The 72,089-nt window shown below is 40.6% G+C and overlaps 3 protein-coding genes across 3 annotated transcripts; 2 read left to right on the top strand and 1 right to left on the bottom strand.

The window, feature by feature from the left end:
- LOC109236110 (uncharacterized mitochondrial protein AtMg00810-like) lies at positions 30,798-31,577 on the top strand. Its single transcript, XM_019402328.1, has one exon. The coding sequence runs from the start codon at positions 30,798-30,800 to the stop codon at positions 31,575-31,577; it is 780 nt and encodes a 259-aa protein (XP_019257873.1).
- LOC109235696 (post-GPI attachment to proteins factor 3) lies at positions 33,462-39,854 on the top strand. Its single transcript, XM_019401902.1, has 5 exons — positions 33,462-33,815; positions 35,477-35,738; positions 35,829-36,025; positions 38,276-38,463; positions 39,230-39,854. The coding sequence occupies exons 1-5, from the start codon at positions 33,721-33,723 to the stop codon at positions 39,514-39,516; spliced, it is 1,029 nt and encodes a 342-aa protein (XP_019257447.1). The 5' UTR covers positions 33,462-33,720; the 3' UTR covers positions 39,517-39,854.
- On the bottom strand, positions 40,469-41,615 carry LOC109236268 (dehydration-responsive element-binding protein 1B-like). The gene has a single exon (XM_019402468.1). The coding sequence runs from the start codon at positions 41,523-41,525 to the stop codon at positions 40,869-40,871; it is 657 nt and encodes a 218-aa protein (XP_019258013.1). The 5' UTR covers positions 41,526-41,615; the 3' UTR covers positions 40,469-40,868.

Raw genomic sequence — 72,089 nt, 5'->3', positions numbered from 1 at the left:
GTCACACGACCCAATGCACTATGTGCAACAAATCTGAGTGGCATAAATTTAGAGAAAATGGAAAAGAAAGTTGAGGACAAAGTGTAATTAACAAAAGTATAAAGGGGCATTTAGGGAATTAAAACTAGCAGAATACTTTTCGGTTTATAGCCTGAATGTTCTAGAATAGAGTGGAAGGGGCTAAAATACAATAAGACAAGGAAATTAGGTCAAATTTGGGGACTTAGGAGTAGATAACAGAAGAAAGAAGGGTTGGAAAATAGAGAGGAATATCTGAATGGACAGCTGTCCAAAAATCTGTTAAAAATATATGCTTTCTCTCCTATATTTCAGGTAATAGATTCTCTTACATCCCCTCTCATTTTTCTCTCATATAGCACACCCTTATATTTTATACAAGGTTCCCCCTGCATTTCACTCACACACACATCAAAATACTGATTTTCGGTAGAATTCTCAAGCAATATTCCTTCCTCTTCACTGTTTTTCTTACAAAAGACATTGTGAAATTCAGAGTTTCGAGCTAAAAAAAAGGTAAAAAACAAAAAAGAGAGATCTAAAAGTCATTTCTGAGTTCCATTACACTATTTTCATTAGATTTTGAGTTCTTGTTGGTATTTCTGCGAATAGATTTGAGGTTGTTCTGGTTTATTTGTTGTTGCTGTTGTTTGTTTTGTAGCTGAGTTCTCTCTTTGGATTTCCAGCCTTTATTTGGCTCTAATTCCTTCTCTTTGTTCATCTCTCCAGGTATCTTGCCCACTCCTCTCTTAAGAATCTCTGAAATGTACGGAGTTTGATAATGATATATTTTTTTAGGTAATGAAATATCGTAGTTTACGAATCCTACTGTCATTTGATTTTTAGTTCCTTAAAGTTGAGATCCCGTTAACCCCTTCATAGTTCTATGAATGTCCAGATTCGTTATTTTCTTTGATGTAATTTATTTGGATAACTGATTCAAACATGGCCTATCTTTAATGATATTTGGTGTTTAAGTTGAAATGGAAGTTTACCTGTAGCTGTACCTAAGTTAACATGTGTTTGGTTTCGCATAGAATGTATTAGCAAGTGGGGGATCAGTGCTTTTATTTTTCACCAAAGGGTGTATGTTCTTAGATCACTTGTGGAAAGTTGGAGATATTAAGTGATGACATCAAGTTAGAGTTAAAGCATGAGGAGTCATCAGTCATCTGTTTGAATTCTATTCGTTATAACGCGATTTTATTTTAGAAATGGAAGCTTTGTGTCCAGAAGTGATTTCTATTTTAAATAAAGTGATGATTTTCGCATTGTAACGTAAGGTGGATTGATCAGCGAATTAATTTGCAATTGATTATTCTTGTCACTGTATGAAAATACTGTAGAATTGCCCAATGAATATTTAGAATCTTTGGGCTTGATTATTTAGCCTATATAAAGCTGTCAGTATTAAGCTACATATGGACTTAGGCCTTATTTTCAGGCCCAACTGGAAATCTACCTCATTGTAGAGGTAGACAGACCCACTCCAAAATTGAGGCGTTTTGGGCTTTACCCCAAGGCTAGATTTGCTGATGTTAAACCCATTTGATGTCTCAATTGAACCATCAATCATGCCCAAACGCTAGCCCAGTATGTCTTTGAATAAGAGCAAATCAGTTAAATAAATGTAGTTCTTTCATTAATTTTGATTTTGCTTAGTGCTAGACTGTGGTCGCATTGACGTAGTCTTTTGAATCAATTTCCCACTCCAAATCCAATGCATTTTAAATCTGTAAATCCAATTTGTTCACCAACTGACTCCATTTGTTATGAGGCATTTTCCAAAATATTAAAACATTTAGGAAAGTTTATTAACGTTCGAACATTCGTAGTTTGTTTAGCGCGATTTAATCTATCATCGTGATTACGTACACGTTCGCGTAACATAATTATGATTTTCTAAAATAAATCAAGTGTGCATTCGTGCGACTTTGGTCCAAAAAATCTTAATAATTAATAAAGCTTGATTAATTGTGTATACGTACGCGTGACATGATTTAGCGTCCTAAATAAAACAGATTTGCACACACGTCATCCGTTTCAAAGATAAATCCATAACGCCATAATTAAAAGCGGTAAAAAGTAAAATGCATATAGGCTATAAAATACGTGATTAAATAATTAGGCCATGTATGATTAAAGTGATCGCGCTAAAACCATAAAATCCGGGAATGCCTAATACCTTTTCCCGGATTAACAGAATTCCTTACCCGGTTTTCTGTGTTTCAAGGACTTTAAAACAGAGTCAATTTCCTCGATTTGGGATTTTAAACAAATCGGTGACTTGGGACACCATAACAATTATTCCTAGTGGCGACTCTAATTAAATAAATAATCCATTTTGATTAATGTCACTTTAACCAGAAAACTCCCTATTCTTTAGAAAAACGAGGTGTGACAGGTGCAGCAAATGGACTACTACTAGGTTGAACGATACCTTGATCCAACATTTGCTGAACTAATGACTCAATGATATCTTTCTTGATTGTTGGATATCTATAAGGCTTTTTGTTTATTGGTTCAATGTTAGCATGTAATATGATTCTGCGATCAAACAATTCTCTAAAGCAAACCGCTGACTTGGGATACCATACCAATTATTCCAAGAGGCGACTCTAATTAAATAAATAGTCTCATTTCGATTAATGTTACTTTAATTGGAAAAACTCCCTATTCTTCGGAAAAAGGAGATGTGACAGCTCTGGCGACTCTGCTGGGGACTTGAACCAGAATCTATGGTTCAGGGTTCAAAATTCGAGCTTGTAATATGATCTATACTTGGCTTTCTTGAATGTTGATATTACTATTTTTGTGGGCCTAATGTTCTAATTGCTGCTCATTACCACTTTTATAATATTTGAACTGTATTAAATTGTCTTCTTACGCCTCCCTTCTGAGTCTTCTAAAACTATGGTGCACATGTACGCATGGCCCACTTTTATGTTAGAGGTCATACCAACAAGAACGAGGCTGGATCAGCAACTAGGCCGGGTAGACTTTCGTGCTCCTGGTACATTGCTCCTACCTCGGCTCGAGTTGTCCGCTTGGGTAAGCCAGGTCTAAAACACTTACCTAGGATTTTAAGCCTAGAATAACATAGCCTTATGCCAGATCCCTAGTAGGAACACTTGTTTGCACCATGTGCATTTGACTTTGGGGACTCAACATAGGGGTTGGGTCCGTCTAGGACAGGTGTACCCAAAAATAAAAGACCATCCTGATGCATCCTACGTGCTATTTGTGCATTTTTTTTGTTTCGGCTTGCATGTTGATCGGTTTCTAAAATACGAAAAGAAAGTCAAGAAAAAACCATGAATGAGGTAGGAGAGAGAAATTTACCCGGTTATAAAAACTTTGGTATTTGAAAAATCCTGAAACTCTGCCGAAATTTGGAAAAAAGAAAAAAGAAAAAAGAAAAGTAATTTCAAAGTGAGTCAATATCTTCAAAAAGCATGTTTTCCTGTTGTGTCAAAACTGACCGAACTACGCTGGTCTAATTCTCACCGGATGTGAGATACGTAGGCATCCTCGATAGGGTTTGGCCTCATTTTTACAAAAATAACCAAAAATAATAAAATGTGTCCAGTGATTTGGTCAAATGAGTAAGACGACCCAGCTTCGGTTGCATCTCGAGCCGTTTCTGTCGCAATAGCCTTAAACATCTCCGAAATTTCGAAGGGCTAGTCTCGCAAGAATGGACATGTCTATCAATTGGGCATCACTTTTGCCATAAGTGCCCTTCCCCGGCCTCAAAACTTTTCTTGAAAGTGTGAAGGGGCCATTATTGCAAAAAGACATCCTTGCTTTGGGCTAATATTGCATAAATAGCCACCCTTCCTTTGGTTTTTCCTTAGAAAATTGGAAGGTTGATTTGCAAAAAAAAAAAGAGTCCATTGGTTTGACTTTTGGAACTAATGTCAACCCTAACCCTAACCATACAAAATGACATTGTCCAGAACTGCCATTAACGGTTGTAGATCAGGCTCCACTACATCTTCAGATGTGGTGGTACGACTTAGGGAAAGATGGTCAGGATTGGGTAACAAAGCACTTGGGCGCCCGTACAGATATTATGAAAGTTAAACCACAGGACGATTTGATTGAGGCACTAGTGACCTTCTGGGATCCCATTCACAACGTCTTCCGCTTCTCGAATTTTGAGCTTACTCCCATTTTAGAAAAAATAGCCGGGTATTCATGTTTCGGCAGGGACCTGAGAAATCAGCAACTTATATTCCCAAGGACTCCCTCTGTGTATTGATTCTTAGATCTTTTAAATATTAGTAAGCATATCAGGAAAAACAATGTAGACAGAGGGTACTATTCTTTCTACTTTTTGTACTCCAGGTTTGGGCACTCAAATGGTTTCAAAATGCACGAAAAGGGCCTAAACAACAAGCAGAACAAGGACATATGGAAAATTCATCATCGCTTTGCTTTCATAATGGCGTTTCTGGGAATTATGGTCTTCCCAAATGAAGAGCAGACGATTGATATCCGTGTTGCCAGAATTGCATAGGTCCTCACTACCAAAGAAAATCACACGCTTGCTCCAATTATACTATCAGACATTTATCGGGCATTGACGTTGTGTAAATCAGGGGCAAAGTTCTTCGAAGGGCAATATTTTGTTGCATATGTGGTTGATTGAGCATCTCTGTCATCACCCCAAATTCATGAGTTATGACCCGAGGAAGAACAACTTCATCGAAAGTTACAAGGAAAGGGGTAAAAGATTACAATTCTCCATAAGGGGTTGAAGCATGGATATCCCATCTAAGATCTTTAAATGCGAGTAAATCTGAATGGACTTTGGGATGGCTCCCGGTAAGGGAAGTGATACACATGTCGGCTTTGAAAGCTATTTGTTGTTGATGGGTTTAAGAGGTGTCCAACCGTATGCACCGCAAAGAGTACTTAGACAGCTGGGAAGGTACCAAGTGGTGCTCGAGGATGAAGATTTGAGTATCCAAGTCATCGAGCTACACCCAGAAGCTCCACTCCCCGAGACTTTAACCCAGCAAATTTGGAATGGCTGTTGATACTTGTAAGATGATACCCAGGTGCCAAATCCCACGAGAGGTGAGGTAGACCCAGGTTGTGCTATGTGGTTCGAAAAAAGGTCTCGCGTTGATGATGAGCCGGAGCCCAAGCCCGAGCCCGAAAGGCCCGGCAAAAGGCCTCATGTTCAGGCTTTGAATGATAAAATCCGAGAAGGGTTGGCCTGGGGAGAAAAGGAAAAGGGATACCAAGTAACCATTCACGCCTTAGAAGAAAAACTTAGAAACCTCAAATTTGAGAATGACTTGCAGGCGCAAGAGGCTGAAGGTGAAAAGATTAGTCTAACCCGTGAAACGAGGCGCTCCGAGCCCAACTCCCGTAAATAAGAATAGCCGTTGAAACGCCTATGAGGAGTGAGAGAGATGAAAAAATCATGAGCAACTTGAGACGAAAAGTGCATGACTATGCGGCCGACATGACAAATGCCGAGAAAGAATTGGCAAAAGCCCACGCAAGGATGGTCCAACTGGGGAAAGATGCAGAAGAACAAACAAGGCTAGCCCGCCAGGTGAAACAAAGTTATGACAGAGAAGTCGCGATCTTAAGGAAAGAGTTGTCCGTTATTGAAACCGAAATGGGTCAGCAGGTCAAAGACTTCAAGATGGAAAGAGAACACTGTTATTGATTGATCAACGAATTGGAAGAGAGTGTGCTGAGGTTGCAAGATCGAAATAATAGGGCCATGCAGGTAGTGGAAGCCTAGGAACAACAAATTGGACAATTGCTCCAGGAGAAGGGCGCCATCAAACTTAGAATCAAAGAAATAGCCGACTACACTGCGATGAAATGCAACGAGTGTAAGAGTATGACTCGGGCTATGTTCTTTGCTTCAGTGCTGTCTTTCGCTCGCCAAGTCATGGCCAACCTAGAGTTCCTTCAAGAAGAGCTTGCAACCGGGCCTGCGCCGAGACCGACTGATGTCCCGTGAGCCCCCGGAATAACATTTGAGGCCCATGTGTGTTCTTGATTGTTCAGTCCTTGAGTCTGTATTTTACTTTTTTCTCGCATCGAGTCTGTTTGTCCTTTCGTCCATGTCGAGTCTGTTGTTATTTTGTTTTGAGTCAGTATGTTTTCCTTTTTAATTCAGTTATCAATATCTTCGAGTCTTTGTAATGAAAAAACCAAAAAAAATTTTATTAATGAAATATTGAAAAACCCCTAAATTTTCTTTGTTTTCATTTTGCATTTATTCCTCTGAACTACGTAATGGTCTAATTCATGTGGCGTCATGATACGTAGGCAATCCCCATTGGATGCGATCATAGCCATATTTAACCTTAGTGAAAATCAACAAAAAGGAGAGAAATTGAGAGACAATAAGTAAAAGAAGTGGAATAAAAGTGTGATAAAAGCAAAAGGGAAAACCAGGAGTGGCAACAACAAGAGAAAACCAAGAATGACAAAATAAAAGAGAAAAAGAGAGTGGAAATGAAAACAAAATAATTACGAGTGGAAAAGAGATAATGAAAGTCGGGATGAAACACGTAGTCGTTGAAAAAACCATTTTAGAAGTATTTAACTATTCAGGTGCGTTGCATCCCCAAGGTGCGATTTCCTATCTGTTAAATGTCACAAAACTGAAAAGTTAAGTGTGTGTGCAAATAAGCTTGGTTCCGTTCAGGTGGTTGGTTTTGTCGGTAATCTAGCTTCTCCCCTCTATTTTACAAGATCCAAAGGAAAGGTTCCAATGGCCTCGGAAAGAAATCTCTGCATCGTCGACCCTGAGGATAAACCTACACCGGTTATGTCATAACTTGAATCGGCAACTGTCGAAGAAAATAAGATACTGCGTCTCCACATGTTGGAAATATGGGACGCCTGGTCTAATTGAAGGGAACCACCAAGTGCAATCCCTGGATTCCCCGAGCTGATCCCAAGGACCGGTGGATCCACCAACATCCCCACGACCAACCCCTTTATCCCATTGGGTACCCTACTATATCATCCAACTTTACCGGTATGCCTTCTGTGGTTTGCCCCCAGGCACAGTTTTTCGGGGCACCTTCAACGTTGTTCTCCGCACCACCGGTTTCACCCTGGCACAACCAACTGTGCCCAGGCCATGCTTTGAGCCCACAACATTCACCTTTCAAGCTCCGTAATTTCAACCTGATATGATTCATGTCACTCCGGACTCATACGCCCAACAGCCACAGTATGAGTTTCCGATCAAGCCAGAAAGAACAGTTAAAAATCCCGAGCAGGATGGGATGGCTCAAAAAATGAAAAACTTAGAACAGAGCTTGAAATACATGCAAGAGTGTTTCCTATTCAGATTTGTGCATGTTCCCAAATGTTCATTTACCTGTTGGTTTCAAAATGCCGATGTTCGAAAAGTATGGTGGGCACGGAGACCCAATAGCCCATTTAAAGAGATACTACAATCAGCTGAGAGGGGCTGGTGGAAAAGAAGAGCTTCTGATGGCCTACTTCGGAGAAAGCTTAATAGGAATCACCTCCGAGTATTACATGGATCATGAAATCACCCACTGGCACATATGGGATGTCCCACCCAAGATTTTGTTCCGCAATTCCAGTATAATGTGGACATCGCTCCCGATAGAGACTCCTTGTCCAATTTGAAGAAGAAAATAGCGGAAAGCTTCTGCGAGTATGCTGTCAAATGGCGCGAGCAAGCCGCCAGAGTAAAACCTCCGATGGACGAAGCAGAAGTGGTTATAGTCTTCCTACAGGCCCAAGAGGCTGATTACTTCTAGAATATGATGTCTGCTATGGGCAAGCCATTGGTGAGGATATCAAGATTGGGGAGATGGTAGAGAACGACCTGAAAATGGGATGGATTTTGAGTTAAGCCGCCTTGAAAGCTACATCACAAGCCATCTAGAATGGCTCAGGTGGTTTGGCTAATCGCAAAAAGAGGGAGGAGAGAGCCATGATAGCTTCGAGGGGATCTCGCCGATTTGACCATTCTTATATGCCACCAAGAACCCCACAACACTATTACCCACATCAAGATGCAGCTTATGCCATGGCACCGCCTCACTACGCGGTGATGAATGTCCAACCTTACACATGACCCCAGCAACACTATAACCCAACCCGAGCTCCACCTCCTAGAAATAACCATCCTTACCAAGCTCCCTATAACCCTCGTCCACCATAAAATACACGCCAACATAATCCATGCCCTCGAGAGCTTTCCAGGAGAAACAAATTCACCCCTATTGGCGAATTTTACTCCAGCCTGCTCCAAAATTTAAACCAACTGTGTCTATTGCAACATGTACCTCTCAATCGGCAAAATCCTGAATCCCCATCATACAGAGTCGGTACTAGATGTGCATACCATTCAGGAGTAGAGGGCCATGATACAGAAGACTACTTGACCCTCAAGAAGGCGGTCGACCAGGCCTGATCGAAGAGAAGAGAATTGTGTTGAGGGACGAGGAGATCTCTAATGTGACCAACAATCCATTACCGGCTCACAATAATGGGCCGGTCATTGGTATGATTTGTGATGCAAAGAGTTTGACCCGGCATTGAAGGCCATTGTTGCCATCGCCAATTCAGAGCAAGGCCTAAATCGACAGTGAAACCGACCAAAATCAAAAAGAAAGTTGCTCTGGTTCCTCAAGCTGCTGAAATAAAAACTAGGCCAGCACCTGCCAAGAGTGTAGTTCTCTGTGTTCCTAAGGCCCAGAGAAAAGAACATCTTATCCTCAACACTCACAAGAAATTCGAGGAAAGGAAGGCTACATTGGATGTGCCAAGATTATATGTACCAAAGGGGAGGTATGTGGCGCGGGGGCCAGTAATTTCACCAAGGCTGACTGAGCCCGTGGTTATCAGTCCCCCACCGGAGAGTCCTATGAAAGATCCTACTACAATCCCCTGGAACTACAACAGAACTGTGGTTACATACAAAGGGAAAGAAGTTATGGGGGAAGTGAATAAAATGAATCAGTCCGGGAGGTACCATACCCCAGAAGAGCTAAATAAGTCTAAACAGAACATGGATAAACAGATGACATCCAAGAAGCCTATAAGCAATGAGGAAGCAGAAGAGTCCTTTAAAAATATAAAAACATCAAAATACTCAATAGTTGACTAACTCCGGAAGACTCCTTCCTAGGTCTCGCTCTTATCTCTACTCCTGAGTACGGATGAACACCAGAAAGTGCTCCTCAAAACACTGAATGAAGCACATGTCTTGGTTGATACTTCTGTCGAACAATTGGAAAGAATGGCCGAAATAATTTTTTAGGTCAACAAGATTTCCTTCAGCTGCGATGATTTGCCCCAGAGGGAGCTGCCCGCAATAAAGCCCTCCACCTGAGTGTCAAATGTGAGGGCTATTATGTGAAAATAGTGATGTTAGATGGTGGGTCCGGGGTAGATATTTTCCCACTCTCAACACTCTAGAGAATGGAGATTGGAATAGAAAGAATTCAGGCTAACAACGTCTGCGTACGAGTTTTTGATGGGGTCAAGAGAGACACAATAGGAGAAACTGATTTAATTCTGACTATTGGCCCTATGGATTTTGAGGTGACCTTCCATGTTTTGGACATGGAAACCTCATACAATTTCCTCCTAGGTAGACCATGAATTCATGCTGCTGGAGCTCTTCCCTCCACTCTTCACCAAATGGTCAAGTTTGAATATGATAATCAAGAGATTGTTGTCTATGGGGAAGACGAGCAATCTATCTACCGGGACCCTTCGGTCCCGTGTCTTGAAGCTAGGAAAAGCAGTGAGCACATTGTGAACCAAGCTTTTGAAATTATGGTCGCTGACCAATTTGAAGAAGGGGCCCCATTACCTCAACCTTGCTTGTCTAACGCTTCGGTCACGGTTGCCACCCAAATGATTAAAAATGGGTACAAGCTCGGAAAAGGGCTTGGGGTATCTCTACAGGGCATTATTGAGCCCATTTTTTCAATCATCAATGAGAAATGTTTTGGCTTGGGTTTTGGAGCTACAGAGGCCGACATAACATGGGCTAACAAACGCAAAGAAAAAGAGGTGGGTCCTGTCCCAACCCATTCCATATCTCGCCCAATCATTTGTCAAAGCAAAGTATGGGGAAGATGAGAAGAAGCCTTCGTGACCGAGGAAATCGATGATATCTGTAAAGCCTTGAAACAAATGTTATATGAGTCCCACATGGTCCGGCCAGGGGAAGGTACGAGCAGTGCCGAGGTGCAGTATATGGGACTGTATTTCAAGCTCCAGAACTGGAAGGCTACCCCATTCCCTGTTAGGCGGGAGTCCCGGTAGTTCAGTGTTTCCATCTCTTCTATATTACGAGTTATTTCATGGTGTAACTCGAATGTTTTACCTTATTGTCTTTTAATTCTGATGTAAACCCTCATATCTTTCAATTTAATGAAATGGAATCAATATTCCATCGTCCATAGATGTCTCTTTTATTTTGTTCTGATTTTGCTATTTTTCTTATCTTTTTCTTTTCAGCTCTAATAATGCGGACTTAAATAGCATGGCATGCTTGCGGACTTTATGCCCAGATCCTAATATGCTGTCTAACTTTGAAATAATTAATCAAGAGCCAGAATATTATGAAGATGAGGCTTTTAGGGAAATAAATCGGGAATTGAAACAATTTGAGAATAAGCCTAAGCCAAACTTGAATGAAACCGCACCAGTTAATTTGGGAAGTTCAGAAAGAGATCCGAGAAACCATGATAAGCATTCAAGCTGATAAAAGAACTAGAGATGCCTTGATCCAACTTTTTATTCAAAGATGTGTTTGCATGGTCTTATGAAGATATGTCAGGGCTGAGTGTTGATTTGGTGGTACATAAATTGCCTACCTATCCCGGCAATCCACCAGTCCAACAAAAGTAAAGAAAGTTCAAAACCGACATTAGTGATAAGATCAAGGAAGAAGTCACGAAACAATTGAAAGTTGGTATTATTCGAGTGGTAAGATACACCACGTGGCCAGCTAATGTGGTTCCAATGCCAAAGAAAGATGGAAAAACCCGAGTGTGTGTTGACTACCGAGATTTGAACAAGGCAAGTCCCAAGGACAACTTTCCATTGCCGAATATCCACAGTCTTGTTGATAACTGTGCTAAACATGAGATACAGTCTTTCGTGGATTGTTATGTTGGGTATCACCAAGTTCTGATGGATGAAGAAGATGCAGAAAAGATTGCTTGCACCACACCAGTTATGAAGCCAAGTACACTTTGTTGGAAAGAACGTGTTGCGCCCTAACTTAGGTCACCCAAAAGCTCAGACATTACTTGCTGGCTTACACAACATATCTCACAACCAGGATGGATCCTTTGAAATATATATTCTAGAAGCCAATGACCACTTGAAGGTTACAAAAATGGCAAATCCTTCTCACCGAGTTTGACATAGTCTATGTCACTCGCACGACGATGAAAGCCCAAGCCTTGGCAGATCTTCTAGCTGAGAACCCGGTCGATGATGAATACCAACCCCTAAGCACTTACTTTCCGAACGAGGAAGTAAACTCAATTGAAGTAATTTCGGAGAACATCAATGCCTGGAAAACGTTCTTTGATGGGGCCGTAAATGCAAAAGGCATGGGGATTGAGATAATTCTGATTTCGCCCACAGGTCAGCACTATCCGGCCACAACCTATCTCTTATTTTTCTGTACAAACAACACCACCGAGTATGAATCCTACATCAAGGGCATGAATAGACAGTTGATCTGGATGTAGGGGAATTATTAATCATGGGGTTTTCTGAATAATCATTCGGCAAGGCCAAGGTGAGTGGGAAACTCGAGACAAACTCATCCTATATAGGCAACATGTGGAAGATCTCAGCAAACGGTTCAAGTCCGTCAAGTTCAAGTACATCCTCGATTTCACAATGAGTTGTTGATGCACTAGCTACTTTGGCCTCGATGTTGTCATAACCGGGTAATGTTTATATTGATCCATTGGAAATCCAGGTTCGAGAAAGACATGGTTATTGTAACGCAATTGAAATGGAGCCAGATGTTCAGCCATAGTATCATGATATCAAAAGGTTTTAAAAATAAAAGAATATCCTGAGCATGCCAGTGGAGATCAAAAGAGAACTATCAGAAGGCTTGCAAGCAATTTCTTTATGAGTGGAGAGATCCTATACGAAAGAACTCCATATCTTAACCTTTTGAGGTGCATAAATTCCTGAGAAGCTGAAAACATCATGAATGAGGTGCATTCAGGAGGATGTGGGCCTCACATAAATGGGTATGTCCTTGCAAAGAAAATCCTCCGGGTATGTTATTACTGGATGACTATGGAAAAAGATTGTTTCAGTTTCGTCTGGAAATGCCATTAGAGCCAGATACACGGTGACGTGATTCATGCACCACCTTCAGAGCTACATCCTATGTCAGCACCTTGGCAGTTCGTTGCTTGGGGCATGGACGTTATTGGGCCAATCGAGCCGAAAGCTTCAAATGGGCACAGATTCATCTTGGTTGCCATTAATTATTTCACAAAGTGGGTCGAAGTAGTCACTTTCAAAGCCATCACCAAGAAAGCAGTGGTGGACTTCGTGCATTCCAACATTATTTGTCATTTTGGTATTCCTAGAACTATCATTACAAACAATGCTGCAAATTTGAACAACCACTTGATGAGGGAGGTATGCGAACAATTTAAAATTACGCATCGTAATTCTACCCCTTATCGGCCCAAAGCTAATGGCATTGTTGAAGCGGCAAACAAGAATATCAAGAAGATCCTCAGGAAAATGGTTCAGGGTTCTAGACAATGGCATGAAAAGTTGCATTTCGCACTATTGGGATATCGCACAACCGTGCGCACATCGGTTTGGGCCACTCCCTACTTATTGGTTTATGGCACTGAAGCCGTAATACCTGCCAAACTTGAGATTCCCTCTCTTCGGATCATTGTTGAAGCCGAGATCGAGGATAATGAATGGGTCAAAACCCGGTTGGAACAATTGACTATGATTCATGAAAAGCGCATGGCCGCAATTTGCCATGGGCAATTGTACCAACAAGGAATGCCTATCCCTACAACAAGAAAGTGCGGTCCAGAAAATTTGAAGTGGGACAACTCATTCTAAGACGTATCCTCCCGTATCATAAAGAAGCCAAAGGAAATTTACTCCAAATTGGAAAGGTCCGTACATTATAAGAAGAGTGTTGCCGAAGGGAGCGATGTATTTGGGAGACATCGAAGGAAATGACCCCGAGACAGCTATCAATGCAGATGTGGTCAAAAGGTATTATGTTTGAGTCCTTTTTCACAGTTTTAACATGCTCCGGTTGGGATGACGAAGGTTTTCTTTCTCACTATCCAAACACTATCAACCCTATGCAAACCCATTGAGCCGGTTCCCTTTCCTTGATTACCCTCTTTGGAACCTGGAAGTTATTATTGTAGGAAAAAAATGAAATGAAATGAAAAAATGAAAAATGAAGAAAAAAAAGAAACAAAAGAAAAGAAAGACAAAAGAAAATAAAAAACAAGTTTCATTGAACTACGTTCGACTTGGTTCCGAAAGGATACGTAGGCAGCCTCTCTCTAGGGATCAGTCACATCAAAACAAAAATCCACATTCCCCCAACAGTTGAAACTAGGGCAGATGTTATAATGATGCGGCAATGGTTTCGCCTGAAAGGTTCCAAAGTTGTAATTCAATCAAAATTCTTTTTACCCAAATCCTTTTCAAGCACTTTCGATCAAATGTTCAAGAATTGGAGGACACGTGGATCTGATACAACCAAATGAGAGAGTCTTGATGGTGAACACCCTCACGGGCACGGTAAGACGATGGTAAGTAGGAATTCAAAAATGAGAGAGTTTCTTTAGTTAAAACTCGCAAAGAGCACTATAAGGCGATGGTGAGAAGAGAAATGAGAGAGGTCAGCGGTGAAAACCCGCAAAGAGCGCCACAGATCAGAAAAGAGGATCCTCATAGCCATTGGCCTCGACACAGTCTCGGGCAAGGTTTCTCGGTTTTAAGGCTAAAGTTGTAATGAATTTTTGAGAGTCGGACGGTTTACACAGATCAGGCATCCAGTCCAAAAGTCATGTCATGTTCATTGTAATCTGCATGTACTCAGATAAGTCCTTCTTTCCTTTCCCCGAAAGGAATACCTCTTGTTTTAAATTCATTCTCCATTCCATTGTTTGTCTTTATTTGAACCCCTTACGGTCTAACTTTGTTCCACAAACTAAAAAAGAAATGGCAAGGCTCATTTACAGGGCTCTTCTAGTGATACAATCTAATATGCAAAAAAGGCACCCAGCTTCGGCAGGGGCATCAAGTCGACCTTGACTGGCCATGGTAGTTGATGTTTCGAAATCGAAAACTCTCGAAAGAAGAAAATCAAATTGAAGTGCTTACCAAGGCGAAATAAAGTTGAAAAGGTTGAGTCCCACGCGACTAATCGTCTTGGAAAGGTTTGAAAAGCCAAGGATTACCTAGTGCTCTAAAGTTAAAAATTGGAAGAAAGAAGTCAAATGCCCACAAAGGCAAAAAATAGTTGAAAAAGGTTAAGTCCCACGCGACCAACCGTCATGAGAAAGTTTTGGAAAAGCCAAAGGTTCTCCAGGACTAGAAATGCAATCGGTATCTAGGAAACAACCAGTTGCAAGTGAAATTATCACAAAAAGAAGATGGGCCGAGATCAAGTGACTGAAACACTCAAGGCCACAAAACCAACCACCATTTCAAGTTGATAAAATTTTCTTTGTTTGGAAAAACAGGAAACAGGTGCAATCCAAAGCAACCTTACAAGAAGAAGATGCAACCAAAAAGAAATTACGCGAGGGCTAGAAACAGCTTTGCAGCAACAACTCCAAAAAAGGGAAGTCTTCTCCGAATTCTTTCTCGCATTTTACTCATTCTCTTAATAAAAAGAAGAAAGAAAAGAAAGAAAGTTCAAAATCATTGTAGTATAGGGTACACCAATCCCTAACAACATTTTCCAACATAGGGTCTTTACTCCCTAGTTGATTTTATTTCAGACATATGGTCTTCACTCCCTAGTCTCTTTTGCAACATAGTGTCTCCACTCCCTAGTTGAATTTATTTCAGACATAGGGTTTTCACTCCCTAGTTGATTTTATTTCAGACATATGGTCTCCACTCCCTAGTTGATTTTATTTCAGACATATGGTCTCCACTCCCTAGTCTCTTTTCCAACATAGGGTCTCCACTCCCTAGTTGATTTTATTTCCAACATAGGGTTTTCACTCCCTAGTCTTCTTTTCCAACATAGGGTCTCCAATCCCTAATTGATTTTATTTTGGACATAGGGTCTCCACTCCTAGTCTCTTTTCCAACATAGGGTTTCCACTCCCTAGTTGATTTTATTCCAGACATAGGATCTCCACTCCCTAGTCTCTTTTCCAACATAGGGTCTCCACTCCCTAGTTGATTTTACTTCAGACATAGGGTCTCCACTTCCTAGTCTTCTTTTCCAACATAGGGTCTCCACTCCCTAGTTGATTTTATTTTAGACATAGGGTCTCCACTCCCTAGTCTCCTTTTCCAACATAGGGTCTTCGCTCCCTAGTTGATGTTATTTTGGACATAGGGTCTCCAATCCCTAGTTGATGTTATTTTGGATATAGGGTCTCCACTCCCTAGTCTTCTTTTCCAACATTGGATCTCCACTCCCTTGTTGATGTTATTTTAAACATAGGGCCTCCACTCCCTAGTTGACGTTATTTTAGACATAGGGTCTCTACTCCCTAGTCTTCTTTTCCAACGTAGTGCCTCCACTTCCTAGTTGATGTCATTTCAGATATAGAGTCTCCACTCCCTAGTCTCCGTACCAGTATAGGGTACACCAATCCCTAGCCGGTTTCTCCATCTTAAGGTATACCAATCCTTAGTTGAGACACCATTGAGACAATAAAGGTACACCATTCTCAAAGAATCATGTTTTTCCAGGATACACCAACCCCGACCTTTTTATTGCTTCCAATAAATGAGGTACTATAGTTTTGTTACAAATAACTCACAAAGTTTTCCTAGTGAAAATTGGGGAAGAAAAATTTCGTTCGTTTGCTTGTTTTGGTCCCTGAGCAGTTTTACCTGGTTTGAGATAACAAAAAGAAGAAGTCTCAATCCAAAAAAAAGAAAAAAAAGAAGTGAATCCAAAATGCAGAAGTGGATGAAAGGATATGGACTGCTCAAGACATGACTGAAGTCACGAGCATTGCATTTTCTGTTTTGATCAGAAAAAGTTGTAGAAGAACGAACTAGCACCTGTAGCTAGAAAGCATCAAGATACAAATCAGAGACTGCATGAAGAACCGGTCAAAACTCAAGATCAATTTTCAGAAGACTTATAAATAGAAATCTTTTAATTCATAGCTGATAGGCTTGTTTAGTTCCTTTTGATTTTGTTTTTGCTGTAATAAGGAGTTCAGCAAGCAGCAACACCAGTGAGATCACAACTTCCCGGTAGTCCCAGCTACCAAAACTTCCAGAACTACACTGACCTGATTCCTTTATAGCCAAGAAAATATAGGCAACCTCGGAAGCAAGGTTCGGTCAAACTTTTTCAAAATGCTTCCCATAGAGTATCAAAGGGAAAAAATTGCTCGTAATTGCTCATCTTATCTTCGCCCGGAAACTCTTTATGTTTCTGAGCAAAGAGGGGCAGTTGTGAGCATTTAATTTTTGCCCTATGCAAAATTACTCCTAAAAAATGCTTAAAGTAGTTTTTAATTATTTAGTAGAATTATAGGAAATTTTGTTTGTCATTCGCATCATTAAAAGCGCCTTTAGAATCGCAAAAATCATCAAAAATATTTTAGCTTCCATTCCATAGCATTCTAAGATTTTAGTCGCATTTTAAGGATTTCATCGTTTGTTAAATACACTAGTCGATAGGTAAAAAATCAAAGAAAATTCATTAGTTGCTTTTATCTTGTTTTACAATCTTAGGTCAATTAATTAATTCATTAGGTCATTAATCATTAGGTAAAATAGATAAATAATTTGGCCATACCAATTAGATTAAACTAAAGTGGCTAACATTGCAAAATATAAAGAAGGAAAAGAAAATGGGGTTCTTAGGCTTTCATATCTGAATTGGGCTAAGAAACATCGGATGGCCCAATTACTTTAATTACGCCCAAGCCCAATCCCCATTACCCGGACTGCTCCTTCCAAACATTCCAAATGACCCCGTTTTGCCCTTGATCGATCTCAACCGTCGATTTCCCACCATCCAACGGTCCTGAACTCATCTCCCTAAAACCATATAACTGTCCGAATTGACTCCCCCTAAACCCTAGAGACTCTTCCCCATTTCTCCCATCTCCTTCATCTCTCTCAACCCTAGCCGCCTTTCCTTACCAAGCCATCTCTACTGGCAACATTGTTCCAAACACCACCAGAATCTCACCCTACACTCCTCATCTCACTTTTATTCATACTACACCATCAATTTTTCCGAAATCCCCGCCAAATCAATCGAATTTTAGATCTAGAAGGTCATTTAAACCCTAGTTCGTTCATGTTCTGAGATTTTCTTGGTCGTATTGAGTTTGAAATTGACATCAGTTGATTGCTCTTGATAAGAGCAATCGATTGATGGTAATTTCAACTCACTGCATGATCACTGGAGTTTCGGCAAGAAATATCATCACCAAGCTCGCCGGATTTCTCCATGTTTCGACCTAGTTCAAGTATTGTACCTCTTTTCTTTTTCCTTTCTGATTTTCTTTTCAATAACCACGTTTGTTTTTAAAGCTTAGTTTAGATTTGTTTTGTTTAACTATTTGGCTTTTCTTTTCATCTATGATGTTTTGTTATTCATGATTTGTTTGTTCTCAGATTAGTTTAGTCGCATGTGTTCTACGCTAAGTGAATCCGACATAATTAATTTCTTGAGTAGCTAGGTTTAATTGGTAAACTTCTTTAGTGTTGATTTGTCTTGTTTGTTTGCTGGTTATTATTTGATTTGGGTTCAATAGAGTGCAAAAATTTGGATTGATTTTGCTATTGAATTTCAAAAGGGGATTGACACTTAGGTTCTAGGTCCGCTGGCCAGAAGCCCAGTTTGTTTGGTATTAGTTAATGGTATAGGTCTGTTGGGCCAAGGTCACTCGACCCAATGCATTATGTGCAACAATCTGAGTGACATAAATTTAGAGAAAAGGTAAAGGAAAATTGAGGACAAAGTGTAATTAACAGAAGTATAAGGGAGCATTTAGGGAATTAAAACTAGCAGAATGCTTTTCTGTTAATAGCCTGAATATTATAGAATATAGTAGAAGGGGCTAAATGCAATAAGACAAGGGAATTAGGTCAAATTTGGGGACTTAGGAGTAGATAATAGAAGAAGGAAGAGCTGGAAAATATAGAGGAATCTTTGAATGGACAGCTGTTCAAAAATCTGTTAAAAACGGATGCTTTCTCTCCTACTTTTCAGCTGATAGATTCTCCTACATCCCCTCTCATTTTTCTCTCATATAGCACACCCTTATATAAAATATAAGGGACCCCCTATATTTCACACACATACACACATCACAATACTGATTTTCGGCAGAATTCTCAAGCAATATTCCTTCATCTTCATTGATTTTCTTACAAAAAACATTCTGAAATTCAGAGTTTCAAGCTAAAAATTAGTAAAAAAACAAAAAGGAGAGATCTAAAATCCATTTCTGAGTTCCATTACACTAGATTCATAAGATTCTGAGTTCTTGTAGGGATTTCTGGGAATAGATTTGAGGTTGTTCTGGTTTATTTGTTGTTGTTGTTGTTTGTTTCGTAGCTGAGTTCTCTCTTTGGATCTCCAGCCTTTCTTTGACACTAATTCCTTCTCTTTGTTCATCTCTCCAGGTATCTTGCCCACTGCTCTCTTATGAATCTCTGAAATGTATGGAGTTTGATAATGATATGTTTTTTTTGGTAATGAAATATTGTAGTTTACAAATCCTATTGTAATTTGGTATGTAATTCCTTATAGTTGAGATCCCGTTAACCCCTTCATAGTTCCATGAATGTCCAAATTCATTATTTCCTTTGATGTAATTTATTTGGATAAACTGATTCAAACATGGCCTGTCTATAATGATATTTGGTGTTTAAGTTGAAATGGAAAGTTTACCTGTAGCTATACCTAAGTTAACATGAGTTTGGGAGCATAGAATGTGTTAGTAAGTGGGGGATCAATGCTTTTATTTTTTACCAGAGGCTGTAGGTTCTTAGATCACTTGTGGAAAACTGGAGATATTAAGTGATGAAATCAAGTTTGAGGTAAAGCATGAGGAGTTATTAGTCATCTGTTGATTTAATTTTAGAAATGGAAGCTTCCTATCCAGAAGTGATTTATATTGTAAATAAAGTGATGATTTTAGCATTGTAACGTAAGGTGGATTGATCATGTGAATTAGTTTGCAATTGATTATTCTTGTTAGTGTATGAAAATGCCGTAGAATTGTCTAATGAATATTCATAATCTTTGGGATTGATTATTTAGCCTATACAAAGCAGTCAGTATTAAGCTACATATGGACCTGGGCCTTATTATCAGGCCCAACCAGAAATCTACCTCATTGTAGAGGTAGACAGACCCTCTCCAAAATTGAGGCGTTTTGGGTTTTACCCCAAGCCTAGATCTGCTGATGTTTAACCCATTTGAGGTCTCAACTTGAACCTCCAATAATGCCCAAACGCTAGCACAGTCTGTCTTTGAATAAGAGCAAATCAGTTAAATAAATGTAGTTCTTTCATTAATTTTAATTTCGCTTAGTGCTGGACTGTGGTCGCATTGACGTAGTCTTTTGAATCAATTTCCGACCCCAAAGCCAATGCACTTTAAATCTGTAAATCCAATTTATTCACCAACTAACCATTTGTTATGAGGCATTTTTCCAAAATATTAAAACATTTTGGAAAGTTTATTAACGTTAAAACATTCTTAGTTTGTTTTAGGCGCGATTTAATCTATCATCGTGATTATGTACACGTTCGCGTGACATAATTATGATTTTCAAAAGTAAATCAAGTACGCGTCCGCGCAACTTTGGGCCAAACAATCTTAATAATTAATAAAGCTTGATTAGTTGTGTACACATACGCGTGACATGATTTAGCGTCCTAAATAAAATGGATTTGCACACACGTCATCCGTTTCAAAGATAAATCCATAACGCCGTAATTAAAAGCGGTAAAAAGTAAAACGCACATAGGCTATAAAATACGTGATTAAATAATTAAGCCAGGTATGATTAAAGCGATCATGCTAAAATCACAAAATCCGGGAATGCCTAATACCTTTTTCCGGATTAACAGAATTTCTTACCCGATTTTCTGTGTTTCGGAGACTTTAAAACAGAGTCAATTTCCTTGATTTGGGATTTTAAAATAAGTCGGTGGCTTGGGACACCATAACAATTCTTCCAATTGGCGACTCTGATTAAATAAATAATCCTATTTTGATTAATGTCACTTTAACTGAAAAACTCCCTATTCTTTAGAAAAAGGAGGTGTGACAGGTGCAGCAAATGGACTACTACTAGGATGAATGATACCTTGATCCAACATTTGCTGAACTAATGAATCAATGATATCTTTTTTGACTGTTGGATATCTATAAGGCCTTTTGTTTATAGGTTCAATGTTAGCATGTAATATGATTCTGTGATCAAACAATCCTCTAGAAGGAGGTAATTGTGTAGGTTTCTCAAAGAGATCCTTAAACTCATGAAGCAATTGTAAAGTCTAGGTTCTTGTGTAATCTTTGCTTTAGATTCTAGAGAATACCACTGTAATGTGTTGCACATAGCAGGTACCACTTGAATCATAAAAGTAGAGACTTGTTACCTGAGATTCTAGTTAGTTTCCCTACTCCAGGAGTCAGAATTTGCTTCCTGCACCTGTTACATCCCGTACTTTTTTATATTGGATTTGTCATAAGATAGTTGATATAAGTTCAAGGACAAGATAATTTTTGAGGTTATAAGTATTTATGACTTGATATTTTGAAATAAAACACGGTCCAAGCTATAATACTCTGTATTTATGGACTAGTACTATACCTCACGACCATGATGGTAAGATATATGAAGTATATTAGTATTTAAGTAAATTAAGTGCTAGAATTAATTATGTGGATAGCTAGTTAATTATGAATTTTGGTGGGAGATTAACATGTAATTATTTTTGATATGGAGAAGCCTAATGGGCTTCCTAACGTGGCAGCAAGTATGAGTCTTGATCAAGGTAAATGATGACTCTTGGTGCATGAAGACTATGTGGCATATTTAGAAAAAAGTGTTGGCTAAGTCATCCCCAAAAGTGAGGCCTACAAACCTCAAAAATAAGAGATTATTATACATCTTTTAAGAGGTAAAGATACTTGGTAAAGGTACCATATACGTGTAGGGAAATTAGTATCACTTCTTATGACTCATCCACTCCAAAGGGTTATTAAATTGGATAAGGATGGTTAAGGGGCTACCACATGACATAAAATTGGCCAAGGGTGGCACCAATGTGTACATGAGTCATAGCATTTAAAGCGCATGGTTTACACGTGTAAAGTTTGGTGATAAGTCATTAGGTGTGCACATAGAGGATTACACGTGTAGAATGGAAAGGAAGTCTTTTATGTTAGTAGTATTTTAGGATGAGGATTTATGCAGAATTACAAGGTGACTAGAATGTCACCACGTGGCTACATAGTAAGGAGTAACAAGTGACTAATACAAGCTATCATGGAGGTGGCATGTTTATAGCTAATTAGAAAGTTGTGGATAAGTATTTCTAGTAGTAGAACTAGATAAAGATTAGGTAGAATAAAGGGGGGTACGTGTGCTAATTAGGAAAGGTTGTGGAATGGGTGTCTAATTTTAGTAGGGGACTAGTGCAAGTATATACCTATGTGTCATCATTTAAGGAAATGATGGAGGGAGGAGGATTCCATGTGTAATTGTGGGAGATAACATTTAGTGACTAAGTATTTTAAGTTAGTAGGTGTCTTCTTAGGAGTTAAGTATTTTATTAGGTTTACTATATATATACACATGGAATTTTGATGATTAATCAAATGGATACTCAATTAATGACATGTGTAGGTGGTTAAAGGCCCTTTTTTTAAGAATATATTTTACTACTTTGTTGGCTTCCTCTAAATATATATAGAAGGTGCTGCAAAATAGTGTTATATATACATTGAGACACTATACACATTTTCTTTACATCTTAAAGTGGAGAAAACTTTGTTTAGGAAAATATGGGCAGCAACTTTATGTCTTTCTCAAAGTTTTCTTTTATACCAATGAAATATAGCAACACTTTTGGCTAGGGGTTCATTCTTTTATTTTGGAAATATTCATACTTTGATCTTGGGAATAAGTACTTTGGTATAAGGAAGCGTTGGCAGCAACGTTCTCACTATGAGGATAATTCTTTATTCAAGTTTGATTCTTCATCTACGACTTTCGAGCTCGTATGAGCAATTAAGGTATGTTAAGGCTAATCCTTCTTTATTTTGGCATGATCCACGTAACGATACGTAAACGTAATGATATTCCATAAGTGGTTCTACTCTTAGCAGTTAAGGATGTCTATGTTATTCATTCCTATAAAGTGATATTCAAGCATGTCTAAGTATGTATCTAGTTCCCTATTGAGATATATGATATAGATGTTAATGTTCATAATACAGTAATACATGCATCTTGATGCATATGCATTTACCACCAAGCTACGGCCGGTCGGGCAGTCATGCATTTACCACCGCGCTACGGCCGGTTGGGCAGTTATATATTTACCACCGTGCTACGGCCGGTTGGGTAGACATGCATTTACCACCGGGCTACGGTCGGTCTAGAAGTTACCACCGGTTGGGCAGTTATGTATCATTATTTACCACCGGTTGGGCAGTCATACATTTACCACCATGCGACGGCCGGTCGGGCAGTTACCACTAATCAGTTGGGCAGTCATGCATCATACATACGGATAATAGTCTCAAAGAGAAGCATTATATATATGTAAGTATAATAAGTATGCATATACGGTGGCACCTTAGAGATTCAGATTGATTCTTATATGTCTCTAATCAATGTTGAATAATGGTTATGTTTCAGTTCTGCCTTACATACTCAGTACATTATTCGTATTGACATCCTTTTGTTGGGGACGTTGCGTTTCATGCCCGCAGGTATAGACAATCAGTTTGACGATCCCTCATAGCAGAAGAGATTGGCATTCAGCGAAGGATCGGTAAGACTCCACCTCATTCGGAGTACAGTCGAGTCTATGAGTCATCGTGTTAGAGTTTTACTACATACTTATGGGTCAGCCGGTACCCTGTCCCATTTGATGTCAAATAATCTTAGAGGCTTTATAGACAGAGGTTCATTTTGTACAGTATGTTAGAGGTCCTGACAGCCCATATGTATTCATATTTTAAGAACGATGGTTCATTGATACAATATTTGCCCACTTATAGTTATATATTACAAGTTGCGGCCATGTTAGCCCATAATAGTTACAAAGAAAAAAATGAGTTACAGAGTGGTTCGCTCGGGCCAGCACGGCACCGGGTGCCAGGCACGCCTCCCAAGGTTGGGGCGTGACAGCACCCCTAAGAACATGCTTTCGTCCCTTGTAATAGAACTCCATGGTAAATATTCTGAAATTCAACTTGATATCCCCTAATATCAACAACCACTGCACCCCCAAAACCACTCCACAAGAGCCTAAGGGCAGCAGTAAACACTCTGTAGAGAACTCAGCCCCTTGCAACAACCAAAAGATTTTACACACTTTATCAACTCTCATCATATTGCCATTTTCTGCAGCAACCAACTGCAAAGTAGTTGATTTAATAGGACACCTTAATTTCTCCACTAACTGTGGATCAATGAAATTATAAGAGTTGCCCATATCCACCAGTATATTTAGTGGTTTCTTAGCATGGTAACCAGTGACTCTTAAGGTTCTATACCCAAGAGATCCATTCAAGGCATGGATGGATATCTCCACCTGCTCTTTTGGCAAACTCAACTCCAACCCTTGTTCTTCTAATTCATCCACCATTTTTTCTGTTGGCATTTGCTCCCCTTCGTACTTCTCTAATTTAAGTAGGTATAATAGTTTTAGATTCATGCATTTGTGGCCAATTACATACTTCTCATTACAGGAGTAGCAGGGGCCTTTAGCTCTCTTGTAATTCATTTCTTCCAAACTCAATCTCATCATGTTAAATCCCTTAGAGCCTGTAGAGTTACCATAGCTGGGAGTCGGTCACAAGGCTCTACTGTTGTTCCTTTGATTTGAATTTTTCTAGAGGAGTTCATCAATGAATTTGCCATAGGTGAGGGTTGTCTGATAGCAGCAAGATAAGCTTCTTGCATTCTAGCATTCTTGTAGAATTGTGACAAAGTTGTAGGGTGTGTGATTTTCACTGCAATGTTCAATTCATGTTTCAAACCACCAAGGAAATAACTGATGGCATTTTCTTCAGATAGACTGACCCTGGTGAGATGCCTTTCAAACACAGCTTGGTACTCTTTAACACTACCCATCTGTTTAACCTTCTTGAGCTCCTCAATAGGATCATCAAAGTCCACCCCAAAACTTTCCACCAAAGTCACCACATATTCAGTCCACGTAGCAGGTTGGAGGTATTATCTATATCTCATGTATGCTAAATGCCACTGAATGGCTGTATTGCAGCCACTTCTACTTTCTCTACAGCTGCAACCTTCTCCATAGAGAAGAATTATTCGATTTTGAACAGCCACAACTTTAAGTCTTCACCCGAAAATCTCAAAAATTCCATTCGAGAGCACCTATTGAAGTTTGAATTATGATGATTGCAACTAGCGGGGCTCTTCTCCCTCTGAGGCCTTCCATCAAATGGTTCATCATCCTGTTGCAATGGAGTCTTATCTCTTTGATGTTCTTCTGAAGTTGCAATTTGTTCTGTAGATCTTGCACCTTCTGATGTAACCTTTTGAGGCTAGATACTTCTCCAATAAAAGCCCCAATATCCAAAATCATCTTCTCCATTAACTCGCGCAATTCTCCTACTTCCGTCGAAGAATTCTCATTTGATCTTGTTCCTTTCGTCATTTTCTTGCCAAGGAAATGTCTGCTCTGATACCACTGATATCTCAATTGCAGGAATCCACAGAGAACTCGAGAATTAAGGAGCTGAGCTAGGAGTTTGGCGGAGAAACACGAAGATCACAACTTATAGAATGAAGAAATTGTAATTGAGAGAAAAGAGGATTGAGAGAGAAATTATGATTGTATTTCGTTTGATGAATCTAAAATGATACATTGTAATTCTTTTATGAATGAATACATGACTCCTTCCAGAAGCTTCTTATTTCCAACTAACTAACTACCTTCCTTACTAACTTTCAGCTGACTTGGCTTAACTAACTAACTGTTTGAGCTTCCCACTTGAGTTAGCTGCGATCATGTTGAATTTAGTATATCATGGGGAGGTGCGTGATAGAAAAGGGAGTTGCGGTTGTCGTCGGATTCCGGGGATGACAGAGGCTCCAAATGGTGAAGAAGGGCCTAGATATCTTTTTCTTTTCTTTTAACTATTAAATTAACAAAAATAGGGGGGGGCAAATAAGATTTAGACACGTGTGCTTATATAAGGATTTGGCAAGATAATGGATAGGTTTGATGCGCTCATTTTTTTGTTAAACACGTGTGTGCCATCTGTTGACGACGAAGTTGATCGAGAAAAGGTTGAAGATGATGATCGGAAGATTTGTCCTTCCTTGTCCATCGATGAGAGAAGAAGCAATGAGAAGGGAATTTTGGCTAAGAATGAAAGTACACAAAGTAATCTAGTTATGTCTGAATTAACATCTCCTATGGTCAAGTCAAAGGACCATTATTCCCTCACTCCTGATCATGCCACGTGCCATCCAATCAGACCATCCATATTACACTTACAATTGCAATTACATTACAGTTAGTGTGGCAACGGATAGATATGGAATAGTCTAGAAATTTTATCTGTAGTTAGCTGTCTTTTACATTTGTATATATTTCTTGTACATAGTACACATAGGACAAATTCTCCTACAATAGTGCAAATGATCGAAGAACACGTATATGCACAGCACATAGGAAATTTTGTATAAGAAATGGGTATTTTGTATAGACTAGGGACATAATACAATATTCCAATCAAGGAATGGATTTCAAATTCTTTCAATTTCTTCATGGTATCAAGAGCAGGTCATTTAAGCATATTTTGAAAATTTTCTTTCACTTTTTCATTCTGCCTTCTTCTTTCCAAAATGGTGGAGACATCTGATGTTAATACCCTTGTGGTTGATTCATCCAAGAAAGTGATGATTGATTCATCACACCCATTTTTTCTTCACCCCTCAGACTATCTAGGAATGAACCTGGTTTCTTCAGCTTTTGATGGCAAAAGCTATAGTGCTTGGCGGAGAGCTATTGTGATAGCTCTTTCTGAAAAGAACAAATTGGGTTTTATTGATGGAACCCTCTCCATTCCAGATGAAAGTTCTGGGCTTCAAAGTGCTTAGTCAAGGGGAATTGACATGGTCCTGTCTTGGTTGCTTAACTCTCTGTCAAAGGAGATTGCAGAGAGTGTGCTTTACTCTCATAGTGCAAAAGACCTATAGAATGATTTGGAAGACAGATTTGGTCAAACAAATGGTGCTAAACTATTTCAACTTCAAAAAGAACTAAGTGTTGTAGTTCAAGGAAACTCTAGTGTATCTAGCTACTTTACGAAAATGAAAAGCTTGTGGGATGAGTTAGATACTCTAATAAATTTTTCCACATGTTCATATGAGTGCGTGTGTGGAGCTAAAGGAAAGAATTTGAAGACTCACCAAGACCAGAGGTTGCTGTAGTTTTTAATGGGACTCAATGACACCTACATAGGGGTGAGAAGCAATATTCTGATGTCTTCTCCTTTACCCACTATTGGGCAAGCATACTCCATGGTCATCCAAGATGAAAAGCAAAGAGAGATTCATCGTGCTCCAATCTATCCAGGAGATTCAGCTTCTTTCATTGTTGCACAACAAGGTTCTATTGGAAAGAAAGCAATTTCAGAGACTTTAAGGGAAAGAAATCTGGTTATGAAGGAAAGAAGAATAACTCATTTTGCTCTTACTGTAAGAAACCAGGTCATGTGATAGGAGAATGTTATAGACTTGTTGGATTTCCTCCAGATTTTAAGTTCACTAATCAGAAGAAATATCAAGGATCTATTCAGGGTAACAATGCACTTGTTTCAAAGGACAATGCAGAACAAAGCTCAGGCATTAAGGGTCTCACTCATGAGAACATCACCTAGATTTTGCAGCTTCAACAGCAGGTGCAGATGGGAAAGCAAGCTCTGAGAACAATGCAGATGTGAACCTAGCTGGTATATATTTTTCACACAATTGTACAACCTGTTTTGCACATAAAAACAATCAAACATGGATATTAGATAGTGGTGCATCTGAACATATGACTTTTGATGAAACTTGTCTCTTTAACATGAATCTTCTACCTAAACCTTTGAATGTAAACCTGCCTAATTCATCTAAGGTTAAAGTAACTCATTGAGGATCAGTTACAATCTTTCCTAACCTTACTCTTCATAATGTCTTATATGTCCCAGCCTTCAGATTCAATTTGTTATCAGTTCACAAATTGTGCAAGCAAAANGTCCTTAACGAGGGAGAAATAAAGCCCACATGAAAGGTCGCTTCGACCCAAGGCGTAAGAGCCATTGTCGCCAGCCCACACAAATCTGAAAACTTGAGGGTCGAATGAGCTCGAATCGCAACCTGATTCGGAGACTGAACCCAAAATAGTTACCTGAAAATGCACCAGGGCAAAAAGCATAAGGGCTCAAATGCCAGCTTACACATAAAAGGTCACATCGACCCAAGGCGTAAGAGCCATTGTCGCCAACCCATGCAAATTTGAAAACTTGAGGGTCGAATGAGCTTGAATCACAACCCGATTCGGAGACTGAACCCAAAAAAGTTACCTAAAAAATGCCCCAAGGCAAAAAGCATAAGAGCTCAAACGCCAGCTTACACTGAAAGGTCACTTCGACCTGAGGCATAAGAGCCATTATCGCCAGCCTAATGAGCCCCGGGGCCATATCGCGAATCTAAAGATTCCTACCAAATTCAAGACAGAAAGAGATACGGAAGAAATAAAGCCGCAAGGGTTTCCTTATACACATATACGAAAAATGCAATCTCCATCTACAAACATACTTTGAATACTACATACAGATGGCAAAAATCCACGCTCCCCCCGGGAGCTATGACCTGTCGGCCTCATCTTCGCTTTCTCCAACGTCAGACAGAAGTAACCGAGCATCACGCTCGTCCGCCCTCGCTCGCGCTAACTCTTTCGAGAGAACAAATCCCCTAGCACATATCTCCTCGAGAGTCTTCCTTCGAGACTTGCAACGAGCATATTCTTTAATCCTCTCTTCACGATCGAGGATCTTTCTCAACTCAGCTTGAGCATCAGTAGCATCCTTTAAGTGGATCGCCATCTCCTGGTCAGCCTTAGTTCAGCTCATTACAGCTTCAGCTCGGGCATCAATGATCTCGGCCCTTACCTTCGAAAGCTCGGATTCGAGCTTCGCAATCGCGTTCGCTGGAGCTGAAGCATTGTCACAGGCTAAGCGGAGTTGGACCTCGAGGTCTGGAACTTTAGCCAGGGCATCCCTCTCCTCTAAAGCCTGGACCTCATGTCACTCTTGGCTCGGCCGGCTTCATCCCGAAGACGCTCCAGGGCCTCCGTCCTTTTCTGCAACTGAAATAAAAGAAGTATTAGCCTTAGAAGCCAGGAGGCGGGGCGCATACTCACCCGGAGCGGAAAGTTACCTGCTCCTCCAAGAAGCTCTCGTAATTCAAGCTCCGACTCTCCTCATACCGCAAGTGTTCCAGCTTGGCTTCCTTTTCATCGCAAAGGAACCTAAGGGATCTCTCTTCATCCAAAGCTTTCCGCAGCTGGGCTTCACGATGAAGCAGCCCGGACTTAATCCTGTCGAAGGCCTGCAAAAGAAAACCCAATAAGAAAGGCAAGGCGCGAAATTCGAAAGGCCTAAAAGTGAAGCCGTCGGGCTTCCTCGAAGGCCGAACGTGCATACGTTAACCTAGCTCCCTCAGCTCTAAAATAATTGACTCCGATCGAGACACGGTCTCTCGGAGTAGGCGACCCCGAGTTTCTAATATCCCCCGAAGCACTATCAATGGAATGAGAAGGCAGTGGCAATGGAGAAACCACCTTTTCAGAACCGGGAACCACGGGCACGGCAGGCTCAGATGATGCTTCCGCTCCGGAACACGGGTCCAGCCTCGCCTTGCTTTGAGCGCCATCACCTTGTAAAGGCATCTCCCGCTTATTGTTGTCGTTCTTTAGCCCGGAGGCTAGCAACCCTTCCCCCTCCTCAAAGGAGCGCGGCCTCGCCTCGAAAGGCTCTCCAATTCCTACAAACAACAAGACTAACACGCAGAGAGGGAAATTACCTCACCAAATGAAGGAAGGGAAAGGAAAAAATAGCATAACACTCACCATGATGTTTTACTTCCCATCTGCCCCGGGACACAGCTTGCCACCTACGCTCGTCACAAGTCGAGTGGGTTGCCAACTTCCGAACCCAATCCAGCAGATCGGGAACGTCACCTGGCGCCCATGCAATCGCTGTAGAAGAATAAAGGTTGGCGGTGCAGTGAATAACTCTGGAAAAGTGGACTGACGGGACGTTCCGGTTATCACAAAGGCTTACACCTTCAGTATGACATCATCACGGTAAGTCCGAAGAGTGGGATGTCAAAATCGTTTCTTATCACTCATCTCTAAGAAACGCGGGGACTATCTGTATACGGTGAAATCAAAGAGTCCAATTTCTCGTCACTGAGGCACTCGGAAGATCACCTCGAAGGCTCGAGGCCGCAGAACCACCTCGAAGGCTCGAGTCCGCGGCCGAGTATCTCTTCTCGAGGGTCGACAACGCTCGACCCCAGGGCAGTAATGATCACGGTAATGGGGGATACGGGAGTTCCCAAGACACGCAGCTAGGACTGACACAGCCTAGCGGGCTACTCTGAACCCAAATCAGGGCGTCAATCAGTCGTCCCATCCCCATATCTATGTAATTAATGTATTTTATACTATGCGGGGATTTCCCTCCTATATAAAGGGAGTCCTTGTCATTTTGTAAGGTCTGTTGCTCCAGCTGCTCCATACGAATATACAAAAAAGAGCATTCTCTCTGCTCTCTAACATACTTTCTTGTCATTATTGCTTTCATTTATTATCTTCATACTTGTTCATCATTTATTGCTTATCATTGGCCATAAAGAGCCTTCTTCGATTTTATTATAACTATTAGTTACACCCCGATCGACCCCAATAGTTCATTATCGGGCCACGGAACCGACCTCGAGGCCTCCGTATCGACAAGCTTGAGGCCCCGATTGTCAGCCTCTCGGTTTGATTATCGCCTTATCTTTAGCTCCCGTTTCGTCTCTAAACTTCATACACATAGCATCATCTGCTTAACAACTAGCATAAAAATAGATCACGTATTTTTAGAGTCCCATTAACAAATTTAATTGTTATTACCATTTTCACGGTAAACACATTTTCACCTGTGGTCAAAATGACCACAATTAGATGTCTATTGGATACTACAGTCAAGAGGACGGGGGATATATCAATTAGACGTTAATAACGCTTTTCTACATGGAGATTTAAATGAAGAAGTCTATATGAAGTTTCCGGCTGGTATGACTGCCCCAACTCCCAAACATGTCTGCAAGTTAAACAAGTCACTCTATGGATTTCGACAAGCTTCACGACAGTGGTATTCAAAACTCATAGGTGCACTAAATTTCAATGGTTATTCACATTCCCTAAATGACTATTCCTTATTTTTCAAGAGAAAGGGAACTTCAATTTCCATTTTAGCAGTTTATGTAGACGACATTGTGCTAACTGGGAACGACCAAGGGGAACTAAATGCACTGAAAGCTTTCCTTGATCAAGAATTCAAAATTAAGGATCTTGGAAACTTACATTATTTTTTGGGAATGGAAGTTGTCCCGGAATCATCTGGTTTAATCTTGACTCAACAAAAGTTCACTTTGGATTTGCTCAAAAAGTTCAATTGTCTAGATAAGCCGCCCGTGTCTTCACCTTTAGATCCAACCCAGAAACTTATTGCCAACACTGGTGATATCATTCTAGATCCAACATTATATCGACACTTGATCGGCAAATTGAACTACCTAACTCATACGCGACCGGATCTTTCATTCACTATACAACACCTGAGTCAATATATGCAAGATCCTCGCCAGCCACACCTAGAAGCTGCTCTACGAGTCCTTCGCTATCTCTTTAGAGATCCAGGTCTTGGGCTCTTTCTGTCAGCGTCATCATCGTTCAAGCTTCAAGCTTTCTGTCACTCCGAATGGGCTTCTTTCCCAGATTCAAGGAAATCAGTAAGTGGCTTCTATATCTCCCTCGGATCCTCACCAATTTTCTAGAAATCAAAAAAACAAATGTCAATTTCTCTCAGTTCTGTCGAGGCAGAATATAGGTCTATGAGATGGGTAGTTGCAGAACTCACCTGGCTAGTTCTCCTTTTCAATGATCTTTCAACACCAATAGAACTTCCAGTTCCCCTTCATTCAGATAGCCATGACGCAATCCACATCGCAAAGAACCCGGTCTTCCACGAAAGAACAAAACATGTGGAAATTGATTGCCATTTGGTGAGACAACAGTTCCTTGCTGGTTTAGTTTCATTATCCTTTGTCCGATCTAAGCACCAACTAGCTGATCTGTTCACTAAATCGCTAACAGGCCCAAAGCATCATAATTTGCTCGGAAAGTTGGGTGTGTATCAACACCCTCCAACTTGAGGGGGATGTTGACGACGAAGTTGATCGAGAAAAGGTTGAAGATGATAATCGGAAGATTTATCCTTCCTTGTCCATCGATGAGAGAAGAAGCAATGAGAAAGGGAATTTTGCCTAAGAATGAAAGTACACAAAGTAACCTAGTTATGTCTGAATTAACATCTCCTATGGTCAAGTCAAAGGACCATTATGCGCTCACTCCCGATCATGCCACGTGCCATCCAATCAGACCATCCATATTACACTCACAATTGCAATTACATTCCAGCTGGTGTGGCAACGGATAGATATGGAATAGTCTAGAACTTTATTATCTGTAATTAGCTGCCTTTTACATTTATATATATTTCTTATACATAGTACACATAGGACAAATTGTGTTACAATAGTGCAAATGGCAGAAGAACACGTATATGCACAATACATAGGAAATTTTGTATAAGAAAGGGGTATTCTGTATAGACTAGGGACATAATAAAATATTCCAATCAAGGATTGAATTTCAAAATCTTTCAATTTCTTCACCATCTGACCAAAGTAGTGTATACTAGACATAATTTTGAAAGGTTGCGTACTTATACTAACTATTTAAGGGGGTGATGGTGGAATATATATATAGCTGAAATCACCAAATCTAGGGCTGCTTATCGGGCGGATTGGACGGTTATTTACTCTTAACGGTTTGGCTTATCGGTTATCGGCTTTTAAATGTATTAATCCGCTAGCCACCCGATAAGATATCGGGCGAATTGGTATCGATTTAGCTATTATCGGGCGATTTATCGGCCTAATTCAATCAAAATAAAATAAAATTTAGTCTCTGTATGTTTAAATAGGTGGTCGACGTACTAAGAGGGACGAAGCAAAAGAGATACCGTGATGGGTAAATCATCTGTCTAGAATCTTATTTATGTTTATGCACATCTTAGTCCATATGAAAGATTTTCAATTGGCCGTTGTTAAAACAATGTTCATCATGCTTAGAATTCTAGGATGCCTTAGAACCCAAGCAAAGTTGATGAAGCAGTGGTGTAACTGGTGTTGTTATCTTGTTTCAGACAACAAATTTTGTCTTTTGTCACAGTTAGATGACTCCTTTTATTTGGCTTTCTTTTATTCTAATTCACTTTGATAGATTACCGGAAAAAGAAGGGTTTTTGATTATTTAATATATATATATATATATATATATATTTTTAACGGGTTAACGGATTATCCGTTAAGAAAATTAAATAATCCGCCCCCAAACCAATAAGCCGTTAATAAAAAAAATTCAATCCGTTCCCCGTTCGTTAAACCGTTAACCCGATATCAATAAGCCATTAAGCTTCGGTTTCGGTTCGATTTTGAACACCTCTAACCAAATCCAGTTCCATCGTCAAGATATCAAGAGAAGGTCAGGAAGGGGTCTGTAGAATTAATTAAAAGGATGAAGGGTAAAAACGTAAAGTACTGGAGATGTTCCACGTGTCTTATCGTGAAACGCCATCTCGGGGTGCTCTACTCACGAGATTCGTCAACACCACCGGTCGCAGCCTTTCAGCTCACCCCACTCATCTTCCCAATAGCCCTCAAATAAATTTCTCGCTCTCTTACAGTCAAATCAAATCAGTTCATGGGTTCATCATTGTGTCAATCTCTTTTAAAGACAGTGCGATATTGATGGAAGTTAATCAGTCAACTCAGTACGCAAAGTTTCACTTTCATCCGTAGCAATTCTTCGTGACTTTGAATTTTAGTTCCCGCTCCCTTCTCTATCGCGAATCTGATGGCACGATGTCGTTTGCTTCTGTTCCTTGCTGCGGTTTTCTCCATTTTCGGACTCCTCCATGCCAGTGCCGGCGATGCCGATCCGGTTTACAGGTAAGCTCAGCTTTACTCATATTTACTATTTTTACCTGCTCTTATTAATTTAAGTATGTAATTTCTATATCCGGTTCATTTTCAGTTCTAGTTAATTCGCGGTAACATTGCTTGATTTACAGCTAGAATAAACGGAAGGAATTGAATGCTAGTAGTTGCCTTGGTCTTTCGTATATTTTCTGATATTTTCAATTTGATTTCTGGAAAGTGGAATCAACTGATGAGCCTTTGTCAAGTAGAGGTGAAGGTCATAATTTACTTGATTTAGTGTGAGCTTGGACATACAAAATGCAAGATGAAGAGGCATATTCTGTTGTCTATTGAGGTTAAAAGCTAGTAATTTGTAAGAGAGTAGAAATTTAGCTCTATCCAGTGGCATGAAGCTACCTATTCTTGGTCGTACCGTGCAAGTTTCATGTTCCTCCTTCAAATGAATGGACTTAGATTTCCTTCGATCTGCTTAAGTGTTGGTGAATAGAGTTACCTGATAGCTTTAATGATGGTGTTCACTTTACCTTTGCTAATTTAATTTTTTATGAAGCAAAATTAGACAACCAAGCATCTGAGAATTTGCATAAAAAATTCTCTTTTTAGTCAGTTCAACTTTTGTGAAGATCTGTATTTCGTTTTTCTCATCTGTTTGGCTTGATTAATAAATTTAGGGAGTCCTGTAGCTGCATTTTATCACAGTTCTTATTTGATGGATGATGTATTTATATAACGGAATTGCAAGAAAAAAAATTATAGAGAAAATTGATGTCCATGAGCTGCTTTAGTCTGCCCGTATTTATTAATTACAGGAGGCATTATTATGTCCTCCGGGATTATGGTTGGTGATCTTCACTCCTAATGAAAGCTCCACTGAGGATACCTAGTTAATGCTCCTTCAAGTGCCCATCCTCCATCCTCGCATGAAAAAAGAGGTATTATCTGGTATCGAGAATTGTCCAAAAGTCTAGAGTAAACTTGAAGTAGATATTGCATTCTAATTTCTTTAAAATTTTTGTTGGATTGAAGACAACTTTAATATGATAACGTTCATCGGTCAGATGCCTATGTAATCCTGACAACTGCGGCTTCTTGCTTCTGTACTCAAACCTAACTTGATGCAAATCATTGCTCTCTCTATTTCTAAGTTCTTTGGTTCAATGTAAGTTTACCAATTGTGACATACTTCCAAAGTGGGGCCAAATTAAAGTGAAGGAAGCCATAGATGCTGCAAAGCTCATTTATGATCCAAAATCATGAAGAACCGAAACTCCACATATGCTTTAACAGACAAGTGAGGTCGGATCTGGTAGACTCTTTTTGGATGTGGAACACAATAAAGGACTATATATACTCTCGAGTCATATATACCTGTAACCATATTATCTCTAATTTCTGAATCATATTGTTCCTCAAACTTTCCAACAGGGAACAGGGAATACATGAAAGTAATGCATGTTATACTCTTTTAGAAACCTTAATCCTCTAGCCTGCTTTTCCATGTCCAAGTCTACCTTCTGGGGTCTTAGGCAGCACCTGGGTTTCACTAATGTGCATGGTTTTACGGGCTGAATCCCAGAAGAAATTCGAATATCTATTGTTAATCTGCAACAAGTTTTTTGATGTTATGTTCACTTCATGCCCTTTTATATTTGAAATTGCTGGTTTTACAGAGCTTGTGTTGATCAGTGTGAGAAGACTGGATGCGTGGGGGATAAATGCTCTCAAAACTGTAATTTCACTTCTGGTGGGAGTCCCATTGATGGTCCATGGTATCTGCAGGAACCACTTTATCTGAGATGGAAGCAATGGGACTGCCTTAGTGATTGTCGTTACCACTGCATGCTTTCCAGAGAGGAAGAGCGGAAGAAACTTGGTCTTAAGCCTGTCAAATATCATGGAAAATGGCCTTTTCAGCGTGTCAATGGAATCCAGGTTCTTCACACCACTAAGCATTTCCTCCTTCTTAAGCAGGCTAATTTAGGCTGTAATGGTTAGTATCCTAAACAAAGTCTTTCATTCCAGGAACCTGTTTCTGTAGCTCTTTCGGCTCTTAACCTTGCTGTACAATTTCATGGATGGGTATCCTTTTTCATTTTGGTGAATTACAAGCTGCCCTTTAGGCCAAACAAAAAGCCATATTATGAGTATACTGGCCTGTGGCATATATATGCTATTTTTTCACTGAACTCCTGGTTTTGGAGTGCTGTTTTCCATAGTAGGTGAGAGATTATTTACTTCTCTTTTTATAGTTCTTTCTTTCAAGTAGCTTGAAACTGTCTTCTGAATATATATAGTTTCTCCTTCTTGGTTGTTGGCTTCTCATCAATATATGATTCTTTTTCTGCCATGGTCATGGATAATTGTGCTAACATTTTGGATTTGTCATATACGTCCTGGGATGCATATATATGTGCAGAACTTTCAAATGCAAGACAACATAACCTTCTATATTGAGTTTGTCAATTTCTCAATTTTCTGTGCGTTTGTGCCACAGAGATCATATGAGCACCACGGCTGCAAATTATTATGTTGGTGTCTGAGGAGTGAGGAGGACAATTATGTTTCTCTAGATTCTCCTTATAAGTGGAATTGTTTAGGGCATAGTGGACAACACTGTTTGGTGTATGTTAAACTAGTTATTTGCGAATCTCTAACTGTTTAATTCTGGGTGTTGTTTGAGACCACTACTTCTGTAATTGTGCTGAAAATTAGATTAGCTTCTATTTATGGTAAACCATGTCAGATTATTATAAAACTATTTCTTGTGGGTATATTATGTGTATTATGTTTGACACCTATCAATAATTGCTCTTGTATCCATCTAATTATTAATAGCCCGTTTGACCAACCTTCTAAACTCAGCTTATTTTGAAAAGTGCTTTTCTCACAAGTGCTTTCACAAAATTGCCTTTGGTGAAAAGCAATTTGTATTTAGCTAATTAATTGAAAAAACACTTTTAAGCGGTAATTATACCTGTTTGGCCAATCTTCTAAAATCAGCTTATTTTGAGAAAGTGCTTTTCCTCAGAAAGTACTTTTCTCAAAAGTACTTTGGAGAAGCAGTTTGTGTTTGGCTAATTAATTTGAAAAACACTTCTGAACATCAATTAGTGTTTGACCAAGTTTTTAAAAAGTATTTTTAAGTGTATTTTTCTCAAAAGTGCTTTTTAAAAAAGTGCTTCTGGGGAGAAGTTACTTTATTCTGCTTCTCCAAAAGTGCTTCTGGTTCTACTCAAAGCACTTTTTTTTCTTCTAAAAGCTTGGTCAAACACTTTAACTTTGAAAAAAAAATATTTTTTTTTTCAAAAAAAGAAGTGCTTTTGGCTTTAGAGAAGCTTGGCCGAACAGGCTATTAGTGTTTGTCCAAGCTTTCAAAAAGTACTTTTAAGTGTATTTTTCTCGAAAGTCCTTTTGGGGAGAAACTACTTTTTTCTGCTTCTCAAAAACCACTTCTGCTTCTACTCAAATGCACTTTTTTCCCATTCTAATAGCTTGGCCAAACACCTTAACTTAAGAAAAAGGACTTTTGGCCAAAAAAACACTTTTGGCCAAAAAGAAACTTGGCCAAAGAGGCTATAAGTCACAGATACATCTCCGCTTACTTCCACATGGTACTGAAGTTTCTATGATCTTACTGAGATTTAAGTAATTTGTGCTTTGTACATGGGTCTGTGACTTATAGCCCCAGATGGGATTACACTGGGTCTGTTGTTGTTGTTGTTGTTGTTGTTGTTGTTGTGCTTTGTACATGACAGCCTCATGCCACCTGCTGACCGAAGCAAAACATTTTGCTCTCTTTTCAAGTTCATTTATTCTTATGTCTTTCTGATATTTGTTCTAGCAACATCACATCGAAATTTCTGGTTACTGTTTCAGCGGCACCACGCTTCTTCTTCGGTGACCGTTGCAACGGCACTGCAACTATTTCAGGTGTCTATCTTGGCAGCATCACCCCTCTTTCTAATGAACATTGCAATGACACCTGTTCTTTCTGGCTAGTATTTTGGCATTTAATCCAGTGACGGTCCCCGCGACCTGAACTTTGCTGTAAGATCCCAGCAGTTATGCTTTCCAATGATTTTCATACAGGATCTCTGTGGCACTATATTAGTGACTCCTTTTTTTCTCTGAGTGATTCTGATTCTATTCAAGTGAGTTTTTGGTGACTTTTTGCTATTCCAAGGCTTGTTTGCTCTTATGTGTTGTCAAAATAAGTAAAGTTGGTTTTTCCAATTAAATTTCAGGGGGCCGTGAGAAAGTGGGTGTTAAGATATTAGAAGTTTAAGTTCTTAAGTTAGTTGCTACCCATATATATTCTGTTAGACACTTGTAAATAGATGTACCTTATATTCATCAAATTATCTAGTCAGGCACATTTTTTTCTCTTCTTTTATTTTCTCAAATAGCTTACGGTTTCTCATTTACGAATTTCCATGTTTTATCTTCTGATGTTTTGTAACTCTCTTTAGAGACGTAGACTTGACTGAGAAGCTAGACTATTCGTCTGCCGTTGCATTATTGGGGTTTTCTCTGATCCTGGCTGTATTACGAGTCTTCAATGTGAGAGACGAGGCTGCAAGGGTAATGGCTGCTGCTCCCATTCTCGCATTTGTGACAACCCACATCTTGTATCTGAACTGTTACCAGCTTGACTATGGTATGTCATTTTCATCACCACTTCTAAAGAATAATGTATGATCGTGATAAAGTGGCCTTGCACAATCTCCTGCTAACTGAAAATGAAACAGCAAATTTTTGGATGATTTTGCAGCGTAAACAAATTTACTTTAGTAACATCAACACTTTTAGTTTCCTAAATGTCCTCTATTTTATCTCTCTCTCTCTCTCTCTATCTTTAACTGTGGTTAGTTTCTCAATGATCAGTAGCATCACATATTTGAACCATGTTGGCTCTATTTTCTGTTCATATAATTATGGGAATTAATATCCTAATAACAAAAATATTAACTACTCCATATGTAACACTAAACTTAATAAATGAACTAATTACCATAAACCTGTTACGTTCTGTGACCTTAAATCTGTCTAGGTATGAGTTTATGTACTTTACCTTTAGAATTAAAAGACTTTAGGTCCTTATAATTTAAGATGCCCGTGCAATTGTTTTTTACGATGGAAAGTTTGGCGGGAAAATAAGTAACACGACAAAAATAAAATAATGATGAGAAAATGCAGAGACTATTGAAGCAATTTGTTTATCAACTGAGGAGAAGAAGATATATCACAGATGCTATTATTAAGTTGAGGCATAATATCTTCTGACTTTCCAATTTTAGTTGCAAATACTTGCCTTGTGTCACTTTGAAATAATAACGATGCATGATTGTAGTGGCTCTTTAGATTTCATGAATGTATGAAGTATCGCAGAGTAGGAAAACTGATGTTGCTTGATCACATTGCAGGGTGGAACATGAAAGTCTGCATGTCTATGGGCATGCTGCAGCTTATCTTATGGGCTGTCTGGGCAGGGGTTACTTGCCATCCGTCACGCTGGAAACTATGGGTTGTGGTGATTGGTGGAGGTCTCGCTACACTACTTGAGTTATATGACTTTCCTCCCTATAGGGGATTTGTGGATGCCCATGCTCTCTGGCATGCCACCACCATCCCTCTGACCTGCTTGTGGTGGAGCTTTGTGCGGGATGACAGTGAATTCAGGACAACAACTCTCATCAAGAAAGCAAAGTAGATTGAACAATCATGTGCTTCTTAATACTAATTATGTATGAAATTATTTGTTTGTCAGGTCTTTGTTAGTTGTCAGCAGGCTGCCTTTTTTTTTTCTCGCTGTGTACATTTCTAGGAGATGCCTACCCACACGAGTTTCTCTATTTCCAACTTCAGTAAGTCTAGGTTGGATTCACTGTTTGATTTTGAAATTCTTCTCCAGTAGCTTTGTAATAGCATTTGAAATTCTGTTGTTGCTTTTTGTGCTTATGTGGCGTGAACTTTACTTGAGCTAGAGCACAAGATCAAGTCATTTAAAGCTCCTTGAGGTGAATAATTTATGACGTGTGTTTCCATATGCTTCATGGTGTTCTGAGAATCATGTTTAATATTCTTTGACTACACAATTGCAGCCTGAGGATGCTTTGTTTTCGTGAAATTTTATCATTTGATAGTAAATTTCCAAATATGTTATTGTGAATATGCTATTATTTGCTGTACATCATTATCAAACGATTTCAAATCCTCGTAAGTGAGGGGTCATTCCATGCCATGCTATTTGGATTTAGTAGGGCTCTTTGGTTGTCGTCCATGTATATTTTAGTCTGGTATGTACTATGAAGGTCCCATCAACGACAATATTCTGTGGTTGTAAAACCATCGGCCATAGATGACGTTAGGAGACGCTTTGTACTTTAGTGAACTTCTAGTTAATTACAAGGAGGAGAATGGCTTCCAGTAATTCACACTGTAAGTAGTTAAAATTCATCTGCTCGCATCATTATTTTGGCTTAAGATTGGGTTACAAAATTAAATTTAGATACTAAAGGCTACAAAGAAAAAGTACTTAGAAGTGACTTTTTATAAATATCAAAAGTGGCAAAATAATAGTTACTTATCTTTTTAATATTAGTCCAAGTTTATATAGTAATCTTAGAAGGCGAAAAATATTGAATACTCAAAGACAGATGAAATAGGTCCATTAATTACTTGGCCACTTATTTCATTCAAAATACAATGGCTTGAAAATAACTTTTTTTTCTCTCACTTGCCTAACTAAGTCATCCAGTTGACAAGTTATCACAAAATTGGTGACGTACGGTAACTAACATCAATGTCCTGCATTTAGCACAAAACACTTTCGGATGCTAGTAGAGCATAAGAGTACTACTTAATTACTATCTAGATCGTTATACTAAATTATATAATGCTAGTATTGTATATTCGTACCATCCAAATATTGAGTATGAAACTACCGTATATATCTCCTAAATCCTAATTGAAGGAACTTCACCTCCAGCATTCTGATTGCGTATTCACTATATATACTTATTGTGATATAGGTTATTCGAAAGAGGCAATAACCAGAAGTATTTAAATAGTATAACTCCATAGAGGCATATCAGCAGCAGCTTCCACATAATCACCAACTTCTACGTAGTGAGGTGGAGGCAGCATTAGTCCTTCCGCCATACTCGCTAGCAATCCCGGCATGCAAAACAGAGCTTCCTCATCCATAAAAAACTTACTACTTTCTGGCGTTTCAGGAGTAGTGCCAGCAGATTCTCCTGAATCTGCTTCTGACTCAGATGGCCGGCCGAAAGCCTCGGCGGCCTCTGCCGCCGCTCTCTGAATATCCTTAGCGTCGGCGGAAGCAGGGATGGGCAACTTCCAAACAGAGCCAGCAAAGTTCAAGCAAGCAGAACGACCCCTTAATGCAATAGCCGCCACGTCATGAGCTCTAGCCGCCATTTCTGCAGTGGGGTAAGTTCCAAGCCATATTCTTAATTTCTTATTTGGTTGTCTGATTTCACCAACCCATCTGTCTGAATTCCTCTTCCTCACTCCCCTGTATGTTGGATGACGTGTCTCGCGAAACTTCTTTCTCCCGGCTTGCTTCTTGGGGTTATTCGAAGCTAACAAAACTTCCTCATCGGAAATATTAGCTCTATTACATGAGGAGCTGCTATTTTCAGACAGTGATGAAGATTCAGTAAGAGGGTCCGAATAATAGCTTCGAAACATATCCATATATTCTTGATCACTGATAGTGTGTATATATATATACTGAGATTATAAAGTAGTCCAGTAGTGTTGAATGTTTGTTCAGTTAGAGGTTTTTTCTTTCTGGTCAATATGAAAGGTGGGCTTCTATATGTAGGGGAAGTAAACTATGATAAGTGAAGCATTGAAGCTAAAAAATATGATGACGCGGGCGAAAGAACGCGGGAATTAATTTGAGGGGTTGTAAGGAGACAGACTGGATATTTTCAGAAATATCCTAAGCCCTGCTGTTTTATGGGACAAATGGATTGATTTCAAAGAAAAGAAAAGTAAATTCCAAGTCTTTAGGTGTGTCCAACTCGTGTGGGTTTCTGCTGATGTGGCACCTTGTGTATCTTTTTAGTTTTCTGCCTCTCTTCCTTCCTCCCGTTTTTGGAATATCTTATCTATAGTACTACTCCCTTAGTAATCTCAAATTATTTGTCATTTTAGAAGTTCAAGATAAAATTAATTATATTTTTTCTTTTTTACCCTTAATAATCAATTGCATTCACATTTAGTAAAAATATGGATAATGTTATTGATAAAGATGACATATAAATTGAAAAAACATTTAATAAGGGTAACGTAGTCAAAAACTATTCTTTCTTAAGAGGTGTGCACAAGAGAATCACGACACATATTATGAGACGGAGGGAGTAAGATTATTTTGGCTGCTATTGACCAATCTTTGACATTTGAAAATCATAAGACAAAATTAATTGTTTGTTTAATTATATGCACTTAAAATATATTTTCCTTTACTATTATCAGTGAGTTGTAACTTGTGTTAGAACATTAGTTATCATTCTAATTATCAAATTAATAATTGCTCCATATTTATTATAAAATTTAAGTGTAATTACTTAATAAGTGACATGATTGTGTAAATAATATTTACATCGATAATACATAAAACTTAGAATATTTTTCTCGCACCACCAAGTTAATTAACTAGTGAATCTTTGGGCATTCATTGTACTGATAACGGTCAAATCAAAGGTCCTCACTGAATATAATTAATCTTCTTGCTTATTAGGCTACGTAAGAATCCCCACTAATACTTCTAAAACTTCAAAAATTATACCTTAATGAATCGACTTGATAGAATCTTTTTAAAATCAGCAATGTGTCTGTTTGATCTTTTAGAGCATATTAATGGATATTAGATAATTATTTAAAGTCATTACATTCACTCTGTTGAAGTTAGGCTGAGCTCAAAGACGATCATGTTGCAGAAGCCCCACCCAAAGATCCGGTTTGAAAATCTAGTAATTGCTAAGTTTGGGAAGATGATACGAAGGAAATGAGATTGGGGTTTTGCTCGTAGGATTGGGTTCTTTTGTGCACTAATTATGAGTGACCAGGATCAAGCCACATGTTATGATCAGGACGAATCTGAACTCACAAGTGTGTTATATCTCGACCGTGCATTATTCCCATCTAGATTCTTCCACCAATATAATGAAGACTTAGTTAGAGATATTTATATAATTTTCTTTTATGACACACTTAGACGGTTAGCTTAGCTGGAAATTAGTTAGAGTATTCACACACACACACATATATATATATATATATGTATATATATATATGATACTCTACAGATATTGGATTAGTTTTTGGAGAATAAAAGCTCTTTTCATTTTACAATATTTCTCTCTCTACAATTTTCATATGGTATCGGAGCAAATGCTCTTTTCCAAGCGACTCTCTCTGATTCGTCATAGATTTATCTAGAAATCTTCAGAAAAACTCAAATTCTTCATCGCGATTCTCATTTTTCTCTCATTGGAATTATGGTTTTTGATAAAGCTACTACAAATACTGGAGTTTATACTTCTGCAACATGATCGTCTTTGAGCTTAGATCCAACTTTAACACGCTTTATCCAACTCAGAAAAATAAATGCCATATAAATTTAGTCAACTCAGTAAAAAAGTGTAACCACATACATTATCCAACTCAGCAAAATAAATGCAATATTAGTCAATATATGATCGGAGGTGTTCAAAAAAAATACTCCATTAGTTTTGAGTAGGTTCAGGTGTCTGAATAAAACCATGTGGAATTGGGAGGCAAAAGGGAATACAATCCCATGCAACTACAACTGTCTATTTGGCTATTTAAGAGGACAATCTGGTATACAAAGCATTCATATTCACGCAGGGTCCGGGAAAGGAGCGCACCCCAGGGGGTGTGATGTAAAAAGACTACCTTTAATGCAAGCATTAATTAGTAATTGCTTCCACGGATCGAATCGATAACCTATAGGTCACACGGAGACAACTTTACCGTTGCTCCAATCTAGGCTCCCCTTCTCTATTTTTTTATTGGCCAAAGAAAAACCAACATCTCTTAGCCCAATTCAATTTTTCTGTTTTCATTTTGTTTCCATTCCACGATGAAGTATACAAATGAAGGTTTAACAAAGATTACATGTTAATACATGAAAAAGTACTTACCATCTTAACATACATGCTTAGAGTTATTTTCTAGAATGGATACTATGCATGTTGAAATCCACTGGTCAAGCACGTGCCAAGATAAAGTGTATGCATCTAAATTTTATTGGAATTAAATTCATAAAATAATTGGGACTATATTTTAAATTCAAGATATATTGGTCCAAATAAATATTATGGGCTAATATAATTGAATTAATTATATAATCCAATATATATGGATTAAATGAATAAGTCTCAATCCATAGGACTAGCCATTTAATTGGGCTAAAGTGATGAGCCCACTTCATTAAGTCTAACATGTCATCTTCCTAGAGGCCCAATTTGGTGCCACGTGTCAAAAAATGGCGTGGCACACCAAGTCAAACAGAAGAGCCATTGGGCTCATGCCACATGTCAAAATGACAAGGCATGCCATGTCACATTAAAAGCCAATGAAATCGCTCCACGTATGCAAGTGACATGTTCTGGCCAATCAAATGCGGCCCTGTCACACTTCAGTTTAATTGGTCGAAAAGATTTTTTTCTTATTATAACTCTTCCCTCCCACAACTATACATAGAGGTCTTCATAACTCAGAAAATACACCAGAAGTTATAATAAGAAGCAAGAGAGAGCTCGTGGATCAAACGCCACAAATTTCTCTACAAGTTTCAAGCTTCAAGCAATCAAGTTCAAGTTCAAGAAATCAAGTTCAAGCTCAAGAACGAAGAACAAATCAAGATTCAAGGTGTACGAGTTCAAATCAAAGTTCGTGGTAATTGAATCCAAGATCATCATCCGTGGCAACAAATATAGATTCAAGATCAAGGTCAAGAGCCCTTGAATTTATTTACTATTGGAAAGAAGAATTAGAGGATTCATAGAGATTGTAGACTCATTTTATTTGAAATCAACTACTACGATTGTTGCGATATTTTTGATCTCGATTAGTTTCTTGACGCAAATTTATTGTCCACAAATTTTGGCACGCCCAGTGGGTCAATCTCTACCTATCATCTCAACTTTTCAATAACTTAAGTTTAAGAACATCGAAATGGATTCAAAGAAAATCAACCCAGATCAACTTCAACCAAGGCTGCTAATTCCAGGTTCTACGCTGATGTAGAAAGTATCCTCAATGTTACCTTTGGAAGCTTTGGACCGACTACAAGGAGAAAGGCAAGCTCTTTAGGACAACAAGCACTCCAAGTGCCGTCTGCACCAACCCCTATTTTCGGATCTTCATCCTCAAAAGGAGCAAGCTCTTCCACAAACGTACCCGAATGAGGAAGTAATGTTGCTGAAAAGATTAAGAAAACTCTTGCTCTGCCTAACCTCTCCGGATCCAAGAACTCTGCTGTGCAGGAAGATGATGATGCTTTAGGTGATGGATCCTCTCCACTTACACCACATAGAGCGAGCCAATCGAGGATCAATCTGTGTGAAAATCCATGCTACTCTCCATCGTCTACGACAATCATGCAAGCCATGGTGACAAACACTTCATCTGTGGAGGAGCAGTAGGCAAACTTGACGGAAACAATCGCTGGCTTGACCAAGTGCATGCAAAATCAAGATGCTAGAATTGTCAAGCTAACAGACAGGGTAGGAATCTTGATGGAAGAAGAATCCACCCATGTACGGGGCAAACTCCCAGAGGTTCCAAAGAGTAATTCTCCCCTAAGACAAATAGCACCCGCTAAGGCTATCCTTATCTCATCTGAAGGAATGATTCCAATCGATCAACTGAAGGAGTTCATTGAAGGAACTATTAAAAGCAAGTACGAAGTTGATACCTAGTCCTCTCTTACATACGCAAAGCCTTATACTACAAGGATCAATATGTTGAAGATGCCTACTGGCTATCAACCTCTAAAGTTTCAACAGTTTGGTGGAAAAGGCAATCCAAAGCAGCACGTGGCACACTTTGTTGAGACATACAACAATGCTGGGACTTATGGAGATTACCTCGTCAAGGAGTTTGCCGCTCGCTAAAAGGAAATGCTTTTGATTGGTATACAGGCCTCGAGGCAGGATCTATTGATAACTGGGAACAACTAGAGCAAGAGTTCTTCAATCACTTTTATTGCACAAGGTGCACTGTGAGCATAGTGGAACTTACAAACACTCATCAACGGAAGGGTGAACCATTTATCGACTTTATCAATCGTTGGAGGAATGCAAGCCTCAACTGCAAAGACAGGCTTAGTGAAGCTTCTGGCATAGAGATGTGCATCCAATGTATGCATTGGGGATCGTGCTACATCTTGCAAGGTATCAAGCCTAGCACATTTGAAGAACTTGCAACTCGTGCCCATGACATGGAATTGAGCATGGCCTCCGCTGGAAATGAAAGGCTGCCCATCTATGACCTCGCAAAGGGAACGACAAGCAAGAAGTCAGGAAATGGAGTAAGTTCGTGCCCAAGTCTGAAAACAAAGAAGCTATGAATGTCAACACATCACCTGTGAAGTTCACGACGTAGGTGAGAAAGAAGTAGGGTACAAAATTTACTTCTTTTCAAGATAAACCAAGTGGGAAGATGAATCTAAAAGATTTGCAAGAGAAGGAGTACCCATTTCTTGATTCTGATAGGCCAACAATTTTTGAGGAACTCCTTGAGTTAAATCTCATTGAGTTTCCGGAGATGAAGCAGCCAAATGACCCAAATTACTAAATACCATCGACTGGTGAGCCATCCTCTAGAGAAGTGCTTTGTCTTCAAGGACAAAGTTATGGACTTGGCTCGTGAAAAGAAGATCGTGCTTGAAGATGAGAAAGCATACGCAAACCAAGTCTCTATCACCTTTGGCTCATTCAATTCGGATGAATTATGTGGTTTTAAAGTAAGTAAAGATGAAGAATTAATGGAGAAAAACAAAGTTGAAGTCGATCAACCTGATGATGATGAAGCTTAGACGTTGGTGACTCGTCATAGGCGCCACAAAGGGAGCCCATGAAAAGAACTAATAGAACAACCAACAAGGAAAATGATGGTAAAAAGACCAATGAAACAGAATCCAGTTAGGTGTTTGAAGAAAGCAAAAGTGGAGGTACACCATCCTCAAAAGCCACGACATCCAGCGACTTTGGAGGATTTCTTGCCATGTTGGTTCCGCATGAAGATTTCTCGTGATGGTATTGAGGCCTCTTGCTGCAATGCTGATAAAGGGGAAGAAAAGAGTGATGACCTACCGTTGGAATCATCTTCATAAAAGATCATTGAGTCTATTCCACAAGAAGTTATTGCGTGGGAGGAAAAAGTTACGTTCACAAATAACGATCTTCTACTAGGTGACACTCTTCATAACTGCCCTTTGTACTTGGTTGGCTATATGCGTGATGAAAGGGTAAATCGATTTTGGTTGATGAAGGATCCTCAGTGAATATCTTGCCAATTCGCATAGTACACGTTCTCAATTGAGTGTGAAAGAGACTTTCCAACTTTTCAACACTGAGAATGTACCCCCTTTTCATTTCCAAAGGATACATTCCCCTCCCTGCAGGGCTTTCAGTGAGAGAAAATCCATGGTGTTTCTAGTTATGTGCTTTTAGCATCCACTGTCCATGAACCATTGCATTCCGCTTCCTCTTACTGTTCCTAGCACATATAAATTATGGGTTAGATTTAGGAACCCAAACTAGTTTGGGCCCTTTGTTATGAGAAAAGGGATCTAGTCCATGCAGGCAATATTCGTTTTTTGCGAGTGGTACCTGGTCCCTCTTTAGTAGTCATTTTTTCAGCAACCACCACTTTGCTCTTCTGAATAGATTGAACCCTGGCCTGGCAATTTTCTTTGAAATGCCCATTGTTCCCACAGTGGGTACAAAGCCAGTTATCGGGAATTGTGACGTACTTGCTGTAGGGGTTGTAAGGAGTTTTCTCCTTTTGGAACCCGATTCCCTGCCTGTTTCCACTATTACTGAAGTACATGGCAGTGACAACATCTGAGGACCAGGTCCACTTGAGAGATTTCCCAAGATCAATTTTTACTTTCTTCAATTCAGCTTGAAGTTGCCTATTTTTCTCAAGTTCACCACATAGACTAGTTCTCACATCATTTAATTCCTTTTCAAGTTTGATGTGTGTCTCACTAGCTACTCCCTTCCCTTTTTCAATACTTACATGCCTATGTTCAGATTTGAGTCCCTCAATGGTTTCCTCTAGATCTGTGATAACCTCCAAAAAGTTATCCCTTTCTTGCTCAGTATCAGCAATTTTCTCTTCTAGGGCATTCTTTTCTTTGCTTAGGTTTTCTATGTTTTCCTTCAAGTCAACAACCACTACCATCAAGTCATCTCTCCCATTTTCTACACTATTTATTTTTTCAGTTAGAGCTTCCTTTTATTTTTCAAGATTAGCTATGGTCTCATTTAAATCCACCACACAGACCACCAGATCATCTCTAGATTGTTCAGCATCTCCGAGCTCTATGGTCAGGGCCTCCTTATCATTATCAAGACTATAATATGCATCAATTAAAACATTTGATAGGGACATCAATTTTTTAGAGGAATAGGACTTCAGATTTCTCTGAACATCCTTGAAATTTACCTCGTCATTTTCATCATCAGACTGAGCCATCAATGCAATCAATGAGTCATATTCCTTTGCTTCAGTTTCCACAGCCATCATGGAGCTGTTTTCTGCATCTGGTTCCCCTTCTGATTCACTGGAGGAGTCTCCCCAAGCAGCAAGAGCTTGCCTCACAACATTGTCAGCTGCACTTTTTCGAATGAATCGTTTGTCAGGAACCGGGTTACTTTTTGCTGCTTTGTCAGAGTTTTGTTTGTAATGCTCCTTTTCAGAAGTGAGCAGTCTTTGATGATATGCCTTGGCTTTTCGCACTTGTGACAAAGATCATCGTTTCTTGGTTTGCTTGTACTACCTCTCTTAGGTATATCACCATTTCTTAGAATCATCTTTTGAAATCTTTAGTGAGATAAGCCATATGATTATCTTCTTCACTTGAGTCATGGGTTTTCAGCCTTGAGCACCAGGTTCTTCTCCTTCTTCGGCTCTCTTCTTTCACTGTCTTTCTTTCTTTTCATCTCGTATGTCTTCAGATTTCCAATCAGCTCATCCATGGTTAGAGTCTGTAGATCTTTAGCTTCAGTGATAACATTCACCTTACTCTCCCAAGAGCCAGATAGAACACTGAGAACCTTCCTTATAAGCTTGTTTCTGGGAATAACATCTCCAAGTGAATGAAGCTCATTATAATAGATGTGAATCTAGCGTGCATATCTTGTATAGACTCATCATCCTTCATCCTGAAGAGCTCATACTCGGTGGTGAGCATGTCAATCTTGGACTGTTTAACCTGAGTGGTTCCTTTATGTGCTGTTTGCAAAGCTTCCCATATTTCCTTGGCAGAATCACATGCTGAGATTCTATTGTACTCATCAGGTCCTATACCACATACCATGATTTTATTGGCACGAAAGTTCTTTTCTACAGCTTTTCTGTCAATATCACTGTACTCTTTTCTGTTTTTCGGCTCCATTGGTCCAGTTTCTCCAAGCTTCTTCATCAGAACATGTGGACCATCACAAATGACGTCCCACAGCTCTGAGTCTTCTGCTGTTATGAAATCATGCATGCGAGTCTTCCACCAGCCGTAATACTAACCATTGAATCTAGGGGGTCTGTAGGTTGATTGTCCTTCCTCAAAGTTAGGTAGAGCAGCCATTGAAATCCTTTCTAGGTGTTAACCATTTAGAAAGAACCTGCTCTGATACCAATTGATAGTTTATATGAGTCCACCAACAGTGTAGAGACCTGGTCCTATATTAGTTCCCACAGTGCTAACTACTGAACCAATATGTAAATGAGACACAAGATTTTTACATGGAAAAATCCCAACTCAAGGGGACAAAAACCACGACCTATACTGGTAGGCTTTCAACTTCAGTAACTTGTAAACACACTATTACAAGCCACTCTGCAATGACTCTATTACAAAGACTTCAATCACTCTAACTTATGATACACTTACCACAAGCCACTTTGTCACTCGCTAGTTACAAAGAATTTAACTCAAGTAACTTGTGATACACTTACCACAAGCCACTTTGTCACTCACTAATTACAAAGAATTTAACTCAACTAACTTGTGATACACTTACCACAAGCCACTTTGTCACTCACTAGTTACAAAGACTTTAACTCAACTAACTTGCGATACAGTTACCACAAGCCACCTTGTCACTCACTAGTTACAATGACTTTAACTTATGACTAACTCTAGTCACAACACAAACTCAGAAGATTTATGATTTTGAGTTTCCTAAAACAAAGCTTCTAATAAAGCAAGATAGGAATTACAATGAAGAACAAATAAGAAAGACTCAACAAACCTAAGGACTTAAGATATCTTCAATCTTTGGATCTGGTCCTTGAGGCTGCAAAACCTTTGTTTTTAAGTGAGAGGTTGTGGCTAGCACTTCAAGGAATATCACTGGAAAATGCTCAAGTAAATATATTGTGCCTTGCACCAGGTTGTTATACTACAAAAGACATCACAATGGTGATGTCAGTTCTTGGTACACGCTTCTTCCCAATGAGAAGTGACTGCTGCACTGTCTGCTGCACTGTCGCGTGTACAGTTGCGGCAATCACTTTCTGCAGTTGCGTTTCAGCTGTATAGTTGACTTGTACTTCTGTCAGAGAACCCTAAGGGACCAGGTCCCTGTTGTGTTCCTCTTTGTAGTTGTTCATTTGCTGGAGATCAGACTGGACATTGTTTATTTGAAATGTGTACCAAGTGGCTCAGGTTCTCTATCTGGTTCTTAATAATAAGTTTGTTAGACCATCAAAACATAAGAAGCATAAGGCAAAGACATTGAAAACCCATCAATTTCCCCCTTGCGGATTGGTACGGAGACGCCTGTACTTATCTTCGAGAGGCTATGGGGTGTTAGGAAGCTACTCTTTATTCATTTTCTATCGTGCAGTTGATGGTATACTAAATGTCCTTTTTCTATTCTTTCACAGATGGTGAGGACGCGCACGACAGACATTCCAGACCCGGGAGGAGCTACTCCCCCGGTATCTAGAGGCCGAGGTAGAGGTCGGGGGAGGGCACCGGCTCGAGGTAGGGGACGAGGGCGTCCCAGAGCTACCCCAGTTGCACCACCGGCGAATCTAGCAGGGGATCCCATTATTGAGGAGCAAGGCGAGGTGCCCGCAGCAGAGCCTGCCCCGGCGAACTTCATGACAGCACCGGGCTTCCAGGAGGTCATGGGCCGTATGCTGCGGTTCATGGATTCTATTACTCAGGCTGGTTTATTTCCAGCAGACCCGACCACATCTCAGGCGGGAGGAGGAGCACAGACCCCTACTGCTCAGGCTCATGGTCATGCAGCTGTAGTGTATCAGACTCCAGGTGCACTACCCGCGGATGGGGCCCATCCAGTTGCCGCAGTGGTACCCAAGCCCAGACCAACTGCATACGGTGATCCGCAGAAGTTATTGGACAGATGGACTAGGCTACACCCTCCTATTTTCGGAGGCGAGCATCATGAGGATGCCTAGGATTTCATTGATAGGTGCAGGGACAGACTGCACAATATGAGGATATTGGAGTCTCATGGGGTTGACTTCACTACTTTCCAGCTGGAGGGCAGGGCCCATAGATGGTGGCAGTCTTATGTTCTTGGCAGGCCAGCGGGTTCTCCTCCCATTACTTGGTGTCAGTTCACACAGCTTTTCCTAGATAGGTATATTCCACCCTCTCAGATGAAAGAGTTGTGGTATCAGTTTGAGCAGTTTGAGCAGGGTTAGATGTCAGTGACCGACTATGAGGTAAGGTTTTCTTAGTTGTCCCGCCATGCACTGATGATACTTCTTACTGATGTATAGAGAGTGCGGAGGTTTGTTGCAGGGTTGCATTCTGGTATTACGACCAACATGGCCCGAGAGGTTGAGATGGGGACTCCTTATCAGCTGGTAGCGGAGATCACACGGAGGATTGAGGGCTACTGTCTGAGAGGCAGAGAGCAGATGCAGCAGGAAAAGAGGGCTCGATTCTCTGGAGAGTTTAGAGGTGCCCCGGCTAGAAGCAGAGGTTAGTTTAGGAGGGGCCAGCCAGCAGGACCCCATATTCAGCACTACGACCTCCTCGAGGTGCTCGAGCGTGCCCCTATTTTAGCGCCATACTAGAGAGTTCTTACCTCCTGCCAGCCATCCAGGGTTCTTCAGTGGGTATTCAGGTCCCCAGAGTTCTTCCAGCTCCTACTTCAATGCTATACCAGAGAGTTCATACCGCCCACTGGCTATTCAGGCTTCTTCCAGTGGGTCTACAGGCCATCAGGGTCATACATTAGGGCAGCAGGTCACGGCACCGAGGGGTTGTTTTGAGTGCAGAGATCTCAGTCATATGAGGAGACACTGGCCCAAACTTCGGGGCAAGGTAGTGCAGCAGGATCAGCAGCCCATGATTACAGCACCGGCTGTCCAGCTGCCCAGAGGCAGAGGGCAGACTGGTAGGGGCTGACCTAGAGGTGGAGGCCAGGCACGGAGATGTTAGCCAGCTACTGTTCAGTCAGGTGGAGGCCAGCCAACCGGCGCTCCAGCCAGATTCTATGCTTTTCCAGCCAGACCAGATGCATTGGCCTCATATTCCACTATCACATGTATTATTTCTATCTGCGGTAGGGATGCTTTAGTGCTATTTGATCTAGGGTCTACCTATTCATATTTATCATTTCTGTTTGCTCATTTTCTTGATATTCCTCGTGAGTCCTTGGGTACTCCTGTTCATGTGTCCACTCCTGTGGGCGATTCTGTGGTTGTGGATCAGATCTATCGGTCTTGTGTGGTCACATTCAGTGGTTTAGAGACTAGAGCAGATCTCCTGTTGCTTGATCTGACCGACTTTGAGGTCATCCCGGGCATGGACTGGTTATCCCTATATCACGCCGTCCTAGATTTCCATGCCAAGACTGTTACTTTAGCGATGCCAGAGTTGCCAAGGTTGGAGTGGAAGGGTTCCTTAGTTAGTACCTGTAGTCGGGTTATTTTTTTTCTGAAGGCTCAACATATGGTCGAGAAGGGTTGTTTGGCTTATCTAGCTTATGTCTGGGACACCGAGTTTCCGACGATTGATTCAATTCTAGTAGTCCGGGAGTTCACCGATGTGTTTCCTTCTAACCTTCCAGGCATGCCACCAGATTGTGATATTGATTTCTGTATTGATTTGTCTCTAGGTACCCAGCCTATATCCATCCCACCATACCGAATGGCTCCGAAAGAGTTGAAGGAGTTGAAGGAACAGCTCGAGGAGTTGTTAGTGAAGGGGTTTGTAAGATCGAGTGTGTCACCTTGGGGCACCAGTGTTGTTTGTGAAGAAGAAGGATGGGACTATCCGGATGTGCATTGATTACTGCCAATTGAACAAGGTTACCATAAAGAACAAGTACCCATTACCGTGCATTGATGATTTGTTTGACAAATATCAGGGTGCTAGGGTGTTCTCTAAGACCGACTTGAGATCAAGGTATCATCAGCTGAAGATTCGGGACTCAGATGTCCCGAAGACTGCTATCCATACTAGATATGGCCATTATGAGTTTCTGGTGATGTCCTTCGGCTTGACTAATGCCCCAGCGGCGTTTATGGACTTGATGAACAGGGTGTTCAGGACTTATATAGATTCCTTTATTATTGTCTTCATTGATGACATCTTGATCTACTCACGTAGCCTGGGGGAGCACAAGCAGCATTTGAGAGTAGTGCTCCAGACATTGCGAGAGCAGAAGCTATATGCTAAGTTCTCTAAGTGTGAGTTTTGGCTTGAGTCAGTAGCATTCTTGGGGCATGTTGTATCAGGAGAGGGTATTAAGGAGGATCCCAAGAAAATTGAGGCAGTTTAGAGTTGGCCACGACCTACTTCAGTGATTGAGATCAGGAGTTTTCTAGGGTTAGCATGTTATTATCGTCGATTTGTGCTGGGCTTTTCATCTGTTGCATCACCTTTGACTAGATTGACCCAGAAGGGTGCTCCTTTCTGTTGGTCCGATGATTGTGAGGCGAGCTTTCAGAAGCTCAAGACAGCCTTGACTACAGCACCGGTTCTAGTGTTGCCTTCCGGTTCAAGGATGTATATGGTATATTGAGACGCTTCACGCGTTGGCTTGGGTAGTGTATTGATGCAGGAGGGGCGAGTTATTGCATATGCTTCACGTCAGTTGAAGATTCATAAGAAGAATTACCCTGTGCACGACCTAGAGTTAGCAGCGATTGTTCATGCTCTTAAGATATGGAGGCATTATCTGTATGGGGTGTCATGTGAGGTTTATACTGATCATCACAGCTTGCAGCATTTGTTCAAGCAGAGGGATCTCAATTTGAGGCAGCGTAGATGGCTTGAGTTACTGAAGGATTATGAAATCACCATTCTTTATCATCCCGGCAAGGCAAATGCGATCGCAGATGCTGTTGATACCCAATTTTTCCCTCATATATTTTAAATATACGTATATGCTTTCAAAAAAGTGCATTTGCATCATCATTTGATTCATAAACACATACAAGTATTTTTCCATAATTTTAAAGATTTTGAATCAATTTATTATAATATTTTATTAAATAAACAATCATTAATTGCATCACAAATAATTTTATGATGATTTTATCATCTAACTTCATCATTTATATCCATATTAAGTTTTAAATATTTTTGGTGCATTTATTATAATTACACTTGCATTTTTAAGGCTAAAATTGCATATTTTGCAATAGTAGCCCATACACACTTGTAACTACTTCATATATGCAAAAATAACTTTTTATATTTTCATAGTGTTGAATAATTGTTGCTAACTATTTTTTATGCACAAATAATATTTTTACTATTTTATTTATCGTTGTTACAAAATATTTTTATTAATAAAAATGGGTATTTTAATTAATAGCCCTAAATTCCTCCTATTTTCGGACTTAGGCTACCCAAACCAGCCCAACACCTAAATGCCTAACACAATAACCCTAGCCCAAAACCAATGGCCCCAATTACTCCAACTCGGTCGCGACCCATTTAACCAACCTGCCCCACTCACTTATCAAATTCTGGTCGTTGATCTCCTAAGATCAACGACCCATGTTAACCTATCCCTTTTAATACTAACCCCAAACCCTAATTCCCCCATTTCCTCTCACCCACCGTCACCAAACTTTCTCAACTCCCTCTCTTCTGAAGAACCCTAACCCTAACCGTCACACCCCAAATCCCCTCTCCTAATCCCTCTTCTAATGGGATTCCCTTCCTATTTGCTTACCATATCTGTATATTTTCGCTACTGGTTGATTCACTATGGTATCACTTAGTACTTGCCTAAACATGGCAAGTACTACTACTCCGATTATGTTCATTTCTTGAATCTGGACGATATTCCGTCCACACGCGTTTATTGTACACCGTGTGAGTCCGATTCTATCTATATTTTGATGATTCTGACTTACCCTAAAACTAGGGTTCACAGATTTTCTTCAAAACGAACCAAAATTGGTTCGAGTCCTCGATTTTAGGTTTTTTCTTGTCTATATTCGTCCTATTATGTGTGAGTTTTATTTTCCTTGTTTAGATTCTGCTGTTTTCTTTTCACTTGCCATAAGAGTTAGAATTTTCTGATCTTGATTATGGTGCTATTTGTGTCTCTATTCATCTTTGTGTGTGAATATTCTGTCAATATTTTATTTCCTAAAATTAGGGTTTGCTTATTTCCTTTTCCCTAAATCCGATTTTATTTGATTCTGCATGATGATACTTCCTTATTTGTGATTGATTTACACTTTTCCTTATTTATTTGCTCTATTTCTATCACTATATAAAACCCTCCCCTTTCCTAGTAAGGAGAGACCGAGAATCACCGTAATCTCATTGATAAACTTAAGATTTGGCTCTGTGCTCTCTTTGCTATCTCGTTTCATCTCGGGTTTTGGCCGGCTGAAAGCTAAGGCCAAATATTCTGGGTTCTCGACTATTGTGGTGTTATTCTTGCTTTCTCGCCTAATTGGTGAGTTACTGTACCTTTGTAATTTTATTCTTATGCATTTGTGACCTGTGTCTATGATCCAGTGTCTTTAAAGTTTATTTTTGAGCATGCTTCTGTCAATTCCATGCTTGTTCGAGTCCCTTTAGTTCTCTAATCAACACTGTTAGTTCTGAGACTGTTTGTTTGAATAACATGAATCCTCATAAGTGTTTAGCTTAATACCTTCTAATTTGTTTCATGTATGCAGTCTTACTAATTTTGCACTTGTCTTGAACTTTTAGTAATCTCTTAGGGTAACACGAGAATATCCATAAGTTCACCTGTTCTAAGTTTGTCTTGATATGTTTGATCAGTGCTGAGTCCTTTTCTGTCACTTATGTGCCCTGATAATGTGTAGCATATCTTTAATCCATGCTCTTTAAAGTAATTGATTAACTCTAGGGTACTTATCAGATTTATATTTTCCTGCCATGTTTGAATACTATTTGTGAGTAAGCACAACTTGTCCTTAATACCAGCTTGTACACTTAGCCTAATTAGACCTTTCAGGCTTTAACTCATTAAGTACTATGCATGAAGAACTTAGCAAATCTTGCCAACTTGTTTTTCTTAGATCTTTCAATGTAATTCTGCCTATGTGTTCAAGTCCTGCTACCCTATGTTCTGAANCACGATATACAAGCAGGGACTGTGAGTGTGAAGGCGTTCGATATGTCACAAAGAGCCACACTTGGAGAAACCAATTTATGCTTGCAGATGGGTCCCACCTGGTTCGATGTTGAATTTAAGGTGCTGGACATATCCGCCTCCTACAATCTGTTCGGACGACCTTGAATACATGCCGCCGGGGCCGTGGCATCTAATTTGCACCAGGCTATGAAATTTGAGTGGAATCATCAGGAAGTAATCATTCACGGAGATGGAAGCAATCCCATTTATACCAACCAAACTGTTCTTGTCGTGGAGAATAGAAGGAAGTTGGGCGGAGAGACTTATCACCGCATCGAGCGTGTCAATGCTGTTGAGAAACATAAATTGTGGAGCAACAAAATAGAAAGCATACTAGCATGTCGGGGTATGAACCCGGTAAAGGGCTCGAGAAGAACCTACATGGCATTACCAAATCGATACAGCCAATGCGTTACGGTACAACTTTTGGGCTTGGATATCAGTATTCCTGGCAAGAATATGATGATTGGTTGCCACCATGGTGTGGTCCCTATTACCCTCTTGAGCAACCAGTGCCGCATCTGAGTCAGACCTTTCATCAGGCCGATATAATATGGGGATCCGAAGAAGAGGAAGCTTTGGCTTGGCTAAGGAACCTGTTCTTAGAAGATGAAGATATGGACTGCAATGTGATAGTTAAGAAGGAGTGTTTACCTTGAAAATGGTAATAACAATTAGATTGATTTAGTGGTTCTAAAAATATGTGATCTATTTTTATGCTAGTTGTTAGGCAATAGATGCTAAGCGAAGGATTAGAAATTAAGATGATGGCTTGTAGATGGATCAATAATCGAACCAAAATGGCTGGGAATCGAGGCCTCCAGCTTGCGTATACGGGGCCTCGAGGTCGAGTCGGTTGCCCGGTTAAGGGCAGTCGATGAAGGACTAACACTTATGAGAGCTGTGATTGAGACTCTTTATGACCAATAATGAGCAATAAATGAAGAACAATTAATAGATCACAATGAATATAAACAATAAATGTAAATAAAGAAACCAAGAGAATGTGTTGAAGCTAGAGAGCAAAGGATGTTCTTGTATTGAATGTAGTGTGTTGTATCTTGTGTATCAGATCCCCCTTACAAAATGACAAGGATCCCCTTTATATATGATAGGGAATCCCAATATAGTACATGTGCATTTATTACAAAGAGACATAGCTGGTACAACTATTTACTAGTCTGGTACAGGCTAGTACTATTCTTGCAGATATTGTAAGCTTTGGTAATGTGTCTTGGGAACTTCCCGCTTATCCATGGTTGCCACCGGCTTGTGCTACCCCGAGGTCGAGCATAGAGGACCCCTGGGGTCGAACTTCGAACTGTACCGCCAGGCTTCTTGGAGGCAGGCCGTGGAATGTCATAACTGTCACAAAATCGGGCTCTCCGATTTTAGCCGTATACAGATAGTTCCACATTTCTTAGAGTGAAAATGATAAGAAACGATCTTGAATCCTTGCCTCTCCAGTACTTCTATCACATAATCAGTTTACGCCTTGTCGAGCGATTGACGGACAAGCAGGGTGTCTAAAGGTCACGTCCGAAGATGTACCCTCGAAAGTAGTCTGGGCTCTTTAGCTGTCATTTTTTTTGCTTCTTTATTTTTGTGTAAGGACCCCTCGTGGGCTCTTGTAATCGTTGCTTATTAATGCAACAGTTTCTTCAATTTGATTTTGTCTTGTGCTGGATCCCCTTTTGCCTGAGTTTGCGGAAAATCCAACCGTGTGAATTTATCGATCAATCCGAATACTGGATTCGGACACAGGAATTCCTTTGATTCTCGATTTGTTAATATGATATTCCCCGAAACTCTTTGCCGTTCCTTGGACTAAGTATGGATTGACCTGACACGAACTTATGCCACCGGGACCTCTGAGTTCGCATTGAATGGAAGCGGGGCCTCGAATTTCTTCGAAATAAGACTTAGCCCTTTTAGGCACCGTCGGTAGTCTTCGAGTGAAAGTTTGCTTGATCTTCTAAAAATAAAGATAGCCCTTAGGCTTTGCCAATAGTCCCGAGTGAGGATACACTCGAACCCAGGTGGCCTTTGGGCTTAGTAATTAAGCGAGCGTTTGCTCGGACTTGAAACACAGATAGCCCTGATGTTTTACGAATAGTCCCCGAGTGAGAACTGGCTCCAAATCGGGTAGCCCTTGGGCTTAAGAATCGGGTGAATGGCGCGTACTTCATATAACAGAGGTCCTCGAGATTAGGCACCATCTCGAAGCTAGGTTGACATGGGAATCTTTGATCCCTCGAACATTGTTCAACAGCGTCTTTTGTATGACATGGTCACGAAGTGACCAAGGTGTTCCCGCCGGTATATCTCCGAAAGCGGTAAAGGCCTAGTTAGAATTAATTGGACTCTAGAGTAGGCGGAGAGTCGCCGCTTGACCTATATATGAGATTGCTTTCCTTTTACTTGAGGATTCCGCTACTTCGAGCAGCTATCCTTTTCATAGGGCTTTTCTTCCTTGCGTCAGCTCCCTCACCATTTTAATTTAATGCTTTTGCCTAAGTTCTCATTTCCCTTTTCTTGCTTCGCCATAGTTATGGCTGCCACGCCCAAGCCCGTTCAGCGAGAAGAGGGGAGTTCGGCCTCTACTTCCCGCTCAGTCGGTGGTACACCGCCGGCGTTTGGTGTGCCAACCTCGAGTTGTCTCGTTTCGAGGAGGGGTTTTACGTTGGAGAGACCTCCCAATGTTCAGGGCCATTGGGAGCATGCATCGAGGTCCATTTCTTCAATAGAAGAGGGAGGTCTCGAGGCAGTTAGGAGAGACTGCGGATGGGGAGAAAAGGCGGCACTGCTGGCACCTTCACCGGAAGAGAACATCACGGTTCATGCAGAGGGGTTTTTTGAACGTATACACGTACCCCTTTGGTTGGGCCCTCTCAATGGAATTGTGCTTGGCTTCTGTCGAAGATATCGGGCTACCCTGGCACAGGATCACCCGTCGTTCTGGAGGATAGTATTGATGATGAGGTTCTTCGCGGAGGGAGCCGGGCTTGAGTTCACCCTTAGCCATCCCATCAGATTGCACCGGCCCTTTCATTACCGAGGCCTGATTACTTTACGATGTTGATCCGCAAGGCCCTTTGTTGCCGACGATGAAGAAGATGGAGACCAAGGATGGATGAATCGATTTGTCCGAGTATGTACTGTCGATATTTTCTCCGTGGAGTTCCTGCCATTTCCTGAGAAATGGAAATTTCACGCACAAGTGGTACACTTGCGCTTTTGTCATTTTTGTTCATGGTGGAGGTAGACTCCGTAAAGATGTTTTCCTTCTCTTTTCTTCAGCAATTTCGGGGCAGCCACATGAGGTTCCGACTTGGAGGATTATACTCGGGAATTAGCAATTTGCTCGACTTACGAGGAGCGTAAGTGGCAAGATCTGTCCAAGGGTAGATGGAAGGCGAAACACCATGGTACGTAGTGTGCAGTTTGTTTTCCTCGAAAGGTACTTTCTTTTATGTGTATTAACTCAATCACCTCAGGTATTGGAGAATTTTTCCGAGTTGAGACCGTGTCCCCTCGGGGAGGAGGAAGGATTGTTTGGTCGGGGCCGAGGAACGATATCAAACGAAAGGAACCCTTGAAGGACGAGGGTGCTCATAGAGAGGCAAGCCCTGCTCGGAGGTTCAAGGAAGAGGTATCGGCTGAGCCTGCTGCATCTGAGGCTTCTAGCCTCGAAAAGATGGTTCCTCCTTTGCCTCTGTCTTCTTTTCCCGTCGAAGGTACTTCGAGGGATAAGGATTATCTGCCGTCTTGTTATTCTTTTCTCGTCGAAGGTACTTTGAGGGATAAGGATTATTGCCGCCTAAATCAAGCGGGGTATCGAGCGACCGTGTTCACATCGGGAGTGATTCCGCCAGGGTCGATGAGTCCAAGCCGGCAGATGTGCGCTCAACTCTTAAGGAGGCTCAGTGATTCAGTTTTGTTGTGAGTTTTGGTCAGCTGCATCGGCTTTTCAGCTTTATACTTTTTCACTTTCTTATTGAGCTTCTTTTCATGGGCCTTTGATAAGCTCAAGTTCGAGCTTTTGGACGCCCGGGCTGAGGCCGAAGAGATTCGGGCTAAGGCTGACAAGAAAGTGGTCTTTTATTTAGAAGACGCTGTTGAGGCTCGAGCAAAGTTGACAGGTGCTTCCGATTGAGAGAGCAGGAGTAATGAGTATGCTCGGTGTTAATATCGGAGGGAAACCCTCGAAGAGATTCACGCTAGGGGTTTTGATCTCTCAGAAGAGATAGCGCAGGCCAAGGCGGATGAATATGATGCCAAGTTCCTTTTGTCCGATATCGAAGATAATGTGGAGGAGGCCGACGGTCCACAGTCCCCGAGGGGGAAGTTGACTAGGCTTTTCCTTTTTAGTTCTTTGTATAGGGCTCTCGGAGAGCGTTTGCCAATGCATCCTTTGTATTTTTTTGCATATGCGTATAAAAGAAAACCTTTTGGTTTCATGTTTCATGCACTTTCCTCTGCTTGTGCATGTCTTTCTTCGTTTTGAATTTATGTGTCAATTGATGACTGGCCAGGTGAACTGTACTTCGAGTAATGACCCTTAGGTATATAATTTGGCCCTGAAGCTTGTTAGGCTGGCCCGTAGGCCTTTACGCATTTGGTCGGCACGACCTTTTGACTTAAGCTGGCGACAAGGGCTCTTATGCATTTAGGTCGGTACGACCTTTTAATTTAGGCTAGCGATAGTGGCTCTCACGTATGTGCCCTTAGGCATTTTTTAGTTAACTGTTTCGGGCTCGGTCTCCGAGTCGGATTTCGACTCGAGCTTATTGACCCTCAAGTTTTTGAATTTCAAGCTGCCCTTAGGCTCTTACGTATTGGGTCGGTATGACCTCTAATATGGGCTGGTGACAGCGACTCTTGCGCGTTAGGTCGGTACAACCTTTTGATTTGGGCTTTATTTTCCCCTCGTTAAAGACTTTTTTGAAGTTTTGTGTTCGCCCGACTCTTCTACAATTCGATAAGAACCTCGATTGTGAGCCGTTATTTGGCGATAAATGAGCACCTCGGGAGGTTTTGCTTGATGGCTTAATGATTTTGAAGCCCGTAGTTTGGAGCTGATATGATCGAAGCCCTTTTGCTTAAGTCGAGGGTAGCCTGATTAACCGGTTCTTTTTGAAGTTTTTTCGAAGTAATTGAAGGCCTGTGATTTTATAGCGACGGTCGGGCGTCCCCGAGTTGCGTTAGTTTGGCTGGTACAGCTTTGTGACCGTAGTCATTGTGTTTGGCCGAAGCCTTTCTGTCCCCGAGTGAAGTAGTTTCGGCGTCTATGTCGAGGGTATGCCTTTTTAGGGGTCTTACAAGTTCGATATATAGCCTTAACTTTAAGATCAGGTTTATGTTTTTTGTAAGGTCTTATAAATTTGAACATGCCTTACTCGAGGTCTTACAGTTTTGCTTACTTGGTACAAGTATAGTTCATGCCTTGCTTGAGGTTTTACAGTTTCGGTTACTTGGTACAAGTATGGTTCATGCCTTGCTTGAGGTCTTACAGGTATTTCCGTTGCCTTTAAAAAGTCTTATATGGTTGATAATGCCTCGTGGAGGTCTTACATTTTCTAGTATTGCCGCATGGAGGGCTTTCGGGCTTGAGGTCGCCCGCTTGGGTTCTTACGGCCTTGAGTTCCTGATAGTTTGATGGGGTGATAATCGACGACAGTCCCCGAGACGTCAAAATTTCTTTGGCTCTAGAACAATTCTTTGTAATTTTGATGTTGCCTCATTGGGGGCTTACGAGTTTGAAGTTTTCGACCCGGAGATCATATGGCCTCGAGTTTTTGGCGTTAGTCCCCGAGTATTCAGAATGATGCCTTTTTGTAAGGTCTTATAAATGGGTCACTTGGTACAAGTACGGTTCATACCTGGCTTGAGGTCTTACAGCGCTGGTAACGCCTCGTGGAGGTCTTACATTTTCTGAAATTGCCACGTGGAGGGCCTTTGGGCTCGAGGTCGCCCGTATGGGATCTTACAGCCTCGGGTTCTTGATACCACAATGGGGTGACCGTCGACGACAGTCCCCGAGATGTCGAGGGTTTTTGGCTCTGGAGCCGTTCTTGTAGACTTGACATTGCCTCATTGAGGGCTTACGAGTTTGAAGCTTCCGACCCGGGGGTCATACGGTTTCGAGTTCTTGACGCCAGTCCCCGAGTGTTCGGGACGTTTTGGCTCTGGAGCCGTTTTGGTAAAAAATACCGAACTTCTTTGAAACGCAAAATGCTTTGATGGAGGGGAAAGTATTCTTTGATTACTTGGTACAAGTATACATAGCTTTTGCCGCTGAGGGTTTGATTGTCTTATGCAGACACGGTTCTTTCGACTGTTTGGTTCGATACATCATTTCCCTATTAAGACCCTCTTTGGCTCGTTTTGATTTCTCTGGGGAGATGATCTCCCGGGGGGATGTCCCCCAGTATTCGAGGTTGATTGAAGAGGAACCTCGAATGCTTGCTGAGTTCTCCTTAGGTAGCATATAGATGTTGCCTCGTTAAAAAACCTTGTCGATCAAACCCTTCTTGGAATAAAATCCAATCGAAGGAAAAGAGTGCAACATATGATTTGGAGCCTTAAGGTCTTCGAGCCGGACAGTGCTTCGACTGCTCTGATCGGACATCTGCACAAAGGTTAGTGTAAGATGTAAAAAAGTAAGATGGTTATACCTTAGTGGCTATGGCGCTTCGAGCCTTGATACGCCTTTAGTGTTTGCTCCGAGGACGCGATATGGTCCTTTGCTTGTTTTACTTGGGTGTAGCCGAGAATGGGCGCCAAACTGTTTACCTCATTGTTTTCTTATCCTTTGGTTCTTCCGATGTTGGCGGCGCAGATGTTGGTGCCACATTGTGTACCGCGAACATCTCTCTCGCTGCATGCTGTTCTCCATACACAGTTTTTATTCCGTCCTTCGATGGAAACTTCATTATTTGATGAAGGGTTGATGGTACTGCTCTCATACAGTGTATCCACGGTCTCCCAAGCAAGGCGTTGTACCTCATGTCTCCTTCAATGACATGGAATTTGGCATTTTGGGTGGTGCCGGCCACGCTGATCGGGAAGGTGATTTCCCCTTTCGTTGTTTCGCTCGCCATGTTGAACCCACTGAGGACTCGAGAGGCGGGCACAATTTGGTCAAGGAGTCCGAGCTGCTCTACCACCATCGACCTGATAATATTGGCCGAGCTACCTGGATCCACAAGTACACGTTTAATTGAAATGTATTCACAAGAAAAGAAATTACCAATGCGTCGTTATGGGGCTGCGATAGAGCCTCGATGTCTTCGTCGTTGAACATTAGGGCGTCCTCGGGTATGTAGCCTCGAGTTCGCTTTTCCTTGGTGATGGATATTTTTGTTCTCCTGATCATGGGTTCCCGTGGAGCATCGATACCTCCGAAGATTATGTGGATGACATGTTGTGGTCCGTTTGTTTCACTCTTCTTGGTCGCCTCTCTTTCCTGGAACTGATTTTTGGCTCGGTCGCTGAGGATTTCTTGGAGGTGACCTTTGCTGAGTAGTCGGGCTACCTCCTCCCAGAGTTGTTGACAATCCTCGGTCTTGTGACCGTATGTGTTGTGAAATTCACACACTAAGTTATGGTTCCTCTGTGAAGGATCTGATTGTACGGGCCTTGGCCACCTAGTGTCTCTGATTTTACTGATGGCGAATACGATGTCTGAAATGTCGACGTTGAAGTTATACTCCGATAGGCGGGGTGCCTCTGTCGGCCCTACGTGCCTATCGAATCCATTTCTACCAACAAGACCCTTAGGATTTTGGCCTCGATCCGTCCTTCGGTCATTGTGGGGTACGTTGTGCCTTGGGGTGTTTCTTCTATCTTCAGTGTATGGTTGGTATCTTTCTTTGTTTTGCTTTGGCTCCTTCGTCGGAAGCCTGCTAGGATATACCGAGCCCGAGAAGGCTCCTAGTTGGTCGTCATTGACCCTGATCTTTGATTGGTATCGGTTGTGGACGTCCGACCAGGCCACGACGGGATATTCGACTAAGTTCTGCTTCAGTTGTTTCGAAGCAATCGAGCTTTACTCATTTAAACCTTGAATGAAGGCCTGTAGTGCCCAGTCGTCGGAGACTGGTGGTAGTTCCATTCGTTCCATCTGTAAGCGAGATACGAACTCTCGCAGCATCTCGTTCTCCCTTTACTTGATTTTGAAGACGTCGGATTTCCTTGTAGCTACCTTGATGGCACCAGCATGCGCCTTTATGAAGGAATCTACCAGTATGGCGAACGAATCTATTGAGTTCGGAGCAAGGTTGTGATGCCACATCATAGCCCCTTTCGAAAGTGTTTCTCCGAATTTTTTGAGCAGGATGGATTCGATCTCGTCATTCGTCAGGTCGTTGCCTTTTACTGCACAAGTGTAGGCAGTGACGTGCTCGTTGGGGTCCGAGGTTCCGTTGTACTTTGGAAGGTCGGGCATTCTAAACTTCTTTGGAATGTGTTTTGGGGCCGCTTCCTGCGGGAACGACTTTTGTACGAACTTCTTCAAATCTACACCCTTCAAGATCGGGGGTGCGCCTAGAATTTGTCGACCCTAGAATTGTAGGTCTCCACCTTCTTATCGTTGGCTTCTATCTTCTTCTCGCCCGAAGCGATCCTCTTTGTGAGGTCTTCGAGCATCTTTACGATGGCAGGATCAGCTGCCGACCCATTGTTGCTTGATCTTTCTGGTACCTGCTCGGCTCGGGGAGCCGTTTCTGGTGCTACCGTGCTGAGAGTTTTCTGGTGGCTTAGCAGCTGAGCAATCGCCAGCTGTTGTGCTTGTAACATCTCGAAGATGACGTGAAGTCTAACCCCTTGGTCTTCCTGAGCCGGGGTTTTTTGAGCTTCTTGTTGATCTCCTTGGTGTATGCTCCTGTTGGTGTGGGAGCTTATTTCGACGTGTTGAGCGTCGCGCGAAACCGCATCCACGGGAATTGGTTCTTGTGCATCCTTAGGGTTTCATGGTGGTACACCTACACCTGGAAGTTCCCAAGGCATATGATCAAAGCTGACGAAACCTGCAAGGGAAACACTAGTCTGTGCCAGACTAGTAAGTAGCTGTGCCAGCTACTTTTCTTTGTAATAATTACTCATGTACTATGTTGGGATTTCCCTCCATATATAAAGGGTATCCTTGTCATTTTGTAAGAGGGATCTGATACACAATATACAACACACTACATTCAATACAAGAACATTCTCTGCTCTCTAGCTTGAACACATTCTCTTGGTTTTGTTATTTACATTTATTGCTTATATTCATTGTGTTCTATTAATTGTTCTTCATTTATTGCTCATTATTGGTCATAAAGAGTCGCAATCACAACTCTCAAAACTGTTAGTCCTTCATCGACTGCCCTTAACCGGGCAACCGACTCGACCTCGAGGCCTCGTTTTGCGCAAGCTCGAGGCCTCAATCCCCAACCATTTTGGTTCGATTATTAAGCCATCTACAAGCCATCATCTTAATTTCTAATCATTCTCTTAGCATTTATTGCCTAACAACTAGCATAAAAATAGATCACATATTTTTAGAACCACTAAATCAAATCTAATTGTTATTACCATTTTCAAGGTAAACAAGGAGGAGGAAGAAGGCCTTATCATTCAGCTAGTGGAGAGGAGAGCAGTTCTCAGAAATTGGACCGCCACACCGTCCAGGGCCATACGAGTCCCGGGGTAGCATGGCTACTAGTGTTATTTGAAAAACAATTCTTTTGAACATTTTTGTTTTAAAAACATCTTTCTTTCAGTATTTTGTTTTGAAAAACATTGTTGGAAGTCATTTAAACGCTACTTTGTTTAAAGTTTCAGGATTTATCAATAATTTGACGTTTTATTATCATTATCTTTCATATTTTTCCTCTATATCATTATTATTTATTGCCTCAATGAACCAAGGACCGTGACATGTAATGAGACAACGCAACACAAGGATAGTGATTTGGAAGAGATAGAAGAAGAAGATATGATACCTGAGGAAATATTTAGAGAAGTTGAGAACTTTGAGAACAAACCTAAGTCCAACCTGGATGAGACTGAGGTAGTCAACTTGGGAGATTCTAAAACCGTCAAAGAAACTCACATAAGCATTCACTTGTCACCGTCAGAAAAGGAAGAATACACTCATTTTCTGAGAGAATATGAGGACATTTTCGCATGGTCGTATGACGACATGACCGGTTTGAGCACATCCACAGTGGCTCATAAGTTGCCTACCAATCCAATGTGTCCGCCAGTAAAGCAAAAACTCAGAAAGTTCAAGCTAGATATGAGCCTAAAAATCAAGGAAGAAGTCACTAAGCAAATCAAAGCCAAAGTCCTCAGGGTTGTCAGTACCCAACCTGGTTAGCCAACATTGTGCCGGTTCCAAAGAAAGATGGGAAAGTCAGGGTGTGTGTCGACTATCGGGATTTAAATAGAGCAAGTCCCAAGGACGATTTCCCGCTACCAAATATACACATACCGATTGACAACTGCGCCAAGCATGAGCTCCAGTCTTTTATGGATTGCTTCGCAGGATATCATCAAATCTGGATGGATGAAGAAGACGCAGAAAAGACAGCCTTCATTACACCATGGGGGGTATATTGCTACAAGATGATAATTGAAATACGCTTGACCTGATTCCCATTTAAGAGGGGATACATAGGCATCCCTGTGGGTTCGGTCACAATTCAATAAAATTTTCATTTTTCCCATAATCAGAAACTGGGGCAGAATTTTGAGGAGGACCCTCAAAATTCTGAGGCAAGTGCAGCCAATGACACTGCATACAGAGCAGCCAAAAGATCATTTAGATAACACGGGCAGAATTTTGAGGAGGACCCTAAAAATTCTATGGCAAGGAGGTTGCAATGTCTCTGATAACGTCACAGTCACTGGTTCATCTAATTAATTTCGTAAATTTCATATTACTATGTTTTTGAAAACCATGCACGCATACTTTTGAAAAGAAACTTTATTTTTAGCCAAGTGCTACCCATGGCGACTCGAACATGACCCTCAGGCAGAGTGGAGCAAAGCAAGCAGACAAAGTCACGAACCAACCTCCCCCGCATAACTCACAAATTTTCTTTGGCTGCAGGAATAGGTCATCACCATAAGCATCGTCACAACAACAGAATCACCATACATAAACATATTTCCAGCTAAGAATAATTCTCTCTTACTCTTACATTTGCATGAGACTAAGAACTGTCTTAATTCTTGCATGTGGCTAAGCCTTGCCTCTCTATCCGCATAAGCATTGCGTTCTCCTTGCGTGAGACTAATCACTGTCTCGATACTTGCATAAGGCTAAAGCCTTCCTCCCTATCTGCATAAGGCTAAGCATTGCCTTCCCTATGTTTGTATGAGACTAAGCATTGTCTCAAATCCTGCACGAGGCTAAGCCCTACCTCCCTATTTGCAGAAGGCTAAGCATTTCCTTCCCTACATTTGCATGAGACTAAGCACTGTCTCGATCCTTGCATGAGGCTAAGCCCTGCCTCCCAATCTGCATAAGGCTAAGCACTGCCTTATCCTTGCATGAGACTAAGCACTGTCTTGATCCTTGCATGAGGCTAAGCCTTGCCTCCCTATCTGCATAAGGCTAAGCATTGCCTTCCCTACATTTTCATGAGACTAAGAACTGTCTCGATCCTTGCATGAGGCTAAGCCCTTCCTCCCTATCTGCATAAGGCTAAGCATTGCCTTCCCTACGTTTGCATGAGACTAAGCCCTGTCTCGATCCTTACATGAGGCTAAGCCCTTCCTCCCTATCTGCATAAGGCTAAGCATTGCCTTCTCCTTACATGGGACTAAGTACTATCCCAAACCTTGCATGAGACTAAGCACTGTCTCCGTTTTTTCATAAATGTTGCTCTATTCTAAATCTTACATTATTTTCCACTCTTGGGCTAAGCTCTGCCCCAAACTCTACACAAGACTAAGCCCTGCCTTGTTATTATATCTGGCATCATCTCTCTGCATCTCATGGGCTGATATATAGCCAACTTGTCCAAAGGCGTCATAGTCCGAAGGCATCATCCTCATAGCCGGAAGACACCATGCCATGGACCGAAGACCTCACAATCTTGCACATCATTATTCAAAGGCATCATGGTTCGGAGGCACCATCTTCATGGCCCGAGAACATCATTTCATGGCCTCCGAATCCCTTACCGCATAATTCATGGCCCGGGACATCATGGTCTAAGGACGTCATCCTCACCGTCCAAAGACAAACCTCATGGTCCAAAGGGAATTTGCATCATGTTTAAGTTTACGCAATAATCTATATATACTTGTATGCAATCGTACTCTGAGTTTGCAGGTAATCCAAGAAGTAACCGTTCTTCTAACGGGAGCAACCTTCGCTCTGGTTTCCATTCAATGTTCATATCCCTCAAATTATTTCATACGTAACTGATCATCGTCCGTTACCCATTCTCATCCGACATCTATTAAAGTATCCACAACCATTTTCAAATCCCGATCCATCCTATGGAGAATATTTTGTTCTTTCTTACAATAACTCCATCAGCTTATTCCACCACTGGCTCCAGAATTACACACGGCCTGATTCCTGTAAGACCAGGGATATGTAGGCAGCTTAGAAGCTAGAGTGCAGCCTATATCTTTCAAATCTCCCCATTCGGTCAAAACGATCATCATTTCTTTACCCGACAACTCTTTCATCCTTCCCGGGTAAAGAGGGGCAGCTGTTGATACCCAATTTTTCTCTCATATATTTTAAATATACATATATGCTTTCAAAAGAGTGCATATGCATCATCATTTGATTCATAAACACATACAAGTATTTTTCCAAATTTTTCAATAATCTTAAAGATTTTAAATCAATTTATTCTCATATTTTATTAAATAAACAATCATTAATTGCATCACAAATAATTTTATGATGATTTAATCATCTAACTTCATCATTTATATCCATATTAAGTTTTAAATATTTTTGGTGCATTTATTATAATTACACTTGCATTTTGAAGGCTAAAATTGCACATTTTGCAATAATAGCCCATATACACTTGTAACTACTTATTTATGCAAAAATAACTTTTTATATTTTTATAGTGTTGAATAATTGTTGCTAACCATTTTTATGCAAAAATAATATTTTTACTATTTTATTTATCATTTTTACAACTTATTTTGTTAATTAAAAATGGGTATTTAATTAATGGCCCTAAATTCCTCCTATTTTCGGACCCAGGCTACCCAAGCCAGCCCAAATTGCCCAGCCCAACACCTAAAATCCCTAACCCAATAACCCCAGCCCAAAACTAATGACCCAATTACCCCAACCCGGTCGCGAACCATTTAACCAACCCGCCCCGCTTACTTATTAAATCCTGGCCATTGATCTCCTAAGATCAACGGCCCCTGTTAACCTACCCCTTTTAATACTAACCCCCAAACCCTAACTCCCCCATTTCCTCTCACCCGCCATCACCAAACTCTCTCAACTCCCTCCCTTCTGAAGAACCCTAACCCTAGCCGTCACACCCCAAATCCCCTCTCCTAATCCCCCTTCTAATGGAATTTCCTTCCTATTTGCTTACTATATCTGTATATTTCCTCTACTGGTTGATTCTCTATGGTATCACTTAGTACTTGCCTAAACATGGCAAGTACTACTACTCCGATTCTGTCCATTTCTTGAATCTGGACGATATTCTGTCTACACGCGTTTATTCTACACCGTGAGAGTCCGATTCTGTCTATATTTTTATGATTCTGACTTACCCTAAAACTAGGTTTTACAGATTTTCTTCAAAATGATCCAAAACTGGTTCGAGTCCTCGATTTTGGGTGTTTTCTTGTCTTTATTCGTCCTATTATGTGTGAGTTTGATTTTCCTTGTTTAGATTCTGCTGATTTCTTTTCACTTGCCTTAAGAGTTAGAATTTTCAGATCTTGATTATGGTGCTATTTGTGTCTTTATTCATCTTCATGTATGAATATTCTGTCAACATTTTGTTTTCCTAAAATTAGGGTTTGCTTATTTCCTTTTCCCTAAATTCGATTTTATTTGATTCTGCATGATGATACTTCCTTATTTGTGTTTGATTTACACTTTTCCTTATTTATTTGCTCGATCTCTGTCACTATATAAACCCCTCCCCTTTCCCCTTCAGGGGAGACCGAGAATCACCGTAATCTCATTGATAAACTTAAGATTTAGCTATGTGCTCTCTTTGCTATCTCGTTCTATCTCTGGTTTTTGCCGGCTGAAAGCTAAGGCCAAATATTCTGGATACTCGACTATTGTAGTGTTATTCTTGCTTTCTCTCCTAACTGGTGAGTTACTGTAACTTTGTCATTTATTCTTATGCATCTGTGACCTGTGTCTATGATCCAGTGTGTTTAAAGTTTATTTTTGAGCATGCTTTTGTCAATTCCAGGCTTATTCGAGTCTCTTTAGTTCTCTTATTAACACTGTTAGTTCTGAGACTGTTTGTTTGAATACTATGAATCCTCTTAAGTGTTTAGCTTAATACCTTCTAATTTATTTCCTGTATGCAGTCTTACTAATTTTGCACTTGTCTTGAACTTTTAGTAATTGCTCAGGGTAACACTAGAATATCTATAAGTTCACCTGTTCTAAGTTTGTCTTGATATGTTTGATCAGTGCTGATTCCTTTTCTGTCACTTATGTGCCCTGATAATATGTTCTTTAGCATGTATTTAATCCATACTCTTTCAAGTAATTGATTAACTCTAGCGTACTTATTAGATTTACGTTTTCCTGCCATGTTTGAATACTATTTGTGAGTAAGCACAACTTGTCCTTAATACCCATGTACACTTAGCCTAATTAGACTTTTTAGGCTTTAACTCATTAAGTACTATGCATGAAGAACTTTGCAAATCTTTCCAACTTGTTTTTCTTAGATCTTTCAATCTAATTCTGCCTATGTGTTCATGTCCTGCTACCTTGTGTTCTGAACTCTGTTATGTTGTCTTCCTAAAATCAAGTAGGTCTTTTAATCTGCCCCTTAGCCATTTCCTCCTTTTATGTGCTGCTTATGCTGTCCTGAATCCCTATTCTTAGGTCCTCTAGTTTCTGTCCTTGACCTCCCCAGTGTGAGCACTGCTCGGGGTCTAGGTGAGACCCTTGTGAACTCTGACACACTGGGGTTTGTTTCCCAATATCCTTTGAACTTTTTCTGAGTATTTGTTCTCTAGTGTGAGCACTACCCTGGGTTCTTGAACCCTTGGGAACTCTGACACACTAGAGATTTGGGTTCTGTGTGCTGTGGGTGAATCATTCACCACTGGTTATTGTGAATCTATGAAAATGAGCCTTGGAGATGTTAGGGGTTGAAGGCCTGGATTATCCAGGTGTATTTGGGCCTAT

Source organism: Nicotiana attenuata, chromosome 12, assembly GCF_001879085.1.
Source record: "Nicotiana attenuata strain UT chromosome 12, NIATTr2, whole genome shotgun sequence".
In the NCBI taxonomy this organism is placed as follows: Eukaryota; Viridiplantae; Streptophyta; class Magnoliopsida; order Solanales; family Solanaceae; genus Nicotiana; species Nicotiana attenuata.
This window is presented reverse-complemented; position numbering and strand designations above follow the sequence as displayed.

Bases quoted from the DNA above. Each gene is read 5' to 3' on its own strand.
- LOC109236110 (XM_019402328.1), top strand. From the start codon at position 30,798: ATGAAGTTTCCGGCTGGTATGACTGCCCCAACTCCCAAACATGTCTGC.
- LOC109235696 (XM_019401902.1), top strand. From the start codon at position 33,721: ATGGCACGATGTCGTTTGCTTCTGTTCCTTGCTGCGGTTTTCTCCATT. The intron at 36,026-38,275 runs GTGAGAGATTAT...AACTCTCTTTAG, and splicing joins AGTGCTGTTTTCCATAGTAG to AGACGTAGACTTGACTGAGA. The intron at 38,464-39,229 runs GTATGTCATTTT...ATCACATTGCAG, and splicing joins CTGTTACCAGCTTGACTATG to GGTGGAACATGAAAGTCTGC.
- LOC109236268 (XM_019402468.1), bottom strand. From the start codon at position 41,525: ATGGATATGTTTCGAAGCTATTATTCGGACCCTCTTACTGAATCTTCA.